The 71,758-nt window shown below is 41.4% G+C and overlaps 4 protein-coding genes across 4 annotated transcripts; all 4 read left to right on the top strand.

The window, feature by feature from the left end:
• Positions 1-1,165: 1,165 nt before the first annotated feature.
• LOC128500942 (sulfhydryl oxidase 1-like) lies at positions 1,166-11,762 on the top strand. Its single transcript, XM_053470315.1, has 12 exons — positions 1,166-1,406; positions 1,517-1,617; positions 1,892-1,940; positions 3,011-3,107; positions 3,277-3,367; positions 5,148-5,293; positions 5,383-5,482; positions 5,698-5,859; positions 7,313-7,435; positions 7,522-7,703; positions 9,708-9,877; positions 10,880-11,762. The coding sequence occupies exons 1-12, from the start codon at positions 1,166-1,168 to the stop codon at positions 11,596-11,598; spliced, it is 2,181 nt and encodes a 726-aa protein (XP_053326290.1). The 3' UTR covers positions 11,599-11,762.
• Positions 11,763-24,459: 12,697 nt separating this feature from the next.
• Positions 24,460-35,231, top strand: LOC128500943 (sulfhydryl oxidase 1-like). The gene is made up of 12 exons (XM_053470317.1): positions 24,460-24,700; positions 24,812-24,912; positions 25,195-25,243; positions 26,327-26,423; positions 26,627-26,717; positions 28,504-28,649; positions 28,739-28,873; positions 29,087-29,216; positions 30,669-30,791; positions 30,878-31,031; positions 33,333-33,509; positions 34,513-35,231. The coding sequence occupies exons 1-12, from the start codon at positions 24,460-24,462 to the stop codon at positions 35,229-35,231; spliced, it is 2,163 nt and encodes a 720-aa protein (XP_053326292.1).
• Positions 35,232-38,068: 2,837 nt separating this feature from the next.
• Positions 38,069-38,800, top strand: LOC128500944 (sulfhydryl oxidase 1-like). The gene has a single exon (XM_053470318.1). The coding sequence runs from the start codon at positions 38,069-38,071 to the stop codon at positions 38,600-38,602; it is 534 nt and encodes a 177-aa protein (XP_053326293.1). The 3' UTR covers positions 38,603-38,800.
• A 14,086-nt stretch (positions 38,801-52,886) lies between these two features.
• On the top strand, positions 52,887-64,509 carry LOC128500945 (sulfhydryl oxidase 1-like). The gene is made up of 12 exons (XM_053470319.1): positions 52,887-53,127; positions 53,239-53,339; positions 53,614-53,662; positions 54,755-54,851; positions 55,055-55,145; positions 56,930-57,075; positions 57,166-57,265; positions 57,481-57,642; positions 59,080-59,202; positions 59,289-59,442; positions 62,408-62,584; positions 63,594-64,509. The coding sequence occupies exons 1-12, from the start codon at positions 52,887-52,889 to the stop codon at positions 64,310-64,312; spliced, it is 2,160 nt and encodes a 719-aa protein (XP_053326294.1). The 3' UTR covers positions 64,313-64,509.
• The last annotated feature ends 7,249 nt before the right edge of the window (positions 64,510-71,758 follow it).

Here is a 71,758-nt window from a genome sequence, read left to right on the forward strand (position 1 = left end):
ATTCACTAACGGGTGTGTTTTGTAAGGTCGAAATGTTGCCCTTGTTGCTGAATTAAATACACGTCACGTTACTACTATTTGTGATAGTTATTAGCCTGGTCACAGGGCTGGTGTCACAGCGGTCTCTCAGTAGGACAGTCTTAGTGTGGTAACAGGGGTTGTGTCATTGTGGATATACCCCAGCAGTCTATTAATGTGGTCACAGGGCTGGTGTATTTACCCCAGCGGTCTATTAGCCTGGGCAGAGGGCTGGTGTCACGGTGTATTTACCCCAGCAGTCTTTTAGCCTGGGCACAGGGCTGGTGTCATGGTGTATTTACCCCAGCAGTCTATTAGTCTGGGCACAGGGCTGGTGTCATGGTGTATTTACCCCAGCAGTCTATTAGCCTGGGCACAGGGCTGGTGTATTTACCCCAGCGGTCTATTAGCCTGGGCACAGGGCTGGTGTCATGGTGTATTTACCCCAGCAGTCTATTAGCCTGGGCACAGGGCTGGTGTCATGGTGTATTTACCCCAGCAGTCTATTAGCCTGGGCACAGGGCTGGTGTATTTACCCCAGCGATCTACTAGCCTGGGCACAGGGCTGGTGTCATGGTGTATTTACCCCAGCAGTTTATTAGCCTGGGCACAGGGCTGGTGTCATGGTGTATTTACCCCAGCAGTCTATTAGCCTGGGCACAGGGCTGGTGTATTTACCCCGGCGGTCTATTAGCCTGGGCACAGGGCTGGTGTATTTACCCCAGCGGTCTACTAGCCTGGGCACAGGGCTGGTGTCATGGTGTATTTACCCCAGCAGTCTATTAGCCTGGGCACAGGGCTGGTGTATTTACCCCAGCAGTCTACTAGCCTGGGCACAGGGCTGGTGTCATGGTGTATTTACCCCAGCAGTCTATTAGCCTGGGCACAGGGCTGGTGTCATGGTGTATTTACCCCAGCAGTCTATTGGCCTGGGCACAGGGCTGGTGTATTTACCCCAGCGGTCTCTCAGTAGGACAGTCTAGCGGTGTTGTCACAGGAGCGATGATGATGTCACAATGTAGGGACGCCAAGCGGTGTTTTGTTTACCGTTTTGGGTTCACAGTCTGTTTCTTCCTCGCAGTGTTTACAGGGCGGATCTCAGACTCTTCACCCCCGGTGATTTCTTCCCGGCCCGGTGTCCTGAATGATGCCGGGCCCGGGATGCTGGAGCGTGTCCGTAGCGGCGGTGTTCATTCTCGCGGTCGCGGTGTCCCAGGTTCGGGGCGGTCTCTATTCCCCGGATGAGCCATTGGTGTCCCTGGCCGGGGCGACCCGTTCTCTCCTGCTCGGGTCCAACAGCTCCTGGCTCGCCGAGTTTTATGCTTCATGGTGCGGACACTGCGCGGCGTTCAGACCGACCTGGAGTGCGCTGGCTCGGGATGTGCAAGGTGAGCAGCCGGCCGTGGAAATGATCCTCCATATACCTATGACCCTTTGACCTTTTTCCCCAAACAATTAGTGTATATTTCTAAAAGGTACCTGTGTTTATTTTTCATAGATTGGAGACCGGCAGTATACCTGGCTGTACTAGACTGTGCAGAGGAGTCAAACAGGGATACCTGTAACGAATTTGGGGTTACTGGGTACCCCACAGTTCAGGTAATGTTCTATAACGTGGCGGTTCATTTTTGTTCTGTCCTTTCATTATATACAGCTGTTCGTTTGTTTCTCAGTATTCTTTATTTTCACTGTTCCTCCCTATACGTTCTTTTGAAAACCATGCTCTGTCTCGTCTGCCTGCCTGTCCCGTCTGTCTGTCCCATCCCATCTGTCTGTCCCATCCCGTCTGTCTGTCTGTCCGTCCGTCCCGTCTGTCCCTCGACATTCTTACACAATCTGTGCAAATCAGTAAATGTCTTGTTTATTTTTCCAGTTCTTTAAAGCGTTTGCAGGAAGTCCTTCGGAGGGTGTACGAGTTCCAGGTATGGTAACTAAATCCTTTTCCCAATTATTTTCTGAATGTCTGTGCAATCTTGCTTTGTTTATCTTATGGGGGAAAAAAATGTCTTTCATTATATCCTTTTCCTCTGGATTGCTACCAAGTCTGTCTCCGTGTCTAACACTCTTTTGTTGTTTGTCGCTCTACTTTATATGATCTGTTTATTATAGGAATTAGTTGAAATAGTCACGGTTAATCCCACCAAAAATACATATTGTTTCAGTAAAGGAAGCAAGTTTTTAGGCACATCCCAAATTTTTGAGTTCAAGTGAATCGGCAGTTTCCCTGAAGGAGCTCTGTACCCGATCCGTACATACAGATGGTGTGGAGCATACAGGGCGGCCTAAATGGCTTTACAAATCAAAGAGAAATGAATTGGGAATATGTCCGAACCGGCCCCTATTCATGCTATTATCATAAAGCTTCACATGCAAATGGATTGCTGTCCTGAAGAATACCTGATCAGGATTTAGCACCACTTGGTGATCTCCCAAAAGGGGATGTATCCAGCAAATTTACAGCCTTTTACCCCCTTGATTTATGAGGTGTCACACACTTATTTAGCATTCTGCTGTATAGATAGTTTTGATTCACGTTGTTACCCTGCTTAGGTGACAACATCCCTTCATTAGATTTCCTTCGAGAAAACCTTTGCAGAGTGCTGTAGGTTTCAAAACACCCTTTTTTTCATATGTGCCCATTTTTGAGACACCTTACACTATTTGTACATTAGATTTAATTTATATATATATATATAATGTGTGTGTGGAAAAAATGCTGTAAAGAAAGAGCTTGTAAAAATGTGCGTTAATATGGGAGCACCGCAGCATCTCTTTAGAACAATACTGCTCTAAGCAACCTGAGACTTCTCTGTATTTGTTTCTCTTTCTATTAATCCCCTTCTGGTATTTATTTCTTGGCATGGCTGTTGGTTTTTTCTGTTACCTTGTATTTCGTGATGGTAGACGCGGGTAAAGTGTACTAACGATCGTACGGTCAGACTGCATACCTAGTTTCACTGAATCCGGTTTGTTTCATGTCCACTCTCCTCAGCTTCGTCTGTACAAGAAATCAGACAGCACATCATCGATAGACTGGAAGAGCAGAAGGAGTCCCCACCACCAGCGTGTCCTCCTTTGGAACCAATCAGGTAATGTAAGGATAGGTTACACTGTAACTATAACTGTTTCCAAGTCATTGTGCAACCGTCTGGTACTTGTGGTTAATCAGAAACCCTAAATCGGGCAAGTGTCGCGTTCTCTAAACATGTGGTGCGGACCTTCGATGAATGCAATGTTTGATTGAGTGATCTCTTTCAGCGCCCCCAAGTTGGAGCAGTTCTTCGCAAACAACAATGAGACTTATCTGGCTGTGATATTTGAGGATGCCAAGATGTACATGGGTAGAGAGGTAAGGAATATATATCTAGATATATCTCTATAACCGAAATGTCTCATACTTCTCAAGCCTTTAAAGAGCCTTCAGTAACTTTTTCTACTAATCTCCATAATTTAGAGATGTCAAATGTTTATGGATGATGCTCTAAAGATTAAAGCTAGTGAAAAGATTTCCTAACATGAAACCTCAAGCTATATTAGTATTTTTGAAACACCTTGTCTACTCTGGACAATTATTAACATGGAAACAATTGGAGCTGTTCAGGTAGAACAAGAGCTCTACTCTTTTATTGTTATTATATGACGGTGTATGGGTGTCATTCCATTAGTAGGAAATTAATATTGGTGAATGGTTGCAGATTGAAATTGACACTGAAAGTAAAAAAAAAAGAAATTACTTGCAAATAAATGATTACAGTCCAAGTTTTTTTTTACAATTATGTGCCAGATTTCTGCATTAGACTCTTTATTAATGGCTGCATGATATGGACATGCCCCGACGCTGTAATTCCCTAACTAGAAGACAAATCTATCATTTTTCGGTAGTCTGGGGATGTAGCTAAACACATAAATATGCAAGAGTGCATGAAAAAATAAACTATATTCTCTGCTTTCAAAATAATATTTATTTTTATATGGTCACTTTGGGTTCAACATGCCAAATTTACCAAAAAGATTTAGAAAAAGTGGTATATGCTTTTAAATGATTGTACTTTATTGACAAAAATAACGGCATATAACAAATTTCAAAAATCAGAAAGCGTAGCCTAATTTCTAGAAGAATACTCCTTCTTGGGTTAAACAAAGTAAAAGTAAAGATATTTGCGCAGGGAAGGGTAGTGTGTACTTTCCGCTGAGAACCTGCCTTTGCTATATGCATGCTCCTGTTCAGAGCCGGCCTTAAGTGTTCTGACGCCCTGTGAGGACTACTCCTCTGGCGCCCTCCCTCTGCCCCTTCTCACTGCCTCCTCCCCTGTCCCTTCTCACTTCCTCCCCCCCTGCCCCTTCTCACTGCCCCCCCTCACTGCCCCCTCCCTCTGCCCCTTCTCCCTATCCTTACTTACCTCGTTGCCGGAGTCCTACAGTGGAAGCGGGAGGCGTCCGTCTTCCCGATCTGCCGCGGTGCGCGCTTCACAGCTGAGCGCTGGAAAAATTCCACGACGGAGTCACGGAGAGTGAGGGGCGCCGAGCGGTCGCTGAAAACTTCACGAGCAACCGATCGGCGCCCCTGCACGGGACTTAAATTGAAACATCGTTTTTTTTGTTTGTTTTAACTTTATTTAACATCCTCCATGTTAAATAAAGTTAAAACTACTTTATTTAATATGGAGGATGTTAAATAAAGTTAAAAAAAAAACAAAAAACAAAAAAAACGATGCTTTAATTTAAGTCCCGGGCAGGCGCCCCTGTTGCCATGGCGCCCTGTGCGGCCACACAAGTCGCACACTCCTAAGGCCGGCCCTGCTCCTGTTCATGACCCATATTTATATTTGTTCACTATGCTTTCATACTAGCAGCGGTATAGGTTAATATTGACTGTAGATCCTATGATCCTAAGCCAGCCGCAGACGGTGCGGATCTCAAACAGCTGTAGAGCGTTTGGCTGGCAGGGAATCACAGAGCCCGTAGCTGGGGTTGATGTAAAGTACTGTTGGGTTTAATACGCTAACCTCCTGGGTGCAGGCTAATTGAAACCACGCGAGAACCCATTGATCTACGAGCAGCTTGTTTCCAGCTAATGTTTATTGAAAGGAATCGTTTGCGAGTCTGAGCTCCCCGATCTGTCATTACAGGTGGCTCTGGATATGGTTCAGTACGAAGGTGTCTCGGTACGCAGGGTAGTTAAAGACCAAACTGACTTGGTGGAGAAGTTCAACGTATCTTCATTCCCCGCTGGTTTTTTGATTTCTAAGAACGGATCTACCAGCAGAATTAACCTGTGAGTATTCTCCTGCCTTGGTTGTTTTTTTTCCTCTTATCTCTGTTTTAAGTAGTTTGTTCTTGACATTTACTGGGTCTCTCTGTTAGTGGGGAAGAGACTCGCTCGGCGTATACCAAATTCCTGCGTTCACTACCCGGAGTGCAGAGGGGAAAACACTCTCTCATCGGATGGTCGGAGACATCTCTCGTAGCTACTGAATCACCGAAGAGACAGGCCGACAGGTAAAGGAAATCCTCTTTATCTCACTTAGGTCCTCTGTCTAGTATTTCTTATCTAATACCTGCTTTACCTGTTGTTCTTGTAACCCCCAGCATATTTTTTTAATATTTTCATGCTCTGTGTACTAAGCATTCATTTTTTCTGAATGCCGACCTGAACTGCCATATTCTGGAGTTTTCCAGGATACTTATATCTTTTCCATACTTTTTTCTAGCGCCAAGGTGTACATGGCAGATCTTGAGTCGGCTCTTCACTATTCTTTGAGGGTGGAGGTTGCTCGATTCGCGACCTTGGATGGGGAGCGACTTAAGGCTCTCTCCAATTTCATCAATGTGCTGAGAAAGGTAAGTGGATGTTGTTTAAACATTAAACATGTTGCTCAATTGCTAATGGAATTAGCAGCTCAATGCATATTAAAAACAGCAAGATTTCCCCAAGAGTTTCACGATGCATTACAATGCCCGTTCTTGCAGGAGAAATTTCCTGTGGTTGGTCTGTCTGGATGCAAACCACAGTTTAGTGAATACGTCCTTCTGCGTTTTAGAAGCTGCGGGATATTTTTCTCAGGGCTGTTTGGTTATCCTGTAGACCTTTAGAGGGTTGACATGGTTCTAGGTGGAGCGGTTAGATAAGCGTATTGATTTAAGGTGTGTGTTTTTCAGAGTATGTACTTTGGTGTATCGCACAGTATTTAATTATTCTAGAAATCTGGGTTCTGAAAAAGCGTTTCCCTATAATTTCTTGCTTTCATTTTAAGAAATGTTCATAAAATTGCTTTGTTAAAAACCCTTTGTTGACTCTAAAATCGCACCTCTCCTCAAATGAATCGTATACCAGCATTTATATAAATTAAAAACATATATATTCCAAAAGCTAACATCTAACCCTTTGCTTGTTGGTGAATTCCGTATCTTACCGTAAGGAATTGTTTTCTCGAGTACGTGTTTTGCTGAACGTGGCACCTACACTGGTAAAAATGACACCGTCTTACGAAGTACACTTCACTTCATAGCAATGTTTAGGATAACCCGGTCTAAGTATGTTTAAATGTGTCAAGCAAGTGTTAAATTCCTGTATCCTGCGATGAGGGCGCATCTTTCAATGGGTAAACCGAGTGACTGATGTGGATCCCTGGTATTAGCCGCAGCCATGAGAATTTCTTGTAATGGCCACCGGAGGGCAGTGTTTTACTGCATGTTCTCAAAAACATTTTTCTTCCCCAAAAATACACAATTTCTGATATGAGACGCAATCTGGGGAAAACACATTATATCGCATGCCTGCAACTGGATTAAAGATTGGAAACCCAACATAAAAAACTTTACACATCAGCCTTCAAGCAATGCAGAGTGCCATGGTGCTTTATACCTAGTAAAGAATAATGAGATAGTTAGATGAGAATTGTTTTGTGATGCGCTGCAATCCCTTTTACCGTTGTGCAGTGTTGCATTTGCCAAAGTTTTTCTCTCTTGGGTTGTGGTGGGTAGCTGGAAGACTCGATGAAAATAGTTTATTGCCCTTATGAGAAGTCAATGAACGCGCCTGAAAACGCTAGATGTCGTGTTTTTGTTTAGAAATGTTTTAGTGGTATGTGGAACAAAGTTCTGGGGCGATAGTGTACACTTCTTCCTCTCAACACCGATCACCTAATGTGTGACTCACAATACACACAACACTTGTTTGACGAGATATTAAGGTAAAGAAAGGCTTTGGTGGAGTTGGTTCCCTGGCTTTCTGTAACTATATACTCCCTGTTTGTTATGAGACGTTATGTTTTATGAATTTTCTTTTTTCCAGTACTTCCCTGCCCGTCCGTATCTGCGTACATTACTGAATTCTGCTAATTCCTGGCTGCGCGCCCGCGCTAAAACCAAAGTCTCATACAAGGATTTTGAGGATGTTCTCAACAACAAAAATCAGGTAAGAACCCCAAATTCTTCTGACCTGTAATTTACATTGAGCTATAATAATTTTCTAGCCACTTACAAATGTTTCTCCATCCCAAGGCCCAGAAAGCTGTTCTGTCATCGGATGTGCGCTATGTTGGATGTCAGGGTTCCAAGCCCCAATTCCGTGGCTTTCCGTGTTCCCTCTGGACCCTTTTCCACGTTCTAACAGTCCAGGCATCTGAAGTAGCAACCCTGGGAAGAATTAGACCCGGTAAGTGCAGCCAGAACACCTTCTCATAGCATTCTTAATCCAGTTTATTCATACATATTTTACAGATAACACATTTTTTTTTGTTACCCCTAAAATATTTTTTGGGTCACTCACCTTTCAAGGAACCTGAACGTGAGAATGTATAACGCGGTTAGATGTCCCATCGCCATATATTTTATGTATTTCATAAACGGGACACAATTTTTTTTAGAGAAAAATAACCCTTTCCTATTGAAATCTACAGTTTTTTACTTTTTTATGTTTTTTTTTTATACAGTGTGTTATGCATTCATATCTGAATAATTGCATTTTAGTTGCTTGTCCAAAGCTAAATTCCTGGGAGATTTTTTTATCCCAATATAATTGCTGGAACCAAATATATTTCTCAAAGATATGTCTTCTGTTTTGGAGACAAAGTCATAGAATGCCACATTTAGAGGATCGGTTAGGGTTGTTATGTTAGAAAATGTTTAGGTAACAGGGTGGTGAAGAAGTGTAATGTGGACGTTAATACATTGGGAGTATTTAAAGCGTGCGTGGGATAGGGATGAGGCAATCGTGAACATAAGTCCAAAAACCTAATGTGTTCCTCTCTGCTGTAAAATTCTACATTTCTTTATAAATGTTCATAAAAAGAGCATTTCAGGGAAGGTTTAATGTCCCGGACAGCCTCACCAAAGGAGAATGTATATTAATGTACTTTAAAATGTAAAAAATTGACCTTAAAGAGAAGCTGCAGCAAGAAAGTTTCTACACATTCTTATGGGGGTCTTGTTGGACCGCCAATTCTGATATTCACCAAGCCAGAACTGGAGCTGACTGGCGGTAAATAAATCATGTGTCGGGGGATATGTTCAGCCAAACACGTGTCCTCAATGGCAAATAGCTGGGATGGGCAAAGGGAGACTTCTCAGTTCTATGAACAGGTCAAAAGTTTCTGATCAGTAAATCTATCCGTCTTCTGTCGGACTCGTTCTTCGAGGATCATTTGTTTATGCCGCCGTTCCGATTCCACTCAAAGCGCATTATTGCGCTGCGGATCCTTAACGTTTATTGAACCGCTCCGTTTTGCCCTGCTCGGTGATCGATGTACATTAAGTATTCCTTTAAAACCTCCAATGTGATTTAACACAGACGTAAAAATCAAAAGAAAACGATCAACTTTAAAAAGGATTTCGGGTTTAAGTGGCTGCAACCAGCCGTAAAGTATTGAGACAAAAATATAATCCTAAAACGGACAACCTATTCCAGAACAATTTTCTATGCTTAATGCCATTAAAAAGGATCTTTTTAAATGAAATGATGTAATTATCTTCTGGCTTAGTAGAATGAATTGCATTTGATTACATATATTACCCCGATTTCTTTACCTAATGCAAACCATTATAATTACATTGCTGCTGACTCTCTTATTCATAGTCTGCTAATACTGGTAACAAGTTTTATATGGAAGAATAAAGGAAGGAAAACGGCATGCCATATTTTTTTGTCAGTAGGCACCCACAATCCCCTCTGCAGTGTAAGCAGTTTCCGGCGTTATATACTTTTGATAGATCAGAGAGAATTGTGGCTAAAAGCTGATCGTCATCCTAAAACTTTAGACGAGCTTGATCTATACATTTGCTAGGAGTTCAATTAGCAGAGAGTACAGATTCATTTAAATGTGTTGCTTGCAGTGGATCACGAGTGGCTTCATTGTTTCTAGAACATTTTCATTACTTTTTAAAACGTCAACGAATCGCTATGATTTTTAAAATGTGGCCCAATTGGAATCAGGCTGCACATTTGCCCTGAAAGTCTTGTGCTTAGATTTGGCGGGTAGGAGACAGCTCCGCTTTAATTGTTCGATCATTTTAAATATTTGACATTTTATTTAAAGACTCAGTTGCAGTTTTTGGTTAGCTTGATTTCGTGGATTCCTATATTCTTAGTACACCATTTCACTGCCAGTGGCTGCGTAATCATATAGTAATTGGAATGTGATTCATGTATCGCCTCTCATGCGTTTTTCTTCTGTGTTTGCAGCTCCCAGTGAGGTCCTGTTAGCGATGCGTGGCTACGTCCAGCATTTCTTCGGCTGCAGAGAATGCGCCCAGCATTTTGAACGTATGGCCCAAGAGTCCATGCGCAACGTCCGATCTTTGGATGAAGCCATCGTGTGGCTGTGGGAAAGACACAACCGTGTGAATAAGAGATTGGCAGGTGAGGGAGAACGCGCTCTGTTTCACATCCCGATTGCTGTTCCATATCCAGTGGGATTAAGAATTTAGCAGTTCTTTATGTGAAACCTTCTTTTTTCAGTGGTGTTGCTTAAAGCTTGCTTGTCTAATTTCCCAAATCTTACACTTTATAGTTCAGGACACCAAATAAACATATAAACAGATTCAGGATGAGTTAGAAATCCATATTTCATGTATACACTGGATCTGGAAAATTAAGCAATTTAAGTTTTTTCCCTTTTACACCCAGAGTTATTTTATTCTTGTTATAGAAAAATTTTAAAAACTTTTTTAACGCTCATAATTTTTTGTATAATTTATTTTTACATTGTGGTATTCTCATATATATCACTAATAGAATAATCACAGGTTTTTTTGACCCTTAAATAGCTTTTTGGGGGAAAATGTCCTTCTTCGCCGTTAAAGGACAAGTTATTGATACCATTTTATTTTTCTTTGAAAATTATTTGTTATTATAGCGCCACCTACTGACCCCTGACCATTATGACCACAAAAGGCCTATCTACGTTAACTTATTACTGCATCTGTAGGACTATTCAAATAATTTATGGGGTTTATATTTTTTTTTAATTCTGTCATTCGTTGATGACTTTTAAATGGTCTTAAATAACAACATTTTTCTAATTAGCACTTATAAAAGTTTATACATTTCTATAATTATACTTGTATTTCATTGAGGACAAATAAGAACCACTGGACTTGTTGATGGCAAAATTCTAGTAACCTTTATTTAACTTCTCAACCCTTTCTGGTTGTTATCAAGCATCGACTCCATCTAAAACTGAAGCCTATATATATATAACATTTTTATATTATTGTGTCTTTGGATCGATGCTTGAAACAGAGTTATAATAAACAATTACTTTGTTGTAATGCGGTAACAAGAGTTTTAGAAATGCTTGGCTTCCTAAATAATATGTTGTGTTTGTTTGTGACTGCTCACCCATCTCTATCTGTTTCAAAGGTGCACAGAGTGAAGATCCAGCCTTTCCGAAGGTTCAGTGGCCTACTGCAGCGCTTTGCCCGCTCTGCCAGTCCAAAGCAGATATGTCCTGGAACCTCCCCAGCGTTCTAGATTTCCTGAAAGCTCATTTTGGCAAAAAAAATCTAGCAGATGAGTATCTGGAAGATGAGGAAGTGCTGCTGGAAAAACAGAAAAAGGCACACAATGCAACCCAAAAAAGGGATAAGAGAGATGTTACGGATGAGGAGAAGAAGTCTGAAATAATCCAGAACCGTGATGACACCGAGAACACACGTGATGATCCGAGAGAAGATGACGATGAAGAAAAGAGCGATGCATATGACAAAAACTCATATGGACCTAATATGTTTCTAAGCAGATCTCTTAAGGACTCCAGCCTGCACAAGGGAAACCATGCTCTACATCCAAAAACCCTTGTAGAACCTCGTGATGCAGAGTTCGATGAAGCTGCTGTGAGAGATCGGTTACTAAAGAGAGGAGTAGACGCCAATTACCCTATTGGTGTGGTGGTGGAGCGTGGGGAGGTGAATAGGAAAGGCCGTTGGGTGAAGATGCTGGAGGTTGGCTTCTCTTGTTTGGACATCAGCCTGTGCGTGGTTCTCTATTTCCTTTCCAGCATGTGTCTCCTTGCCATGTACCTTTACATGAGTCTCAGGACACGCTGCCCCCGACAACGGTGCTCATATCTGCCAGTGTGAAGTGGACTTTCTCCAACCAGAACAATACAATCTGTTCTGTATTTTGGAGAGAGAACTGTTACATGTTTTTAAAGTGCCTTTAAACCCATTGAATTTCTATGCTAACATGGGTTGTCCATCCTAGGCCCAAATAGATATTTTACTAGTTGTGTCAGCTTAACTGATACCTTAAAGTTTAATAAATAGTTGTTAAGTTGTTTCTGTGTTTTTTTTATTCGTGGTTTGCGCCGTTATTGACATACGTATCAATTTGTTTGAATAACTGGTTCTTAAGGTTAAACTTTGACAGCTGAATTTCGTTGATCAATTTTTTTATTCCCTTGACATTTTTCTCATAATTTGATCCACATAGCATACACAAAGCCTTATATGCATAAGTAGTTTTACAGAAAATAGTATTTGTGCTTACAGGGCTACATGCAAAGGACCCAAGGAATGCAGAGCCGTAACAATGGTGTTTGATGGTCTTTTGATCTATGCATGTGCTTGAAATCTGCTAACACAATGCATAAATTCCAAGTACTGTTTCATTGCATAAATAAATGCTTTTGTAAAGATGTCCAAGAGAATGCCTTGGGCACATACTGTATTTGCCAAGTCAGATTACGGTTTATATTTAAACATGGGTGTGGGTGGACTACCAATAATTAGATCAATTATACAAGCCTAGTCTGGCCCGTGGAATATCATTTACTGTCTGTGTATTTAATTTTATTATTCATTAAACATTTTTGCCGTGTCAGGTTTAAAAAGAGTTTGATGATTTTCAGGCAGATGTAAACATTACGGAATTTACCCTTTCAGTGCCAGGCAAATGAGCAGCACTTTGCAGTGCAGTGAAAAGTGACCCACTTTCTGTGTTTATCAGATTTAGCGATGGATCTGGTAACCCGCATTGTAAGTGTATGTTGGGTCATCTGCATTCGGAAGTTATAATGCTTAATTAAAAATAAGTTTTGGTTGCCAGTAATAGACATATAATGTAGCTTTGTATATAATTATAGATGTTTTACCTTTATTATGTCTCTACCCTTTCATCAACTTAAATTGTGGACAGCTACACTATCCCTCTCTCCTTTGTCATTGGTATCGGTCTCCGATCCGTACATGTCCTTCGGTGCCCTTAACTAGGATAGTGTCCCTTTTTGCCGCTGTAGCAATCTGTGCTAGTTACGGTGGCTTCCCTTATGTCACTGCGCCAGCTGTCTGTACTAGTCATATCTCTGGCCCTCGTAATCTGCTTGCTGGGGGAGCGGGCTGTTTACTCACATTGGGGAGCCCATCTGTTAAATCCTCATGTAACCAATTGGATGGTATTAGAGAACGAGCTATCCTGGGTAATCCTGCTCTTGCTCTGCTGTGGATACACAGGGATAACCTAGCGGCTGCTAATCAACTCTATTAGGAGGCAGGAGCTCAATCCGATTTGCTGTTCTGCATGCTGATTTTATTCTGGAAAAGAGAAAAGCAGTGATTGAAAACGAGCTTGTGTTTAATGGTTGCAATGATGGGTTACAAACCCTACCTAAACTTCTCTGGTGTTTAAGAGGTTAAGCCAGTTATGCTCTTCTATCTTTTTTTTGCTGACAGCTCTTAATATGTAAAAGAAAAAGCTTCGTATCATAGTGCATGCTCGGCATGGTGCGGGTGTTCTGTAGTGTGCTTTTTGTCACCCTCCTGGTTCTGTGCTCTTCTGGCCCTGAGTATAATTCTGTTAATGGATGGGGGGGAGTTCCTTCTCTCCCAGACAAGCCATGAGTGGCATCTAGGGGGGGGAGTGCATCTCACAGCAGTCTACATCTTCAGAGTTCAAGGTCATTTAATGTGACATTGTATTTATATTAACCATCAATTCTAGTAAGCGGCACATCGGTTTTTGTATTTGCTCTTTCCCCTCCACCCTATGCAATTAGCAGGTTTCCGAAGCATTCGGATGATCTTTGGATACCCAAGCAGCCCACGCCAATTCTGTGAGCCCCATCACTATATGAATCTATAGGGTAATGATTGCTATAGGGTAATGATTGCAGAAGAAACGTCTTGTTTTCATGGTATTTGGGATGAATGGGATGCCCCAGTAGTGGATGTTACCAGGATGTAAATCCACCCTGCATGAGTTTATTCTTATCTTTGCCCCGCATGGGAAATAATTCTTGTGATGTCAATGTTTGTTGAGTAGTGTCAACTTTATTGGCAGTTATTGCTTCACATCCTAGCTGACTGCTTCTTCTGCTGGACCAAGGCCAGCGATTTGACATCAGCAAGTGATTTGCTACCACAACAGTAAAAATCACGCTGACTGTTCCTTGAAGAGCAATTTTCACATACTGGCAATGTATCTGTTTACTCTCCTTAAAAAAAAGGAGGAAAAATAATAACTCCTCGGACGAAGGAATGCATAAACTCTGTTGTTCCAACGTCTTGCAAACCTTAGGACCTCTTGGGTAAGTATGAGTATAACAGCATAGAAAGCTCCGTGTTTAGGCCCCTATCAGATTGCGGTAATGGAAAACTATTCCGGAAGACCTGGACCCCCTATGCCAATGAAAAGGAAGACAAAATGGGACATCTGTCTGATAGAAAGAACCAGCATTTTATTTCAGAGATCAGTGAAGCAAATAGCATTTGTTTAACGGATCCTTTCCTTTCAGCTAAATTGGCATTTTTTCAAGTTATTTTAAGTTATTTTACCATATATGGCCTGCTGACTTTGGCATACATGTACATACATGGGGGGGGGGGGTGCTCACACTCCTACAACTATTAATTAGTCCAATAATGAACCTATCAGTGACCTGCTCCTTGCTACTTACACACTAGATTGCTGAAGAGGTTAACACACTGTATCACTAAATGTGGTGGAGGTGCCCAGAGAAGCTTGGGGAGCGTTCCAGTCCTATATTAATGTGAAATACATACTGGAGTCAATCTTCCAATTTACCGCATGTAAATAAGAGTTGCACATTGGTTTTCGTACAAATGCGTTTTTAAGCCGAATTTTACCGTTTCATGCATTTGTTATCCAAAAAATTTTCAAATAATTAACAAATTAATGCAACATTGGGGGAAAAAAGAAACGACAAATGAATGCCAAATACGAAAATCTTCATTCGTTTGTTCGGCGCTGTGGCTGCCATGTTAATTACACTAAGAGGAGGAGAATACAAAAATATTGGACAAATTTCGTCCAAACCGAAGACTTCGAAAAAAAAAAAGTTGCCACAAAACGAACACAAACTTTCCAACTGACTCTACTAAAATTAAAAGCGGTTTCAGGGCCCACAGACAATACATTACTTGCTGGAGGCGAAATCACTGGATCGGCCACGTGGGAAATCCATCGAGCGCCAGCCAGCCAGACTAGGTCTAGTAAAGCGACGATTCTAGTCAATGGTAGTTGAGCTCCCATTGAAATTAACAGGCGCAGTAGCAGCCAATCACGTGTATGATATCTAAACACTGGCGTTATGCTAGCATACATATGATTGGCTACTGTTTTAGCGCCTTCAATGGGCGTGCTACTGAGCATGTGCAAGACGTTTAGCTACTAATGTTTCCTGTTACTGTTAATGACAGAAGTATAATTTTCCAACTCCAGTAACTAAAAGAATGGCGGCTCTGGCCAGCATGCAGTAAAATACATCGGCGTCCATGCAAAATAAACTCCAACATGCATTCAAAATAAAAATACGTTTCTTAAAATTTTAAGGATAACGACTCAATCATGTAAAAATAGCATGTAATTTAATATTAATGAGGATTCCCTTAGAGATAAGTTTTCTGAAAAATATTTAAAAAGCACCTAGAAAAAAACTGGAATGCTAGTTGAAGGAACGTATGTATTAGGATAAGAAGTGAATGTTGCCTATACCAGTTTGACATTATGTCTATTTGGAATATTGTGTATCTTTTTATAACCTTCATGTAACAAAACCCTGATAATGAAAGTCACTAGTAGCTGGTCCGTAAAGTAAATGACTAAAGTAAATGAGTAAATGAGTGAGGTGTGTTAGAGTGCGTTTGATTTAGTTTTTAAGTTTGCAGGTGCAAGTGTGTGTGTTACAATGTGTAAGTGTGTGCACGTTAGAGTGAGCGTGTGTAAGTATGAATTTCTGCTAGTGCACATGCAAGTTACGTAGAGGAAGGCACGGGGCCTGCAGGGTACTTGGCTTTACCCCCTTGGGCCATAAGCATACCTGGGAATTTCTGGGCTCCATCTACCCGGAGCCTTGCCTTGCAGCCAGGACTGCACACTGACGTAAGTGGGCCGTCAGCAGTGGGAAACACCCCCATTTAAAGGAAAATGGGCGGGGAGAGGGGTGTGCTCCTGCGACCTGGAGGATTCGGTTCTTGACCCGGAGAACCGGAAAAGGGGTGCTCACCCGGCAATCTCCGGGTCAAACCCGGAGAGTTCCCAGGTATGGCCATAAGGTGCCAGCCCTCTCCTTTAAGTAACAGATACAAAGCAAAAAAATGAACCAAACATTCACTTTAAAGGGAAACGCGAACCAATTTTATTTACTTTTGCTATAAGATTAAAAATATGTTTTAAAAAATATTGTCCCATTTCTTTTTTAAACCGTTCTAGTTCTTGCATAATACAATGTTTTCAGGCAACTGCATATTAGCCATTTGTATGCGTGTCAGCTCTTTCAGTTTATCCCAATCTAAATAAACAGCCTTACTCCTTATCATACTGCCTTGTGGTAAACGATGGCTGAGTCTTAATTACCCAGCCGGACACTCTGACTAATGCAAGTCTATGGAGGAAAGGACTTCATTGCATTGCCTTACAGAATCATCTCAATGTGGTGTTTGAGCAGGAAAGTTATTGGAACAAATGGAGATAAAACTATGTGTTAATGTAAATTTCTGTAAACAGAACTGTAGTTAATGCTCAAGGAAATTTTTTTTCCCTCGATTTAAATTGCAGTTAATAAAATGAATAATCAATTTTTAATTTCTACATATATATATATAGATATATATAGATATATATATTTTATATATTTTTACCTTTGGTGGCTCTCCATTGTAGGCCCTGTTTACGTTCGCTTCTCCATCTGAGATATCCAGGGCTGCCATCACATGTTCACCATAAGTGACATAAGAGAAAAGGAATAAAAAAGTGACTGGTCTGCAGGCTATAATGCTGGGCACTACATGCTGCAGATAGCAACCAAGTTACTCTACAGTTGATCCTGAGAGAGTAACGGTGGGTAAAGTCCTACCTATTCCTGCTATACAAAGAATACAAATCTCATCAACACACACAGTCTACTGGCCAAACCAGGGGGGAGCAATGGGCCAATCCCCCCTCTTACACACTGACATAGTCAGAGGCATGCTCTGGGAGTAGGGGTAAAGAGCTAAGTCCTCCTAACCAACAGGAGGAGGCAGGGTCATGCAACAGTGCGTTGCCTGACCCCACGGGGCTAATGCGGCAGCTACAAGACAGGCTTCGGCTTTGCAGGATAAGAGAGCTGCATGTATTTTTGTATCTGCCTAGGTATCTTAGTGCTTGTCTGCGTGGATATTTTGGTGTGTGTCTCTGTTAGTGTGTGTCTGGGTATGTTAGTGGCTGCCTGGGTACCTTAGTGTGTGTGTGTGTGTGTGTGTGTGTGTGTGTTTGGTTGTGTTGGTTTGATTCTCTGAGTGTGATGCATGCATGTCTGAGTGTGTATGTTAGTGTGTGTGAATATGTGTTAGTGTTGAGTGTTTGTGTGTGTTAGCGCTGAGTGTGTGTTAGTGCCGAGTGTCTAGTTGTGTTGGTGTAAGTGTCTGGATGTGTATGTTAGTGCCAAGTGTTTCATTGTGTTGGTGTGAGTCTGTGTGTTAAGTGTCTAGTTGTGTTGGTGTGTCTGTGTGCATGTGTTAGTGTCTGGATACGTGTGTCTGGTTGTGAGTTAGTGCCAAGTGTTTAGTTGTTTTGGTGTGTGTTAGTGCCGATTGTTGTCTTGGTGTGAGTCTCTGTGTTACTTGTTGTGTTGGTGTATCTGTGTGCGTGTGTTAGTGTCTGTATGTGTGTGTCTGTGTTAGTGCCGAGTGTCTAGTTGTGTTGGTGTGAGTGGATGTGTGTGTCAGGGTGTGTGTTAGTGTGACTGCCCCTCCCAATGTCAGCCTCTGGATCTGGCCCTGACACAGTCTGCACTCTGACATGATGTTTGGATTGTGTGGGTCTATCAGATAATTAATAAAACTAAGTAAGCATTTACTGCCCTGCATCGGTATTTGAAATCTATAAACTCATCCATGGGAATTGGTTACTCGGTTTCACGTCAGACATTCTACACTGGAGCACTTTACAGATGCTGGCCATGGGAAGTGAATGCGCCTCCTGTAGGAATGGCTGTACCCTCTGATTCCCTAAATAAATTGGTGATTCATGTCCATGAAGCAGTATACCTTTTGGTTACAATGGGTAGAATAATTACATTTTCTCTTAAATATCTTTCCATAGATTGTTGTTGAACCCCATCTAACAGACAAGGTTTAACCCTGACCGCAGGTGAGAGAGTAGGCTACCTGTGCTGATATGGGGGAATCCTGAACCTTCAGTTTATTATTAGATAATGATTAGGGTCTTTGGAAGCTGGAATGTGGGAAGCACCTGAATTAGAAGCAGTTTTACACATTTTCAGGACCAGAGCTTTAACTCCACTCCATACAACCAACTTTAAATGAAGCTGTAATTCCGTGCATTCTGCCCCATTCCTTGATGATTGTGTTTACCTGATGAAGGTCCAACACACTTAACATCTCTGAGAGCCGATCTATGTACCCAGCAATGTACACATTTTATACCAGCCATGGGGGTAACACTGCATCCGGAATATTCCATAGGCTGCTGGATGGTGACAGCAGCACCTGGGCACATCATTCACCATCAAACAAAATCTCATGTGAGACCAGACTGGCCGTATATATCATATAGCAAAGGAAAAGGGGGGTCAATCCGTTTGGGTCAAAATCATATAGAAGCAGTCCTGTCACTTCACCCAAAATGCATCATTAACGGGGCTTGGAAAGAACACCCCGCACTCCTGCCTTCTGTTACTACAGAGATCCCCTATACAATGTATACGGTTGGCACTAATTCCATTAAACGAATCATTTATATTTCACAACTATACGGGAACAAATCGGGTAAATAATAATATATGCTTGTTATTTAACGACTCTGGACACAATATTTCTATTATTTTAACTAAAGTAAAAAAAATAGACAACGAAATATTCGTTAAAGCTAAACAGGTAACTCTGAATGACGTATTATAAATATATATATTAATATATTTAATTATATTTATAAATATATATATATATTCTATATACAGATGTTTGGCTATATATTTATATAGAATATATAGAATGGATAGTGCGGGTTACCCTGGGGGTGGTGAGACCACGGATCTCCATTGAGCTGTAGAGGGGACTCCAGGAGCAGCAGCTTCATGATGGTCAGAAACACCTGGTGCCACTCTAGGAACCCGTGGGGGTGTGATCCACAGCGTCCCCCTCCCAGGTGAAGGCAAACCACGCCCACTTCTGTATTTACCTATGGCTTGAAAGACCTCAGGTGGCGACGCCCCTTCCGATCTGATTGGTTTGAGGGAGTGGCTACCCTGCGGACAGTGACGTCAGAGCGGCTCCTGCAGTGTGAATGAATCAACCTGCCTGAGTGTAAGCATCAGTCCGGTCGGGAAGTGCTGCAGCATCACCGACTAACCCGGGACAGCAGGAGCCAGGCCACAGCAGAGCCCCCCGCCTCACAGAGCCTGACAGCGCACTTATGGCTGAGCTGGAGGAGCTGGCTCTCCCTGGGCACTAATACTCAGCAGAAAAGCCTTTTTTATTTCACATTTTTTTTTGCAATATATATATAATTTTTCCCCAGCAGCGGCTCAGTAAAATGATGCAAAGCTCAGCACTCGCCACAGACGGTTCTGTCAAGGGGCTTCCAGAAATTCTTGGGCTGCCAATGCAACGTAAGGCATTTTATTCTTTCATTGATTTAATAATAAAGAAATGTGGCAGTATGGAGAGAGCCGGGATGGTGCAGGGAGGGAGATGCTCAGCACTGGGACTTGATGGGATGCGGATACAATCCATAGGGCTTCTGGGGTATATTACAGAAGGGGGCGAGGGGCAGATACCTAATCACCCCTGCCCTGCTGGTAGAAAGCTCGGGGTAGGTGCCCGCTCCCCTAAGCCCCTTATACTGATGGAGTTGGCCAAGATCTTAAAGTTTCACCTCTCACCTGATGCACAGATCGTCACTCCTAGGGTCCTCCTCAAACTTAGCTTAGCCTGTATCCTACCGGGGATTAACTAGTGAGCTTCACAACGGGTTTCATCTGGGATCAAATTATTATTACTATTGTTATTATAATTATTATTATTAGGAGTAGTATTAGTATTACTATTATTTTACATATTTTTGTAAAATCACCTTATACACCTTCAGTAGTACAGGTACCTGCTCTGAAACTTGAAGTTGATTATAGCTGCTTTTTTTGTTAAACACAGAATATTCTGCCACAAATTAATAAAGAAAATGGTCATTTAGAGAAGTAGAGATTTATGGCTGGGTTCTTGTAGTTTATCTCAATAGATCAGATTGTCAGAGAGTGGGTTATTACACCAAATATTGTTCTAAAACACTTGGACTTGAAGACTATCTGGACATTCCTGCATTACTGATCCAGTTATACATTATATACTCGCAATAAATATATTTTGCTGAAAATGTGTTGAGACTGACAGATAGATACACAATTTTGTGTGTACAGTTTTTGTGTTGTTTTTTGTTTTTCTTGATTTAGTAAAAAAATAATATTTTCTTGTTTTTTTTATGTAACAAGTTTCAAAGATAATGGAATTGACATAATGTCGCAGATACTACTATATGTAACTAAATGGCTATATCCTCATAGATGGGAAAAAATGAGATAAAAGCAGATGTAATAATACCCCAGATTTGTGGACTGAACACGATGACATGTATCACTGTTTAGATCTCATTATTTTCTATTGCAGTCTCTGGGAGGATTGTGGCTACTTGCATGTAATTCAGCCCGGTATCCTTTTATTTTCCATTCTCTAATGATTGTGAACTGGAATTGTTATTGTTGTTGTTGTTGTTGTTTTTATTATTATTATTATTACTTCATACAAACGTTTTTTCTTTCAACGATTTTGAAAATTCTTTAAAAATACATTGCTGGTCCTAAAAATGACTTATTTATTCAGATATAATGTATACAATGTGTGTATATATATATATATATATATATATATATATATATATATATATATATATATATATAAACACTCAAAATTCCTAGCAAAATATATCGCTGGTCTTAAAAATACATTATTTTTTTCTGATGAAATGTATATACAGATGATTGATATAAACATAGAGAGAACGAGTTAAATCAGAACATTTGAGTGTTACTATGCCTATGTAAACTGTAAATGTTAAATCAGGAATGATTTTTAATGCAGAAATTATATTTAACCCTTTGAATGCTAGGCACGTGAGCCTTTCTTGTCTTTTTAAGGCACATCTGGAGCCCAAAGGATTAGTTTGTAAATTCGCCTCCAAGTGCCACGTTTTTACCAGATATTATTACTGGTATTATTATTCGTTATTTTCTAGCACCTCTGCTACTTTAATCAATTAACCCTTTGACCGTAATTGTAGATCTCTCCCATTTTATCTTGTGTAGTAATAGCATGGTGACCACTAAAAACAGGGCAATATTTTCCCTTCCCTGATCAGCCAGCTCTCCTTGAGAACTCAGTCAGAGGGAGATGATGATGTGCTCCTCTGTGCAAATGACTTTCTGGGACTTGTAATAATCATATTCTATTCTATTTCATTGGAAATTTACCCAGAGGTGAAGTGCAGGCAGCTGGACGCATACATCATATAGCCCTGCCTGATCTTTATCCAGCACATGCTTCTATTTAGTCTATTCACTTATACATTTTCATTAAGTATATGTACTTAACTTGTTTCCTCCTTTATTTGATATAAAATATATAATAAAATATAATAGCCACAGTTGTTTATTTACTTCCGTTTATCTCAAAATTTATAATTTTACATGTCTTCATTTTTTTCTTTACTTTATAACAACTATATCTTGGATAGATCCCCAATAGCAACCTGAGGGGCCCCTGCACTTTACTGGAGATTATACTTGTTTGGAGCTTGTGCTGGGAACCAATAACATGTTTGTTACACATTAATATTATTTTGCGTCATAGACATTGATGACACAACTGTGTGTACTTCTAAATATATATTATATATCCAAGCTATTTATTTTTAATACATATGGTACGAATGATGCCCTTACAAAAAAAATTACTGCAGTTTTTCTGAAGTAATACTGCAGTTTTTTGGACATGAAAAAACTGCAATACTGCACTTTTACTGCATTTGTACTTCACTGTACTGCAGTTATTTTTGTACGGAGGTACAAATGCAATAAAGCTGCAGTCCTTTGAAGTACAACTGTAGGTTTGCAATATAAAAAAAAGTGCAGTAAATGTGCAGTAATACTGCAGTAAAAGTGCAGTATTGCAGTTTTTTCATGTCCAAAAAACTGCAGTATTACTTCAGAAACGTCTTGCATTAGTTGGTCGGACAGAAAGCTGTCCCGAGGTCATGGGAGTAGTTCAGCAAACGCCGCAGATCTCCCTTGTGGCCGTGGCTTTGCTTTTTTTTTATGACAATGAGTAAGTTGTCCCAAACCTGCAACAACGTGGCTGCACAGCACGCCTCGCTTAATGATGTATCACATATCTAGGAAGAAATATCACACAAAACCACAAATTACTCTACTAAGCCGGCCTTAAACCTGTTATTAGCAGAGACTCCGCTGAGTAGCAGAATCTTTTTTTATTCCCCAACGTTCTTCCATTTCTAATCGTTTTGCAATCTTTAAATTCAGCCGATGACAGTCCAACCTCACCTATATGTTGCCGGATTAACCCCTTCAGGACCGGGTTTTTGTTACTAAGGTTGCGCTAAAAGCCAGAAGCCGTTTTTGTGTTTTTGCTATGTCTTTCTTCAACTGGAATTTCTCTCTTATGAATTAGTGCACCCAAACAAATCATATATTGGGTTTTTTTCAGCACAAGTAGGACTTTCATTTGAAACCATATTAAGCTGGGTAGTACATTGTTTTGTTTGAAATAAACGTCAAAAGGTGGGGGGGATGAAAAAAAACATTTTTTTTAACAGTTTTGTATACATACAAATTGTACACACATTGAACCAATCGGAAAAATGTATCCAAAATATATTCATTAAGTTGTCCTGATTTGGAAACCACCCAATATGGCCAGGATTTTCATCTATTTTGACCAGTATAGGCAAATATTGCAAGGCATGCATCACGTTTTTAAAATGTAATTCTTTTCAAATTTGGCACGGTAGGCTAATAACTGCAAAAGTTGTCACAGATACTGATTATCCCCCCAAAATTATATGTTCACCAGCATCCCGCGGTTCCAACAAGGCCTCACATGCCTGGTTCATGCATTTTTTGAGGAAGCTATGAGGGCAAAACTGGCACATGCGCATTCTAGTTTTCAAATTTGGAATTTTCAGAAATTGGTTGACTGGGCCCATATCCCATTTGGGACGTTTTGGAAGCCCGCAGGGGTGATCTAGTATCCTATCGCAGTAGGACAAAGGAGCAGGAGAGCTGCTAATTCAGAGCCAGGTCCATGTCGGAGCCACGCTTTTTCCCAGAAGAGTCCAAGAACCTCGTAACACTTGCAAGCAGGAGGTGCCCACGGTTAGAGGAAGGGCCAAGCTTCTTCTCCACACGTGAAGCTCTCACCTTCCCACATGGATGTATTCACTAACGGGTGTGTTTTGTAAGGTCGAAACGTTGCCCTTGTTGCTGAATTAAATACACGTCACGTTACTACTATTTGTGATAGTTATTAGCCTGGTCACAGGGCTGGTGTCACAGCGGTCTCTCAGTAGGACAGTCTTAGTGTGGTAACAGGGGTTGTGTCATTGTGGATATACCCCAGCAGTCTATTAATGTGGTCACAGGGCTGGTGTATTTACCCCAGCGGTCTATTAGCCTGGGCAGAGGGCTGGTGTCACGGTGTATTTACCCCAGCAGTCTATTAGCCTGGGCACAGGGCTGGTGTCATGGTGTATTTACCCCAGCAGTCTATTAGTCTGGGCACAGGGCTGGTGTCATGGTGTATTTACCCCAGCAGTCTATTAGCCTGGGCACAGGGCTGGTGTATTTACCCCAGCGGTCTATTAGCCTGGGCAGAGGGCTGGTGTCACGGTGTATTTACCCCAGCAGTCTATTAGCCTGGGCACAGGGCTGGTGTCATGGTGTATTTACCCCAGCAGTCTATTAGCCTGGGCACAGGGCTGGTGTATTTACCCCAGCGGTCTACTAGCCTGGGCACAGGGCTGGTGTCATGGTGTATTTACCCCAGCAGTCTATTAGCCTGGGCACAGGGCTGGTGTATTTACCCCAGCAGTCTATTAGCCTGGGCACAGGGCTGGTGTCATGGTGTATTTACCCCAGCAGTCTATTAGCCTGGGCACAGGGCTGGTGTCATGGTGTATTTACCCCAGCAGTCTATTGGCCTGGGCACAGGGCTGGTGTATTTACCCCAGCGGTCTCTCAGTAGGACAGTCTAGCGGTGTTGTCACAGGAGCGATGATGATGTCACAATGTAGGGACGCCAAGCGGTGCTTCGTTTACCGTTTTGGGTTCACAGTCTGTTTCTTCCTCGCAGTGTTTACAGGGCGGATCTCAGACTCTTCACCCCCGGTGATTTCTTCCCGGCCCGGTGTCCTGAATGATGCCGGGCCCGGGATGCTGGAGCGTGTCCGTAGCGGCAGTGTTCATTCTCGCGGTCGCGGTGTCCCAGGTTCGGGGCGGTCTCTATTCCCCGGATGAGCCATTGGTGTCCCTGGCCGGGGCGACCCGTTCTCTCCTGCTCGGGTCCAACAGCTCCTGGCTCGCCGAGTTTTATGCTTCCTGGTGCGGACACTGCGCGGCGTTCAGACCGACCTGGAGTGCGCTGGCTCGGGATGTGCAAGGTGAGCAGCCGGCCGTGGAAATGATCCTCCATATACCTATGACCCTTTGACCTTTTTCCCCAAACAATTAGTGTATATTTTCTAAAAGGTACCTGTGTTTATTTTTCATAGATTGGAGACCGGCAGTATACCTGGCTGTACTAGACTGTGCAGAGGAGTCAAACAGGGATACCTGTAACGAATTTGGGGTTACTGGGTACCCCACAGTTCAGGTAATGTTCTATAACGTGGCGGTTCATTTTTGTTCTGTCCTTTCATTATATACAGCTGTTCGTTTGTTTCTCAGTATTCTTTATTTTCACTGTGCCTCCCTATACGTTCTTTTGAGAACCATGCTCTGTCCCGCCTGCTTGCCTGTCCCGTCTGTCTGTCCCATCCCCTCTGTCTGCCTGCCCCATCCCGTCTGTCTGTCTGTCTGTCTGTCCGTCCCGTCTGTCCCTCGACATTCTTACACAATCTGTGCAAATCAGTAAATGTCTTGTTTATTTTTCCAGTTCTTTAAAGCGTTTGCAGGAAGTCCTTCGGAGGGTGTACGAGTTCCAGGTATGGTAACTAAATCCTTTCCCCAGTTATTTTCTGAATGTCTGTGCAATCTTGCTTTGTTTATCTTATGGGGGAAAAAAATGTCTTTCATTATATCCTTTTCCTCTGGATTGCTACCAAGTCTGTCTCCGTGTCTAATACTCTTTTGTTGTTTGTCGCTCTACTTTATATGATCTGTTTATTATAGGAATTAGTTGAAATAGTCACGGTTAATCTACCAAAAATACATATTGTTTCAGTAAAAGAAGCAAGTTTTTAGGCACATCCCAAATTTTTGAGTTCAAGTGAATCGGCAGTTTCCCTGAAGGAGCTCTGTACCCGATCCGTACATACAGATGGTGTGGAGCATACAGGGCGGCCTAAATGGCTTTACAAATCAAAGAGAAATGAATTGGGAATATGTCCGAACCGGCCCCTATTCATGCTATTATCATAAAGCTTCACATGCAAATGGATTGCTGTCCTGAAGAATACCTGATCAGGATTTAGCACCACTTGGTGATCTCCCAAAAGGGGATGTATCCAGCAAATTTACAGCCTTTTACCCCCTTGATTTACGAGGTGTCACACACTTATTTAGCATTCTGCTGTATAGATAGTTTTGATTCACGTTGTTACCCTGCTTAGGTGACAAAATCCCTTCATTAAATTTCCTTCGAGAAAACCTTTGCAGAGTGCTGTAGGTTTCAAAACACCCTTTTTTCATATGTGCCCATTTTTGAGACACCTTACACTACTTGTACATTAGATTTAATTTATATATATATATATATATATATATATATATATATATATAATGTGTGTGTGGAAAAAATGCTGTAAAGAAAGAGCTTGTAAAAATGTGCGTTAATATGGGAGCACCGCAGCATCTCTTTAGAACAATACTGCTCTAAGCAACCTGAGACTTCTCTGTATTTGTTTCTCTTTCTATTAATCCCCTTATTTCTTGGCATGGCTGTTGGTTTTTTCTGTTACCTTGTTTTTCGTGATGGTAAACGCGGGTAAAGTGTACTAACGATTGTACGGTCAGACTGCGTACCTCGTTTCACTGAATCCAGTTTGTTTCATGTCCACTCTCCTCAGCTTCGTCTGTACAAGAAATCAGACAGCACATCATCGATAGACTGGAAGAGCAGAAGGAGTCCCCACCACCAGCATGTCCTCCTTTGGAACCAATCAGGTAATGTAAGGATAGGTTACACTGTAACTATAACTGTTTCCAAGTCAGGAGAGAGCGTTTAATATGTCTCTCCGCCTGCCACTGTGCAACCGTCTGGTACTTGTGGTTAATCAGAAACCCTAAATCGGACAAGTGTTGTGTTCTCTAAACATGTGGTGCGGACCTTCGATGAATGCAATGTGTGATTGAGTGATCTCTTTCAGCGCCCCCGAGTTGGAGCAGTTCTTCGCAAACAACAATGAGACTTATCTGGCTGTGATATTTGAGGATGCCAAGATGTACATGGGTAGAGAGGTAAGGAATATATATCTATATATATCTCTATAACCGAAATGTCTCATACTTCTCAAGCCTTTAAAGAGCCTTCAGTAACTTTTTCTACTAATCTCCATAATTTAGAGATGTCAAATGTTTATGGATGATGCTCTAAAGATTAAAGCTAGTGAAAAGATTTCATAACATGAAACCTCAAGCTATATTAGTATTTTTGAAACACCTTGTCTACTCTGGACAATTATTAACACGGAAACAATTGGAGCTGTTCAGGTAGAACAAGAGCTCTACTCTTTTATTGTTATTATATTACGGTGTATGGGTGTCATTCTGTTAGTAGGAAATTAATATTGGTGAATGGTTGCAGATTGAAATTGACACTGAAAGTAAAAAAAAAAAGAAATTACTTGCAAATAAATGATTACAGTCCACGTTTTTTTTACAATTATGTGCCACATTTCTGCATTAGACTCTTTATTAATGGCTGCATGATATGGACATGCCCCGAAGCTGTAATTCCCTAACTAGAAGACAAATCTATCGTTTTTCGGTAGTCTGGGGATGTAGCTAAACACATAAATATGCAAGAGTGCATGAAAAAATAAACTATATTCTCTGCTTTCAAAATAATATTTATTTTTATATGGTCACTTTGGGTTCAACATGCCAAATTTACCAAAAAGATTTAGAAAAAGTGGTATATGCTTTTAAATGATTGTACTTTATTGACAAAAATAACGGCATATAACAAAATTCAAAAATCAGAAAGCGTAGCCTAATTTCTAGAAGAATACTCCTTCTTGGGTTAAACAAAGTAAAAGTAAAGATATTTGCGCAGGGAAGGGTAGTGTGTACATTCCGCTGAGAACCTGCCTTTGCTATATGCATGCTCCTGTTCAGAGCCGGCCTTAAGTGTTCTGACGCCCTGTGCGGACTACTCCTCTGGCGCCCTCCCTCTGCCCCTTCTCACTGCCTCCTCCCCTGTCCCTTCTCACTCCCCCCCCCCCCTGCCCCTTCTCACTGCCCCCCCTCACTGCCCCCTCCCTCTGCCCCTTCTCCCTATCCTTACTTACCTCGTTGCCGGAGTCCTACAGTGGAAGCGGGAGGCGTCCGTCTTCCCGATCTGCCGCGGTGCGCGCTTCACAGCTGAGCGCTGGAAAAATTCCACGACGGAGTCACGGAGAGTGAGGGGCGCCGAGCGGTCGCTGAAAACTTCACGAGCAACCGCTCGGCGCCCCTGCCCGGGACTTAAATTGAAACATCGTTTTTTTTGTTTGTTTTAACTTTATTTAACATCCTCCATGTTAAATAAAGTTAAAACTACTTTATTTAATATGGATGATGTTAAATAAAGTTAAAAAAAAACAAACAAAACAAAACAAAAAAACGATGCTTTAATTTAAGTCCCGGGCAGGCGCCCCTGTTGCCATGGCGCCCTGTGGGGCCACACAAGTCGCACACTCCTAAGGCCGGCCCTGCTCCTGTTCATGACCCATATTTATATTTGTTCACTATGCTTTCATACTAGCAGCGGTATAGGTTAATATTGACTGTAGATCCTATGATCCTAAGCCAGCCGCAGACGGTGCGGATCTCAAACAGCTGTAGAGCGTTTGGCTGGCAGTGAATCACAGAGCCCGTAGCTGGGGTTGATGTAAAGTACTGTTGGGTTTAATACGCTAACCTCCTGGGTGCATGCTAATTGAAACCACGCGAGAACCCATTGATCTACGAGCAGCTTGTTTCCAGCTAATGTTTATTGAAAGGAATTGTTGCTGAGTCTGAGCTCCCCGATCTGTCATTACAGGTGGCTCTGGATATGGTTCAGTACGAAGGTGTCTCGGTACGCAGGGTAGTTAAAGACCAAACTGACTTGGTGGAGAAGTTCAACGTATCTTCATTCCCCGCTGGTTTTTTGATTTCTAAGAACGGATCTACCAGCAGAATTAACCTGTGAGTATTCTCCTGCCTTGGTTGTTTTTTTTCCTCTTATCTCTGTTTTAAGTAGTTTGTTCTTGACCTTTTCTGTGTCTCTCTGTTAGTGGGGAAGAGACTCGCTCGGCGTATACCAAATTCCTGCGTTCACTACCCGGAGTGCAGAGGGGAAAACACGCTCTCATCGGATGGTCGGAGACATCTCTCGTAGCTACTGAATCACCGAAGAGACAGGCCGACAGGTAAAGGAAATCCTCTTTATCTCACTTAGGTCCTCTGTCTAGTATTTCTTATCTAATACCTGCTTTACCTGTTGTTCTTGTAACCCCCAGCATATTTTTTTAATATTTTCATGCTCTGTGTACTAAGCATTCATTTTTTCTGAATGCCGACCTGAACCGCCATATTCTGGAGTTTTCCAGGATACTTATATCTTTTCCATACTTTTTTTCTAGCGCCAAGGTGTACATGGCAGATCTTGAGTCGGCTCTTCACTATTCCTTGAGGGTGGAGGTTGCTCGATTCGCGACCTTGGATGGGGAGCGACTTAAGGCTCTCTCCAATTTCATCAATGTGCTGAGAAAGGTAAGTGGATGTTGTTTAAACATTAAACATGTTGCTCAATTGCTAATGGAATTAGCAGGTCAATGCATATTAAAACAGCAAGATTTCCCCAAGAGTTTCACGATGCATTACAATGCCCGTTCTTGCAGGAGAAATTGCCTGTGGTTGGTCTGTCTGGATGCAAACCATAGTTTAGTGAATACGTCCTTCTGCGTTTTAGAAGCTGCGGGATATTTTGCTCAGGGCTGTTTGGTTATCCTGTAGACCTTTAGAGGGTTGACATGGTTCTAGGTGGAGCGGTTAGATAAGTGTATTGATTTAAGGTGTGTGTTTTTCAGAGTATGTACTTTGGTGTATCGCACAGTATTTAATTATTCTAGAAATCTGGGTTCTGAAAAAGCGTTTCCCTATAATTTCTTGCTTTCATTTTAAGAAATGTTCATAAAATTGCTTTGTTAAAAACCCTTTGTTGACTCTAAAATCGCACCTCTCCTCAAATGAATCGTATACCAGCATTTATATAAATTAAAAACATATATATTCCAAAAGCTAACATCTAACCCTTTGCTTGTTGGTGAATTCCGTATCTTACCGTAAGGAATTGTTTTCTCGAGTACGTGTTTTGCTGAACGTGGCACCTACGCTGGTAAAAATGACACCGTCTTACGAAGTACACTTCACTTCATAGCAATGTTTAGGATAACCCGGTCTAAGTATGTTTAAATGTGTCAAGCAAGTTTTAAATTCCTGTATCCTGCGATGAGGGCGCATCTTTCAATGGGTAAACCGAGTGACTGATGTGGATCCCTGGTATTAGCCGCAGCCATGAGAATTTCTTGTAATGGCCACCGGAGGGCAGTGTTTTACTGTATGTTCTCAAAAACATTTTTCTTCCCCAAAAATACACAATTTCTGATATGAGACGCAATCTGGGGAAAACACATTGTATCGCATGCCTGCAACTGGATTAAAGATTGGAAACCCAACATAAAAAACTTTACACATCAGCCTTCAAGCAATGCAGAGTGCCATGGTGCTTTATACCTAGTAAAGAATAATGAGATAGTTAGATGAGAATTGTTTTGTGATGTGCTGCAATCCCTTTTACCGTTGTGCAGTGTTGCATTTGCCAAAGTTTTTCTCTCTTGGGTTGTGGTGGGTAGCTGGAAGACTCGATGAAAAAAGATTATTGCCCTTATGAGAAGTCAATGAACGCGCCTGAAAACGCTAGATGTCGTGTTTTTGTTTAGAAATGTTTTAGTGGTATGTGGAACAAAGTTCTGGGGCGATAGTGTACACTTCTTCCTCTCAACACCGATCACCTAATGTGTGACTCACAATACACACAACACTTGTTTGACGAGATATTAAGGTAAAGAAAGGCTTTGGTGGAGTTGTTTCCCTGGCTTTCTGTAACTATATACTCCCTGTTTGTTATGAGACGTTATGTTTTATGAATTTTCTTTTTTCCAGTACTTCCCTGCCCGTCCGTATCTGCGTACATTACTGAATTCTGCTAATTCCTGGCTGCGCGCCCGCGCTAAAACCAAAGTCTCATACAAGGATTTTGAGGATGTTCTCAACAACAAAAATCAGGTAAGAACCCCAAATTCTTCTGACCTGTAATTTACATTGAGCTATAATAATTTTCTAGCCACTTACAAATGTTTCTCCATCCCAAGGCCCAGAAAGCTGTTCTGTCATCGGATGTGCGCTATGTTGGATGTCAGGGTTCCAAGCCCCAATTCCGTGGCTTTCCGTGTTCCCTCTGGACCCTTTTCCACGTTCTAACAGTCCAGGCATCTGAAGTAGCAACCCTGGGAAGAATTAGACCCGGTAAGTGCAGCCAGAACACCTTCTCATAGCATTCTTAATCCAGTTTATTCATACATATTTTACAGATAACACATTTTTTTTGTTACCCCTAAAATATTTTTTGGGTCACTCACCTTTCAAGGAACCTGAACGTGAGAATGTATAACGCGGTTAGATGTCCCATCACCATATATTTTATGTATTTCATAAACGGGACACAATTTTTTTTAGAGAAAAATAACCCTTTCCTATTGAAATCTACAGTTTTTTACTTTTTTATGTTTTTTTTATACAGTGTGTTATGCATTCATATCTGAATAATTGCATTTTAGTTGCTTGTCCAAAGCTAAATTCCTGGGAGATTTTTTTATCCCAATATAATTGCTGGAACCAAATATATTTCTCAAAGATATGTCTTCTGTTTTGGAGACAAAGTCATAGAATGCCACATTTAGAGGATCGGTTAGGGTTGTTATGTTAGAAAATGTTTAGGTAACAGGGTGGTGAAGAAGTGTAATGTGGACGTTAATACATTGGGAGTATTTAAAGCGTGCGTGGGATAGGGATGAGGCAATCGTGAACATAAGTCCAAAAACCTAATGTGTTCCTCTCTGCTGTAAAATTCTACATTTCTTTATAAATGTTCATAAAAAGAGCATTTCAGGGAAGGTTTAATGTCCCGGACAGCCTCACCAAAGGAGAATGTATATTAATGTACTTTAAAATGTAAAAAATTGACCTTAAAGAGAAGCTGCAGCAAGAAAGTTTCTACACATTCTTATGGGGGTCTTGTTGGACCGCCAATTCTGATATTCACCAAGCCAGAACTGGAGCTGACTGGCGGTAAATAAATCATGTGTCGGGGGATATGTTCAGCCAAACACGTGTCCTCAATGGCAAATAGCTGGGATGGGCAAAGGGAGACTTCTCAGTTCTATGAACAGGTCAAAAGTTTCTGATCAGTAAATCTATCCGTCTTCTGTCGGACTCGTTCTTCGAGGATCATTTGTTTATGCCGCCGTTCCGATTCCACTCAAAGCGCATTATTGCGCTGCGGATCCTTAACGTTTATTGAACCGCTCCGTTTTGCCCTGCTCGGTGATCGATGTACATTAAGTATTCCTTTAAAACCTCCAATGTGATTTAACGCAGACGTAAAAATCAAAAGAAAACGATCAACTTTAAAAAGGATTTCGGGTTTAAGTGGCTGCTACCAGCCGTAAAGTATTTAGACAAAAATATAATCCTAAAACGGACAACCTATTCCAGAACAATTTTCTATGCTTAATGCCATTAAAAAGGATCTTTTTAAATGAAATGATGTAATTATCTTCTGGCTTAGTAGAATGAATTGCATTTGATTACATATATTACCCCGATTTCTTTACCTAATGCAAACCATTATAATTACATTGCTGCTGACTCTCTTATTCATAGTCTGCTAATACTGGTAACACGTTTTATATGGAAGAATAAAGGAAGGAAAACGGCATGCCGTATTTTTTTGGAATATATAAAAATATTTCAATTGGATATTAGATTAGGAAAGAATATATATATATATATATATATATATATATATTTTTTTTTTTTTATGGAAAGTCTTATATGATGTGAGGATTAATATACATTGCAGAGTAAGCAGTAAGCAGAGTCCGGTTATCTTATTGTATTGGCTTTAATTTTAAGACAGCAGCTGTCGTCCACACGTCTTGCAAGTTACTTTGCTGGCAAATGTATAGGTAAAAAAAGTTAGTTGTATCAAGGCTTTAGCTATATGTGTTTGTCAGTAGGCACCCACAATCCCCTCTGCAGTGTAAGCAGTTGCCGGCGTTATATACTTTTGATAGATCAGAGAGAATTGTGGCTAAAAGCTGATCGTCATCCTAAAACTTTAGACGAGCTTGATCTATACATTTGCTAGGAGTTCAATTAGCAGAGAGTACAGATTCATTTAAATGTGTTGCTTGCAGTGGATCACGAGTGGCTTCATTGTTTCTAGAACATTTTCATTACTTTTTAAAATGTCAAGGAATCGCTATGATTTTTAAAATGTGGCCCAATTGGAATCAGGCTGCACATCTGCCCTAAAAGTCTTGTGCTTAGATTTGGCGGGTAGGAGACAGCTCCGCTTTAATTGTTCGATCATTTTAAATATTTGACATTTTATTTAAAGACTCAGTTGCAGTTTTTGGTTAGCTTGATTTCGTGGATTCCTATATTCTTAGTACACCATTTCACTGCCAGTGGCTGCGTAAGAATATAGTAATTGGAATGTGATTCATGTATCGCCTCTCATGCGTTTTTCTTCTGTGTTTGCAGATCCCAGTGAGGTCCTGTTAGCGATGCGTGGCTACGTCCAGCATTTCTTCGGCTGCAGAGAATGCGCCCAGCATTTTGAACGTATGGCCCAAGAGTCCATGCGCAACGTCCGCTCTTTGGATGAAGCCATCGTGTGGCTGTGGGAAAGACACAACCGTGTGAATAAGAGATTGGCAGGTGAGGGAGAACGCGCTCTGTTTCACATCCCGATTGCTGTTCCATATCCAGTGGGATTAAGAATTTAGCAGTTCTTTACGTGAAACCTTCTTTTTTTCAGTGGTGTTGCTTAAAGCTTGCTTGTCTAATTTCCCAAATCTTACACTTTATAGTTCAGGACACCAAATAAACATATAAACAGATTCCAGATGAGTTAGAAACCCATATTTCATGTATACACTGGATCTGGAACATTAAGCAATTTAAGTTTTTTCCCTTTTACACCCAGAGTTATTTTATTCTTGTTATAGAAAAATTTTAAAAACTTTTTTAACGCTCATAATTTTTTGTATAATTTATTTTTACATTGTGGTATTCTCATATATATCACTAATAGAAAAATCACAGTTTTTTTGGACCCTTAAATAGCTTTTTGGGGGAAAATGTCCTTCTTCGCCGTTAAAGGACAAGTTATTGATACCATTTTATTTTTCTTTGAAAATTATTTGTTATTATAGCACCACCTACTGACCCCTGACCATTATGACCACAAAAGGCCTATCTACGTTAACTTATTACTGCATCTGTAGAACTATTCAAATAATTTATGGGGTTTATATTTTTTTTTTATTCTGTCATTCGTTGATGACTTTTAAATGGTCTTAAATAACAACATTTTTCTAATTAGCAGTTATAAAAGTTTATACATTTCTATAATTATACTTGTATTTCATTGAGGACAAATAAGAACCACTGGACTTGTTGATGGCAAAATTCTAGTAACCTTTATTTAACTTCTCAACCCTTTCTGGTTGTTATCAAGCATCGACTCCATCTAAAACTGAAGCCTATATATATATAACATTTTTATATTATTGTGTCTTTGGATCGATGCTTGAAACAGAGTTATAATAAACAATTACTTTGTTGTAATGCGGTAACAAGAGTTTTAGAAATGCTTGGCTTGCTAAATAATATGTTGTGTTTGCTTGTGACTGCTCACCCATCTCTATCTGTTTCAAAGGTGCACAGAGTGAAGATCCAGCCTTTCCGAAGGTTCAGTGGCCTACTGCAGCGCTTTGCCCGCTCTGCCAGTCCAAAGCAGATATGTCCTGGAACCTCCCCAGCGTTCTAGATTTCCTGAAAGCTCATTTTGGCAAAAAAAATCTAGCAGATGAGTATCTGGAAGATGAGGAAGTGCTGCTGGAAAAACAGAAAAAGGCACACAATGCAACCCAAAAAAGGGATAAGAGAGATGTTACGGATGAGGAGAAGAAGTCTGAAATAATCCAGAACCGTGATGACACCGAGAACACACGTGATGATCCGAGAGAAGATGACGATGAAGAAAAGAGCGATGCATATGACAAAAACTCATATGGACCTAATATGTTTCTAAGCAGATCTCTTAAGGACTCCAGCCTGCACAAGGGAAACCATGCTCTACATCCAAAAACCCTTGTAGAACCTCGTGATGCAGAGTTCGATGAAGCTGCTGTGAGAGATCGGTCACTAAAGAGAGGAGTAGACGCCAATTACCTTATTGGTGTGGTGGTGGAGCGTGGGGAGGTGAATAGGAAAGGCCGTTGGGTGAAGATGCTGGAGGTTGGCTTCTCTCGTTTGGACATCAGCCTGTGCGTGGTTCTCTATTTCCTTTCCAGCATGTGTCTCCTTGCCATGTACCTTTACATGAGTCTCAAGACACGCTGCCCCCGACAACGGTGCTCATATCTGCAAGTGTGAAGTGGACTTTCTCCAACCAGAACAATACAATCTGTTCTGTATTTTGCAGAGAGAACAGTTACATGTTTTTAAAGTGCCTTTAAACCCATTGGATTTCTATGCTATCATGGGTTGTCCATCCTAGGCCCAAATAGATGTTTTACTAGTTGTGTCAGCTTAACTGATACCTTAAAGTTTAATAAATAGTTGTTAAGTTGTTTCTGTGTTTTTATTATTCGTGGTTTGCGTCGTTATTGACATACGTATGAATTTGTTTGAATAACTGGTTCTTAAGGTTAAACTTTGACAACTGAATTTTGTTGATCAATTTTTTTATTCCCTTGACATTTTTCTCATAATTTGATCCACATAGCATACACAAAGCCTTATATGCATAAGTAGTTTTACAGAAAATAGTATTTGTGCTTACAGGGCTACATGCAAAGGACCCAAGGAATGCAGAGCCGTAACAATGGTGTTTGATGGTCTTTTGATCTATGCATGTGCTTGAAATCTGCTAACACAATGCATAAATTCCAAGTACTGTTTCATTGCATAAATAAATGCTTTTGTAAAGATGTCCAAGAGAATGCCTTGGGCACATACTGTATTTGCCAAGTCAGATTACGGTATATATTTAAACATGGGTGTGGGTGGACTACCAATAATTAGATCAATTATACAAGCCTAGTCTGGCCCGTGGAATATCATTTACTGTCTGTGTATTTCATTTTATTATTCATTAAACATTTTTGCCGTGTCAGGTTTAAAAAGAGTTTGATGATTTTCAGGCAGATGTAAAAATTACGGAATTGACCCTTTCAGTGCCAGGCAAATGAGCAGCACTTTGCAGTGCAGTGAAAAGTGACCCACTTTCTGTGTTTATCAGATTTAGCGATGGATCTGGTAACCCGCATTGTAAGTGTATGTTGGGTCATCTGCATTCGGAAGTTATAATGCTTAATTAAAAATAAGTTTTGGTTGCCAGTATGTGATTTTGCATGCACCAACTTATTAGCTATGTCACTTTATCCACTTAGACTGAATATTGAGCCTATATGGGCAGTTAGCTTACCACTGGTGAGCCAGTAATACACATATAATGCAGCTTTGTATATAATTATAGATGTTTTACCTTTATTATGTCTCTACCCTTTCATCAACTTAAATTGTGGACAGCTACACTATCCCTCTCTCCTTTGTCATCGGTATCGGTCTCTGATCCGTACATGTCCTTCGGTGCCCTTAACTAGGATAGTGTCCCTTTTTGCCGCTGTAGCAATCTGTGCTAGTTACGGTGGCTTCCTTTATGTCACTGCGCCAGCTGTCTGTACTAGTCATATCTCTGGCCCTCGTAATCTGCTTGCTGGGGGAGCGGGCTGTTTACTCACATTGGGGACCCCATCTGTTAAATCCTCATGTAACCAGTTGGATGGTATTAGAGAACGAGCTATCCTGGGTAATCCTACTCTTGCTCTGCTGTGGATACACAGGGATAACCTAGCGGCTGCTAATCAACTCTATTAGGAGGCAGGAGCTCAATCTGATTTGCCGTTCTGCATGCTGATTTTATTCTAGAAAAGAGAAAAGCACTGACTGAAAACGAGCTTGTGTTTAATGGTTGCAATGATGGGTTGCAAACCCTACCTAAACTTCTCCAGTGTTTAAAAGGTTAAGCCAGTTATGCTCTTCTTTGTTTTTTTTTTGCTGACAGCTCTTAATATGTAAAAGAAAAAGCTTCGTATCATAGTGCATGCTCGGCATGGTGCGGGTGTTCTGTAGTGTGCTTTTTGTCACCCTCCTGGTTCTGTGCTCTTCTGGCCCTGAGTATAATTCTGTTAATGGATGGGGGGGAGTTCCTTCTCTCCCAGACAAGCCATGAGTGGCTGTTTCATATAAAGAAATCAAGACACAGTAAGCTGTTGGTTTGAGGAATCATGTTGAACTGCATAACTGCATCCAGGTCAGAGGTTGGAACAGGAAACAGGAAGTACAAGACAATGCAATATTACCATAAACAAACAGTCACAGTATTTGCATAATAACTCCATAACATCTCCCCTTTTTTGCATTCAATACAGAATTTGCAAGCAATTAACCGAAAACAGATCCTGAACAGTCTAAAACATAACATACTGTGTTACTGGTAGATACACTACAGATTGAGTCTATCTGGTGGTCTTGAAACTCGACCGCTACGCAGGGCCACACGGATTTTGCCTGGGGGAAGCTGTTCAGCTCCAAAAGGCGTTGATAAGGGGCTGCCATTGTTCCTGGCTGGTGTGTTTGGCACAGAAGAACATACTGGTACATGCGGCTGCATTATGTCATCCTCGTATCCTTCTGATATGACAGCAGTATTGTCTCTGCCTTGCTTACGTGATCCAGTAGGACTAGGGGCATTGAGCGCCTCGGTAGGGTCCCGTGCAGGATGTTCATAGGTTTGTTCGGTGAGTTGTTCAGCCACTCGCAGGTCAATTACTTTGTTGTAATGCGGTAACAAGAGTTTTAGAAATGCTTGGCTTGCTAAATAATATGTTGTGTTTGCTTGTGACTGCTCACCCATCTCTATCTGTTTCAAAGGTGCACAGAGTGAAGATCCAGCCTTTCCGAAGGTTCAGTGGCCTACTGCAGCGCTTTGCCCGCTCTGCCAGTCCAAAGCAGATATGTCCTGGAACCTTCCAGCGTTCTAGATTTCCTGAAAGCTCATTTTGGCAAAAAAAATCTAGCAGATGATTATGTGGAAGATGAGGAAGTGCTGCTGGAAAAACAGAAAAAGGCGCACAATGCAACCCAAAAAAGGGATAAGAGAGATGTTACAGATGAGGAGAAGTAGTCTGAAATAATCCAGAACCGTGATGACACCGAGAACACACTTGATGATCCGAGAGAAGATGACGATGAAGAAAAGAGCAATGCGTATGACAAAAAAACCAGAGGACCATCCGCATCAGAGGCCCAGTATAATAAAGATGAAGCATGTGAGCCATTTGCAAGTAGAAGAGGAAATTCGAGATCTAGACTCATACGGACCTAATATGTTTCCAAGCAGATCTCTTCAGGACTCCAGCCTGCACAAGGGAAACCATGCTCTACATCCAAAAACCCTTGTAGAACCTCGTGATGCAGAGTTCGATGAAGCTGCTGTGAGAGATCGGTTACTAAAGAGAGGAGTAGACGCCAATTACCTTATTGGTGTGGTGGTGGAGCGTGGGGAGGTGAATTGGAAAGGCCGTTGGGTGAAGATGCTGGAGGTTGGCTTCTCTCGTTTGGACATCAGCCTGTGCGTGGTTCTCTATTTCCTTTCCAGCATGTGTCTACTTGCCATGTACCTTTACATGAGTCTCAGGACACGCTGCCCCCGACAACGGTGCTCATATCTGCAAGTGTGAAGTGGACTTTCTCCAACCAGAACAATACAATCTGTTCTGTATTTTGCAGAGAGAACTGTTACATGTTTTTAAAGTGCCTTTAAACCCATTGAATTTCTATGCTAACATGGGTTGTCCATCCTAGGCCCAAAGAGATGTTTTACTAGTTGTGTCAGGTCAACTGATACCTTAAAGTTTAATAAATAGTTGTTAAGTTGTTTCTGTGTTTTTATTATTCGTGGTTTGCGTCGTTATTGACATACGTATGAATTTGTTTGAATAACTGGTTCTTAAGGTTAAACTTTGACAACTGAATTTCGTTGATCAATTTTTTTATTCCCTTGACCGATTTCTCATAATTTGATCCACATAGCATACATAATATAGGGACAAATCCTTATATGCATAAGTAGTTTTACAGAAAATAGTATTTGTGCTTACAGGGCTACATGCAAAGGACCCAAGGAATGCAGAGCCGTAACAATGGTGTTTGATGGTCTTTTGATCTATGCACGTGCTTGAAATCTGCTAACACAATGCATAAATTCCAAGTACTGTTTCATTGCATAAATAAATGATTTTGTAAAGATGTCCAAGAGAATGCCTTGGGTACATACTGTATTTGCCAAGTCAGATTACGGTATATATTTAAACATGGGTGTGGGTGGACTACCAATAATTAGATCAATTATACAAGCTGTCTTTAATTTCATTATTCATTAAGCATTTTTGCCGTGTCAGGTTTAACCCCTTAACGTCCATTGCCGGGTCAGGCACGTCATGCAAAACGGTCACTTAACGACCTATGACGTGCCTGACACGTCATCAGACTTAAACAAGCTTAGAAAGTGATCAACGATGTCGAGGCATTCAGCAACACCGAGATCGGCATGATGGGCCATGTCTGGCCCCTCCCCGGGGCGTCAACAGCCGCCATACATTGTATGGCGGCGGACGCCCGTTTTAAAAGCGTTTAGGAGGCGATCAACGATCACCTCCTAAACTTCAATGGTGTCGCTGGAATGCCTCGATCAGGAGGCATCCAGCGACACCAAACACTTACCTCTTGATGGACTGTGACCGCTCCGGAGAGCGGTCACAGCCGCAGCTGCACGCAGTCTTCACCATCCGCAAGATGGCGGCGGCCCGGGAAAAAAAATAATAAAGGTTTAAAAGTTGGCTAGACGGTCTCCAGACCCTCTAGAGAACTCTGGCTCCACTTGCAGGTTGAATACAGGTACTGCATTCAACCATACAAGTCAATGGAGCCCAGCTTTCTAATCACTATGTGATTAGTAAAATATTAAAAAAATAAATAAAAAAATAAAAAAAAAAAAGGAAAAAAAGAAAAAGCTTAAAAAAAACATGGTTACATTTAAAAATTATTATGCTTTAGAGGAACTATCCAGTTCCAGCAAAATGTAAAAAAAAAAAGTCCAAAAAGAGTAAAATAAATAAAATAAAAAAATAAAGTTTATTATTATGCGCAAGTGCTAAAATTAGCGCTGTATCTTCACAAAAATCCTGACGTGGAAAAATTTAAATAAAAGCATTTCAAATACCCAAGGGGTGTCTACTTTAAAAAAATGAATGGTTTGATGGGGTAAATTGGAGTGGCCGGGCTCAAAGATAGGGCATAGGCACAGACTGACCGAAATGGGGGGGAAAAAAAGCGCACTTCCAAAATGTGGCATTTTAACCTCAAACACCAGACAAACCCATACATGTGGGGTATGACTGAACTCGGGAGATGTTCCTGAACACATATTAGGGTGTTGTTTGATAGTGACGTATACCTGGAGCTATAAATTTATACCCAAAGTACAATTTGTGTGAAAAAAATACAAAAAAAAAATACTACCACAAAGTGTGGCAAAGGCTGGTGGTAGAATCTGATGCATGGAAAGGGTTAAATACTACCATTTTAAGTACCTTGGGGTGTCTAGTTTTTAAAAATATATGGTTTTATGAGGTACATTGTAGTGGCCGGGCTCAAAGATAGGGCATAGGCACAGACTGACCAAAATAGGGGAAAAAAAGCGCACTTCCCAAATGTGGCCTTTTAACCCCAAACAGAAGTCAAACCCATGCATGGGTGGTATCACTGTACTCGAGAGATGTTATTGAACACATATTAGGGTGTTGTTTGATAGTGACGTATACCTGGAGCTATAACTGTATACCCAAAGTACAATTTGTGTAAAAAAAATACCAAAAAAATACTAACACTAAGTGTGGCAAAGGCTGGTGGTAGAATCTCATAAATGGAAAGGGTTAAAATACTAGCATTTGAAATACCTTGGGGTGTCTAGTTTTCAAAGATATATGATTTGATGGGGTAAATTGCATTGGCCGGCTTCAAAGATACCCGAAATGGCACATGGGGGGAGGAATTACCAGATTTGGAAAAAATGGTTTTGAAATAGCAAAACGCTACCTGTACTTAATGCTCCATAACGTGCAGAAAAAAGCAAAAAAACATAAAAACATTGGGTATTTCTAAACTCAGGACAAATAGTAGAATATATTTAGTAGGTTTTTTCATTAGCTTTTTTGGATGAGTAAAAGATTTTTGGGGTAAAAGTCAGAAAATGTGTTTTTTTTTTTACATTTTTCATCATATTTTATTATTTTTTTTATGGGAAATTAGATAATATGATTAAAACAATGGTATCTGAAGAAAGCCCTTCTTGTCCTGAAAAAAACAACATATAATTTGTGTGGGTTCACTAAATGAGTGAAGAGAAAATTACATCTAAACACGAACACCGCAAAAGTGTTAAAACAGCCTCGGTCCCAATGGTACAAAAGGTAAAACACAGCCTGGTCCTTAAGGGGTTAAAAAGAGTTTGATGATTTTCAGGCAGATGTAAACATTACGGAATTGACCCTTTCAGTGCCAGGCAAATGAGCAGCACTTTGCAGTGCAGTGGAAAGTGACCCACTTTCTGTGTTTATCAGATTTAGCGATGGATCTGGTAACCCGCATTGTAAGTGTATGTTGGGTCATCTGCATTCGGAAGTCATAATGCTTAATTAAAAATAAGTTTTGGTTGCCAGTATGTGATTTTGCATGCACCAACTTATTAGCTATGTCACTTTATCCACTTAGACTGAATATTGAGCCTATATGGGCAGTTAGATTACCACTGGTGAGCCAGTAATACACATATAATGCAGCTTTGTATATAATTATAGATGTTTTACCTTTATTATGTCTCTACCCTTTCATCAACTTAAATTGTGGACAGCTACACTATCCCTCTCTCCTTTGTCATTGGTATCGGTCTCCGATCCGTACATGTCCGTCGGTGCCCTTAACTAGGATAGTGTCCCTTTTTGCCGCTGTAGCAATCTGTGCTAGTTACGGCGGCTTCCCTTATGTCACTGCCCCAGCTGTCTGTACTAGTCATATCTCTGGCCCTCGTAATCTGCTTGCTGGGGGAGCAGGCTGTTTACTCACATTGGGGACCCCATCTGTTAAATCCTCATGTAACCAGTTGGATGGTATTAGAGAACGAGCTATCCTGGGTAATCCTGCTCTTGCTCTGCTGTGGATACACAGGGATAACCTAGCGGCTGCTAATCAACTCTATTAGGAGGCAGGAGCTCAATCCGATTTGCCGTTCTGCATGCTGATTTTATTCTAGAAAAGAGAAAAGCACTGACTGAAAACGAGCTTGTGTTTAATGGTTGCAATGATGGGTTGCAAACCCTACCTAAACTTCTCCAGTGTTTAAGAGGTTAAGCCAGTTATGCTCTTCTTTGTTTTTTTTTTTTTTGCTGACAGCTCTTAATATGTAAAAGAAAAAGCTTCATATCATAGTGCATGTTCGGCATGGTGCGGGTGTTTGTTGTAGTGTTGTTGTGTAGTGTGCTTGTTGTCACCCTCCTGGTTCTGTGCTCTTCTGGCCCTGAGTATAATTCTGTTAATGGATGGGGGGGAGTTCCTTCTCTCCCAGACAAGCCTGTGCATATTCATTGCATGCTCAACAACGACTAACAAAGTCTCTAATCTCATTCTGCATGTTGGGCCAGTATAAGGTATCTCGTGCCTGCCTATAGCATGCTTCTTCACCAATGTGACTGGCATGTATACGTGTCAGCATCTCCGATCTTAATGATCTTGGAATGATGACCCTTGACCCTTTGTACAGTACGCCATCCTGAATGCCGATTTCATCTCGGAAAGTCCAGTATTCTCTCACAATTAATGGCACCTCTGCTTTTGAATCTGGCCAACCATAAAGAACAACAGACTTAAGTGCTTGCAAGCTCTCGTCGATTTCTGTGTGCTGTCTTATCTGAAGCAATCGTTGGTCTGTGACATTTAAATAGTCTGAATGATTAATCTGCGACAGGTCATCCAGGTGCAGCTGAACATTGCAAACTGTGTGTTGTGCACACTCAGGTGTAACACCCGCTGCTGTAGCTCTGCTAAGAGCGTCACTAATGTACATTTGAGGTCCAGGTTTATAGACAACATTTAGGCAATAGTTTTGTAATGTGAGCAACATGCTCTGTAAGCGTTTGGGTGCACACAAAAGTGGTTTCTTGAAGATTGATATCAGAGGCTTATGGTCAGTTTCTGCTGTGATCTTGTCACGACCATAGAGGTAGTGATGAAAGCGCTGGCAAGCAAACACAATACTCAGACATTCCTTTTCGATCTGTGCGTAGTTTTGCTCAGTAAGGGTCAGTGCCCTTGAAGCAAAAGCGATAGGCTGGTCAGCTTGCAATAGGCAACACCCAAGTCCACTTTTGCTTGCTTGAATAGTTACAGGTTTTGTAACGTCATAGTACTTCAGGACAGGCGTATCCGTGACCAAACGTTTGATCTCCTGCACCGCATTATCATGCTTAGGAAGCCAATGCCAAACTGCATCCTTGTCCAGAAGCCTTCTCAACGGCTCGCAAACCTCTGAGAGATGCGGCAGGAATTTTGCTAGGTAGGTAACAAACCCTATGAAGCGCTGCAGGGATTTCACATTCGCCGGCTGAGGCATATCCAGTATGGCTCTGATTTTTTCCGGGTCAGCCATGTGTCCATGGAAGTGGACCTCTTTGACCTTGAACTGCAGTTTTTTCACGCCAAGTTTTAGTTTCACCTGTCTACAACGATTCATCAGGTCAAGCAGTTTGCCATCATGATCTTGCTCTGCTTCCTCATCTGTATCCCCACAACCAACCACAAGGATGTCATCACCTATTGGTTCAATACCACTGAGTCCAGCCAATAGTTCATGTTGTTTTCGTTGAAACACCTCTGGTGCAAGGGATACTCCAAAAGGCAATTTGAGCCATCTTTTCCTCCCCCAGGGAGTCCAGAAGGTTGTCATGTAGCTACTTGCATTATCCAATTTACATTGTAAAAACGCATCCCGGGCATCAACAAGTGTGAACAGACGTGCCTTAGGCAGCTTGTACAAAACATCCTCAAGAGTTGGCATGATGTAGGGGGATCGCCTCAGTGCCAGATTCAAGAATTTGGGATCGATAAATATTCTTAGCTTATCAGGCTTCTTTACAATCACCATGTTACTTATCCAATCAGTTGGTTCAGTCACTGGTGCAATATGTCCATCAGCTTCATACTGGTCGAGTTGTGCCCTAACTGCCTGCTTAATGGCTACTGGCACATTGCGTGGTGCACATTGGACTGGAGGGACACTCACGTCAAGGTCAAAATGAACTTCCCCTGGTACAGATTCTACAGGTCCAGTAAAAACATCACTAAATTCCTGTAATAGAAGTTGTTTTGTCAAGGGCCCTTTGAATTGATTGTCCATCACGTTGAGCTCTGCAGGGAAGGAGAAATGTATCAGCCCTAGACGCTCACAGGTTGAGCCGGATAACAGTGGCTTTTGGCAGGCTTCCACAATTTCAAACTCTAGCTTGTGCCTTAGTCCACGTATGACACATTCAGTCTTGAAGAGTCCTAGAGATTTCATAAGGTCGCCTGAGTATAACATTAGTCTGGTGTCACTTGGCAGTAGACGTGCTTCTGGTGCTAACTTCATTTTGTCTCTCAAGCACATCACATCACATGTTGCTCCTGAATCAAGCTGGCAGGATTGGGGCTTAATATTTAAATTTAAAGTGACAAACCATTTCTTTCCTCTGGTTTGCACAGCGCCGATCAATTCACTGCTGTATATCATTTCAGCGGTGTGTGGTTCTTCCTTATATGCAGATGCATTCTCCATGGTGTGTAACTTTCCTATTGATGGCTGTCTTTTACTTGACAAATATACTTTAGCAAAATGATTTGTTCTGCCACAAGACCTACAAGACTTCCCATAAGCTGGACACTGCTCTTTGATTCTTTGATGCAGAGTCCCACAATATTTGCACGCTGTAGGGTCGGCAGCATTTGTGCTAAACGGGCGGCGTTGTTGCTGCGGTTTGCTTATGTGGTGTCGCTGCATTGCAATATTTATGCTGTCGGTCTGCTGTCTGTCCTGGTCCATAACTTTCATACGCCTGTCAGTGAGCTCCGCTGTACGACACGTTTCAATGGCTGTGTTTAAAGTTAAGTCACGTTCTCTTAGGAGACGCCTGCGTGTGCTCTCACTAGCTACCGAGAACAATTTTGTCCCTTATTAATTCATCCCTTAGTGTACCATATTCACAAGTTGCTGCCTTTTCTCTCAAGCGTGTAACAAAGTTATCAAGAGATTCTCCCTCTTCTTGTTTGCAGCATCCAAACACATATCTTTCATATATGACATTTTTAGCAGGTTTGAAATAAACTTCCAGTGCATCTAAAATTGCTGTAACATTCTCTTGCTGCCCTACTGTGAGGTTCAGATTGTGCTTATACACATGCCTACATTCACTGCCCATGATTCTCCTCAGAGTTTCTGCTTGCACTGCTGCAGATTTCTCATTCAAGCCTGTAGCCAGGGAATAATCTTCAAATTCAGCTCTGAAAGTATCCCAATTGCTGCTCCAATCCCCACTGATTCTCATGCCCTCAGGGGGAGGTATGCAATTCATGGCTGCCATGTTTAAGCCTCTGAGCTCTCAAATGTCAGAAAATCCACAAAGAACAGTCTTAGGTTGTAATTCACAAACCTGTGCAGTATCCCAAAGCTGCTGTGCTCCAAACAAGAGGCTCAGTTCTGAATCTAGCCACTTCTGACACCATGTTTCATATGAAGAAATCAAGACACAGTAAGCTGTTGGTTTGAGGAATCATGTTGAACTGCATAACTGCATCCAGGTCAGAGGTTGGAACAGGAAACAGGAAGTACAAGACAATGCAATATTACCATAAACAAACAGTCACAGTATTTGCATAATAACTCCATAACAGTGGCATCTGGGGGGGAGTCCATCTCACAGCAGTCTACATCTTCAGAGTTCAAGGTCATTTAATGTGACATTGTTTTTATATTAACCATCAATTCTAGTAAGCGGCATGTCGGTTTTTGTATTTGCTCTTTCCCCTCCACCCTATGCAATCAGGGCCGGCCCGACAATGGAGCCGAGTGGGGCAACCGCTCCAGGCGGCACTTTTGAAGGGGCGGCACTTTGCCGTCCCAAGCCCTTGGGAAGAGAAAGGGGCGCTGAGTGGTTTTCGCTTACCAAGTTGTCAGTACCCGCTCGACGCCCTTCTCTCGCTCCTCTGCGGCGAGTCTCCCTGTTCAGTCTCGGTGCCGGCTTGTAATGCTGAGTGTAGGAAGATTACCTAATTTCCGGCGCTCAGCATTACAAGCCGGCACCGAGACCGAACAGGGAGACTCGCTGCAGGACTGCTGAAAGGTAAGTACAAGGGGGGGGGTTAAGGGTAAATAATAGGGAGGGAGAGAAAGGGTAGATAATGGGGGGGGCGGCAGGGACGGAGTAAGCTGTTGGTCAGACATTCTGCACTGGAGCACTTTACAGATGCTGGCCATGGGAAGTGAATGCGCCTCCTGTAGAAATGGCTGTACCCTCTGATTCCCTAAATAAATTGGTGATTCATGTCCATGAAGCAGTATCCCTTTTGGTTACAATGGGTAGAATAATTACATTTTCTCTTAAATATCTTTCCATAGATTGTTGTTGAACCCCATCTAACAGACAAGGTCTAACCCTGACCGCAGGTGAGAGAGTAGGCTACCTGTGCTGATATGGGGGAATCCTGAACCTTCAGTTTATTATTAGATAATGATTAGGGTCTTTGGAAGCTGGAATGTGGGAAGCACCTGAATTAGAAGCAGTTTTACACATTTTCAGGACCAGAGCTTTAACTCCACTCCATACAACCAACTTTAAATGAAGCTGTAATCCCGTGCATTCTGCCCCATTCCTTGATGATTGTGTTTACCTGATGAAGGTCCAACACACCTAACATCTCTGAGAGCCGATCTATGTACCCAGCAATGTACACATTTTATACCAGCCACGGGGGTAACACTGCATCCGGAATATTCCATAGGCTGCTGGATTGTGACTGCAGCACCTGGGCACATCATTCATCATCAAACAAAACCTCATGTGAGACCAGACTGGCCGTATATATCATATAGCAAAGGAAAAGGGGGGTCAATCCGTTTGGGTCAAAATCATAGAGAAGCAGTCCTGTCACTTCACCCAAAATGCATCATTAACGGGGCTTGGAAAGAACACCCCGCACTCCTGCCTTCTGTTACTACAGAGATCCCCTATACAATGTATACGGTTGGTACTGATTCCATTAAACGAATCATTTTACACCCGTGGGGGTGTGATCTACGGCGTCCCCATCCCAGGTGAAGGCAAACCACGCCCACTTCTGTATTTACCTATGGCTTGAAAGACCCCAGGTGGCAACGCCCGTTCCGATCTGATTGGTTTGAGGGAGTGGCTACCCTGCGGACAGTGACGTCAGAGCGGCTCCTGCAGTGTGAATGAATCAACCTGCCTGAGTGTAAGCATCAGTCCGGTCGGGAAGTGCTGCAGCATCACCGACTAACCCGGGACAGCAGGAGCCAGGCCACAGCAGAGCCCCCCGCCTCACAGAGCCTGACAGCGCACTTATGGCTGAGCTGGAGGAGCTGGCTCTCCCTGGGCACTAATACTCAGCAGAAAAGCCTTTTTTATTTCACATTTTTTTTTGCAATATATATATAATTTTTCCCCAGCAGCGGCTCAGTAAAATGATGCAAAGCTCAGCGCTCGCCACAGACGGTTCTGTCAAGGGGCTTCCAGAAATTCTTGGGCTGCCAATGCAACGTAAGGCATTTTATTCTTTCATTGATTTAATAATAAAGAAATGTGGCAGTATGGAGAGAGCCGGGATGGTGCAGGGAGGGAGATGCTCAGCACTGGGACCTGATGGGATGCGGATACAATCCATAGGGCTTCTGGGGTATATTACAGGAGGGGGCGAGGGGCAGATACCTAATCACCCCTGCCCTGCTTGTAGAAAGCTCGGGGTAGGTGCCCGCTCCCCTAAGCCCCTTATACTGAAGGAGTTGGCCAAGATCTTAAAGTTTCACCTCTCACCTGATGCACAGATCGTCACTCCTAGGGTCCTCCTCAAACTTAGCTTAGCCTGTATCCTACCGGGGATTAACCAGTGAGCTTCACAACGGGTTTCATCTGGGATCAAATTATTATTACTATTGTTATTATTATTATTATTATTATTAGGAGTAGTATTAGTATTACTATTATTTTACATATTTTTGTAAAATCACCTTATACACCTTCAGTAGTACAGGTACCTGCTCTGAAACTTGAAGTTGATTATAGCTGCTTTTTTTGTTAAACACAGCATATTCTGCCACAAATTAATAAAGAAAATGGTCATTTAGAGAAGTAGAGATTTATGGCTGGGTTCTTGTAGTTTATCTCAATAGATCAGATTGTCAGAGAGTGGGTTATTACACCGAATATTGTTCTAAAACACTTGGACTTGAAGACTATCTGGACATTCCTGCATTACTGATCCAGTTATACATTATATACTCGCAATAAATATATTTTGCTGAAAATGTGTTGAGACTGACAGATAGATACACAATTTTGTGTGTACAGTTTTTGTGTTGTTTTTTGTTTTTCTTGATTTAGTAAAAAAATATTTTCAATTTTTTTATACCACTGTGAATGAACCTAAAAAAATTTTTTTTTATGTAACAAGTTTGAAAGATAATGGACTTGACATAATGTCGCAGATACTACTATATGTAACTAAATGGCTATATCCTCATAGATTGCAATGGGATAAAATGAGATAAAAGCAGATATAATAATACCCCAGATTTGTGGACTGAACACGATGACATGTATCACTGTTTAGATCTCATTATTTTCTATTGCAGTCTCTGGGAGGATTGTGGCTACTTGCATGTAATTCAGCCCAGTATCCTTTTATTTTCCATTCTCTAATGATTGTGAACTGGGATTGTTATTATTGTTGTTGTTGTTTTTATTATTATTACTTCATGCAAAGTTTTTTCTTTCAACGATTTTGAAATTTCTTTAAAAATACATTGCTGGTCCTAAAAATGACTTATTTATTCAGATATAATGTATACAATGTGTATATATATATATATATATATATATATATATATATATATATATATAAACACTCAAAATTCCTAGCAAAATATATCGCTGGTCTTAAAAATACATTATTTTTTTCTGATGAAATGTATATACAGATGATTGATATAAACATAGAGAGAACGAGTTAAATCAGAACATTTGAGTCTTACTATGCCTATGTAAACTGTAAATATTAAATCAGGAATGGTTTTTAATGCAGAAATTATATTTAACCCTTTGAATGCTAGGCACGTGAGCCTTTCTTGTCTTTTTAAGGCACATCTGGAGCCCAAAGGATTAGTTTGTAAATTCGCCTCCAAGTGCCACGTTTTTACCAGATATTATTACTGTTATTATTATTCGTTATTTTATAGCACCTCTGCTACTTTAATCAATTAACCCTTTGACTGTAATTGTAGATCCCCTCCATTTTAGCTTGTGTAGTAATAGCATGGTGACCACTAAAAACAGGGCAATATTTTCCCTTCCCTGATCAGCCAGCTCTCCTTGAGAACTCAGTCAGAGGGAGATGATGATGTGCTCCTCTGTGCAAATGACTTCCTGGGACTTGTAATAATCATATTCTATTCTATTTCATTGGAAATTAACCCAGAGGTGAAGTGCAGGCAGCTGGACGCATACATCATATAGCCCTGCCTGATCTTTATCCAGCACATGCTTCTATTTAGTCTATTCTCTTATACATTTTCATTAAGTATATGTACTTAACTTGTTACCTACTTTATTTGATATAAAATATATAATAAGATATAATAGCCACAGTTGTTTATTTACTTCCGTTTATCTCAAAATTGATAATTTTACATGTCTTCATTTTTTTCTTTACTTTATAACAACTATATCTTGGATAGATCCCCAATAGCAACCTGAGAGATCCCTGCACTTTACTGGAGATTATACTTGTTTGGAGCTTGTGCTGGGAACCAATAACATGTTTGTTACACATTAATATTATTTTGCGTCATAGACATTGATGACAGAACTGTGTGTACTTCTAAATATATATTATATATCCAAGCTATTTATTTTTAATACATATGGTACGAATGATGCCCTTACAAAAAAATTACTGCAGTTTTTCTGAAGTAATACTGCAGTTTTTTGGACATGAAAAAACTGCAATACTGCACTTTTACTTCATTTGTACTTCACTGTACTGCAGTTATTTTTGTACGGAGGTACAAATGCAATAAAGCTGCAGTACTTTGAAGTACAACTGTAGGTTTGCAATATATATAAAAAAAGTGCAGTAAATGTGCAGTAAAAGTGCAGTATTGCAGTTTTTTCATGTCCAAAAAACTGCAGTATTACTTCAGAAACTTCTTGCATTAGTTGGTCGGACAGAAAGCTGTCCCGAGGTCATGGGAGTAGTTCAGCAAACGCCGCAGATCTCCCTTGTGGCCGTGGCTTTGCTTTTTTTTTATGACAATGAGTAAGTTGTCCCAAACCTGCAACAACGTGGCTGCACAGCACGCCTCGCTTAATGATGTATCACATATCTAGGAAGAAATATCACACAAAACCACAAATTACTCTACTAAGCCGGCCTTAAACCTGTTATTAGCAGAGACTCCGCTGAGTAGCAGAATCTTTTTTTATTCCCCAACGTTCTTCCATTTCTAATCGTTTTGCAATCTTTAAATTCAGCTGATGACGGTCCAACCTCACCTATATGTTGCCGGATTAACCCCTTCAGGACCGGGTTTTTGTTACTAAGGTTGCGCTAAAAGCCAGAAGCCGTTTTGTGTTTTTGCTATGTCTTTCTTCAACTGGAATTTCTCTCTTATGAATTAGTGCACCCAAACAAATCATATATTGGGTTTTTTTCAGCACAAGTAGGACTTTCATTTGAAACCATATTAAGCTGGGTAGTACATTGTTTTGTTTGAAATAAACGTCAAAAGGTGGGGGGGATGAAAAAAACATTTTTTTTAACAGTTTTGTATACATACAAATTGTACACACATTGAACCAATCGGAAAAATGTATCCAAAATATATTCATTAAGTTGTCCTGATTTGGAGACCACCCAATATGGCCAGGATTTTCATCTATTTTGACCAGTATAGGCAAATATTGCAAGGCATGCATCACGTTTTTAAAATGTAATTCTTTTCAAATTTGGCACGGTAGGCTAATAACTGCAAAAGTTGTCACAGATACTGATTATCCCCCCAAAATTATATGTTCACCAACATCCCCCGGTTCCAACAAGGCCTCACATGCCTGGTTCATGCATTTTTGAGGAAGCTATGAGGGCAAAACTGGAACATGCGCATTCTAGTTTTCAAATTTGGAATTTTCAGAAATTGGTTGACTGGGCCCATATCCCATTTGGGACGTTTTGGAAGCCCGCAGGGGTGATCTGGTATCCATCACAGTAGGACAAAGGAGCAGGAGAGCTGCTAATTCAGAGCCAGGTCCATGTCGGAGCCACGCTTTTTCCCAGAAGAGTCCAAGAACCTCGTAACACTTGCAAGCAGGAGGTGCCCACGGTTAGAGGAAGGGCCAAGCTTCTTCTCCACACGTGAAGCTCTCACCTTCCCACATGGATGTATTCACTAACGGGTGTGTTTTGTAAGGTCGAAATGTTGCCCTTGTTGCTGAATTAAATACACGTCACGTTACTACTATTTGTGATAGTTATTAGCCTGGTCACAGGGCTGGTGTCACAGCGGTCTCTCAGTAGGACAGTCTTAGTGTGGTAACAGGGGTTGTGTCATTGTGGATATACCCCAGCAGTCTATTAATGTGGTCACAGGGCTGGTGTATTTACCCCAGCGGTCTATTAGCCTGGGCAGAGGGCTGGTGTCACGGTGTATTTACCCCAGCAGTCTTTTAGCCTGGGCACAGGGCTGGTGTCATGGTGTATTTACCCCAGCAATCTATTAGTCTGGGCACAGGGCTGGTGTCATGGTGTATTTACCCCAGCAGTCTATTAGCCTGGGCACAGGGCTGGTGTATTTACCCCAGCGGTCTATTAGCCTGGGCACAGGGCTGGTGTCATGGTGTATTTACCCCAGCAGTCTATTAGCCTGGGCACAGGGCTGGTGTATTTACCCCAGCGGTCTATTAGCCTGGGCACAGGGCTGGTGTCATGGTGTATTTACCCCAGCAGTCTATTAGCCTGGGCACAGGGCTGGTGTATTTACCCCAGCGGTCTATTAGCCTGGGCACAGGGCTGGTGTCATGGTGTATTTACCCCAGCAGTCTATTAGCCTGGGCACAGGGCTGGTGTCATGGTGTATTTACCCCAGCAGTCTATTAGCCTGGGCACAGGGCTGGTTTATTTACCCCGGCGGTCTATTAGCCTGGGCACAGGGCTGGTGTATTTACCCCAGCGGTCTACTAGCCTGGGCACAGGGCTGGTGTCATGGTGTATTTACCCCAGCAGTCTATTAGCCTGGGCACAGGGCTGGTGTATTTACCCCAGCAGTCTACTAGCCTGGGCACAGGGCTGGTGTCATGGTGTATTTACCCCAGCAGTCTATTAGCCTGGGCACAGGGCTGGTGTCATGGTGTATTTACCCCAGCAGTCTATTGGCCTGGGCACAGGGCTGGTGTATTTACCCCAGCGGTCTCTCAGTAGGACAGTCTAGCGGTGTTGTCACAGGAGCGATGATGATGTCACAATGTAGGGACGCCAAGCGGTGCTTCGTTTACCGTTTTGGGTTCACAGTCTGTTTCTTCCTCGCAGTGTTTACAGGGCGGATCTCAGACTCTTCACCCCCGGTGATTTCTTCCCGGCCCGGTGTCCTGAATGATGCCGGGCCCGGGATGCTGGAGCGTGTCCGTAGCGGCAGTGTTCATTCTCGCGGTCGCGGTGTCCCAGGTTCGGGGCGGTCTCTATTCCCCGGATGAGCCATTGGTGTCCCTGGCCGGGGCGACCCGTTCTCTCCTGCTCGGGTCCAACAGCTCCTGGCTCGCCGAGTTTTATGCTTCCTGGTGCGGACACTGCGCGGCGTTCAGACCGACCTGGAGTGCGCTGGCTCGGGATGTGCAAGGTGAGCAGCCGGCCGTGGAAATGATCCTCCATATACCTATGACCCTTTGACCTTTTTCCCCAAACAATTAGTGTATATTTTCTAAAAGGTACCTGTGTTTATTTTTCATAGATTGGAGACCGGCAGTATACCTGGCTGTACTAGACTGTGCAGAGGAGTCAAACAGGGATACCTGTAACGAATTTGGGGTTACTGGGTACCCCACAGTTCAGGTAATGTTCTATAACGTGGCGGTTCATTTTTGTTCTGTCCTTTCATTATATACAGCTGTTCGTTTGTTTCTCAGTATTCTTTATTTTCACTGTGCCTCCCTATATGTTCTTTTGAGAACCATGCTCTGTCTCGTCTGCCTGCCTGTCCCGTCTGTCTGTCCCATCCCATCTGTCTGTCCCATCCCGTCTGTCTGTCTGTCCGTCCGTCCCGTCTGTCCCTCGACATTCTTATACAATCTGTGCAAATCAGTAAATGTCTTGTTTATTTTTCCAGTTCTTTAAAGCGTTTGCAGGAAGTCCTTCGGAGGGTGTACGAGTTCCAGGTATGGTAACTAAATCCTTTCCCCAGTTATTTTCTGAATGTCTGTACAATCTTGCTTTGTTTATCTTATGGGGGAGAAAATGTCTTTCATTATATCCTTTTCCTCTGGATTGCTACCAAGTCTGTCTCCGTGTCTAATACTCTTTTGTTGTTTGTCGCTCTACTTTATATGATCTGTTTATTATAAGAATTATCTTAAATAGTCACAGTTAATCCTACCAAAAATACATATTGTTTCAGTAAAAGAAGCAAGTTTTTAGGCACATCCCAAGTTTTTGAGTTCAATTGAATCGGCAGTTTCCCTGAAGGAGCTCTGTACCCGATCTGTACATACAGATGGTGTGGAGCATACAGGGCAGCCTACACGGTGCAAATGGCTTTACAAATCAAAGAGAAATGAATTGGGAATATGTCCGAACCGGCCCCTATGCATGCTATTATCATAAAGCTTCACATGCAAATGGATTGCTGTCCTGAAGAATACCTGATCAGGATTTAGCACCACTTGGTGATCTCCCAAAAGGGGATGTATCCAGCAAATTTACAGCCTTTTACCCCCTTGATTTACGAGGTGTCACACACTTATTTAGCATTCTGCTGTATAGATAGTTTTGATTCACGTTGTTACCCTGCTTAGGTGACAAAATCCCTTCATTAGATTTCCTTCGAGAAAACCTTTGCAGAGTGCTGTAGGTTTCAAAACACCCTTTTTTTCATATGTGCCCATTTTTGAGACACCTTACACTACTTGTACATTAGATTTAATTTATAATATATATATATATATATATATATATAATGTGTGTGTGGAAAAATGCTGTAAAGAAAGAGCTTGTAAAAATGTGCGTTAATATGGGAGCACTGCAGCATCTCTTTAGAACAATACTGCTCTAAGCAACCTGAGACTTCTCTGTATTTGTTTCTCTTTCTATTAATCCCCTTCTGGTATTTATTTCTTGGCATGGCTGTTGGTTTTTTCTGTTACCTTGTTTTTCGTGATGGTAAACGCGGGTAAAGTGTACTAACGATCGTACGGTCAGACTGCGTACCTCGTTTCACTGAATCCGGTTTGTTTCATGTCCACTCTCCTCAGCTTCGTCTGTACAAGAAATCAGACAGCACATCATCGATAGACTGGAAGAGCAGAAGGAGTCCCCACCACCAGCGTGTCCTCCTTTGGAACCAATCAGGTAATGTAAGGATAGGTTACACTGTAACTATAACTGTTTCCAAGTCAGGAGAGAGCGTTTAATATGTCTCTCCGCCTGCCACTGTGCAACCGTCTGGTACTTGTGGTTAATCAGAAACCCTAAATCAGACAAGTGTCGCGTTCTCTAAACATGTGGTGCGGACCTTCGATGAATGCAATGTGTGATTGAGTGATCTCTTTCAGCGCCCCCAAGTTGGAGCAGTTCTTCGCAAACAACAATGAGACTTATCTGGCTGTGATATTTGAGGATGCGAAGATGTACATGGGTAGAGAGGTAAGGAATATATATCTATATATATCTCTATAACCGAAATGTCTCATACTTCTCAAGCCTTTAAAGAGCCTTCAGTAACTTTTTCTACTAATCTCCATAATTTAGAGATGTCAAATGTTTATGGATGATGCTCTAAAGATTAAAGCTAGTGAAAAGATTTCATAACATGAAACCTCAAGCTATATTAGTATTTTTGAAACACCTTGTCTACTCTGGACAATTATTAACATGGAAACAATTGGAGCTGTTCAGGTAGAACAAGAGCTCTACTCTTTTATTGTTATTATATTACGGTGTATGGGTGTCATTCCATTAGTAGGAAATTAATATTGGTGAATGGTTGCAGATTGAAATTGACACTGAAAGTAAAAAAAAAAGAAATTACTTGCAAATAAATGATTACAGTCCACGTTTTTTTTACAATTATGTGCCAGATTTCTGCCTTAGACTCTTTATTAATGGCTGCATGATATGGACATGCCCCGAAGCTGTAATTCCCTAACTAGAAGACAAATCTATCGTTTTTCGGTAGTCTGGGGATTTAGCTAAACACATAAATATGCAAGCGTGCATGAAAAAATAAACTATATTCTCTGCTTTCAAAATAATATTTATTTTTATATGGTCACTTTGGGTTCAACATGCCAAATTTACCAAAAAGATTTAGAAAAAGTGGTATATGCTTTTAAATGATTGTACTTTATTGACAAAAATAACGGCATATAACAAAATTCAAAAATCAGAAAGCGTAGCCTAATTTCTAGAAGAATACTCCTTCTTGGGTTAAACAAAGTAAAAGTAAAGATATTTGCGCAGGGAAGGGTAGTGTGTACATTCCGCTGAGAACCTGCCTTTGCTATATGCATGCTCCTGTTCAGAGCCGGCCTTAAGTGTTCTGACGCCCTGCGCGGACTACTCCTCTGGCGCCCTCCCTCTGGCCCTTCTCACTGCCTCCTCCCCTGTCCCTTCTCACTTCCTCCCCCCCCCTGCCCCTTCTCACTGCCCCCCCTCACTGCCCCCTCCCTCTGCCCCTTCTCCCTATCCTTACTTACCTCGTTGCCGGAGTCCTACAGTGGAAGCAGGAGGCGTCCGTCTTCCCGATCTGCCGCGGGGTGCGCTTCACAGCTGAGCGCTGGAAAAATTCCACGACGGAGTCACGGAGAGTGAGGGGCGCCGAGCGGTCGCTGAAAACTTCACGAGCAACCGCTCGGCGCCCCTGCCCGGGACTTAAATTGAAACATCGGTTTTTTTGTTTGTTTTAACTTTATTTAACATCCTCCATGTTAAATAAAGTTAAAACTACTTTATTTAATATGGAGGATGTTAAATAAAGTTAAAAAAAAACAAAAAAAAAACCAAAAAAACGATGCTTTAATTTAAGTCCCGGGCAGGCGCCCCTGTTGCCATGGCGCCCTGTGCGGCCACACAAGTCGCACACTCCTAAGGCCGGCCCTGCTCCTGTTCATGACTCATATTTATATTTGTTCACTATGCTTTCATACTAGCAGCGGTATAGGTTAATATTGACTGTAGATCCTATGATCCTAAGCCAGCCGCAGACGGTGCGGATCTCAAACAGCTGTAGAGCGTTTGGCTGGCAGTGAATCACAGAGCCCGTAGCTGGGGTTGATGTAAAGTACTGTTGGGTTTAATACGCTAACCTCCTGGGTGCAGGCTAATTGAAACCACGCGAGAACCCATTGATCTACGAGCAGCTTGTTTCCAGCTAATGTTTATTGAAAGGAATCGTTTGCGAGTCTGAGCTCCCCGATCTGTCATTACAGGTGGCTCTGGATATGGTTCAGTACGAAGGTGTCTCGGTACGCAGGGTAGTTAAAGACCAAACTGACTTGGTGGAGAAGTTCAACGTATCTTCATTCCCCGCTGGTTTTTTGATTTCTAAGAACGGATCTACCAGCAGAATTAACCTGTGAGTATTCTCCTGCCTTGGTTGTTTTTTTCCCCTCTTATCTCTGTTTTAAGTAGTTTGTTCTTGACCTTTTCTGGGTCTCTCTGTTAGTGGGGAAGAGACTCGCTCGGCGTATACCAAATTCCTGCGTTCACTACCCGGAGTGCAGAGGGGAAAACACGCTCTCATCGGATGGTCGGAGACATCTCTCGTAGCTACTGAATCACCGAAGAGACAGGCCGACAGGTAAAGGAAATCCTCTTTATCTCACTTAGGTCCTCTGTCTAGTATTTCTTATCTAATACCTGCTTTACCTGTTGTTCTTGTAACCCCCAGCATATTTTTTTAATATTTTCATGCTCTGTGTACTAAGCATTCATTTTTTCTGAATGCCGACCTGAACCGCCATATTCTGGAGTTTTCCAGGATACTTATATCTTTTCCATACTTTTTTCTAGCGCCAAGGTGTACATGGCAGATCTTGAGTCGGCTCTTCACTATTCCTTGAGGGTGGAGGTTGCTCGATTCGCGACCTTGGATGGGGAGCGACTTAAGGCTCTCTCCAATTTCATCAATGTGCTGAGAAAGGTAAGTGGATGTTGTTTAAACATTAAACATGTTGCTCAATTGCTAATGGAATTAGCAGCTCAATGCATATTAAAACAGCAAGATTTCCCCAAGAGTTTCACGATGCATTACAATGCCCGTTCTTGCAGGAGAAATTGCCTGTGGTTGGTCTGTCTGGATGCAAACCACAGTTTAGTGAATACGTCCTTCTGCGTTTTAGAAGCTGCGGGATATTTTGCTCAGGGCTGTTTGGTTATCCTGTAGACCTTTAGAGGGTTGACATGGTTCTAGGTGGAGCAGTTAGATAAGTGTATTGATTTAAGGTGTGTGTTTTTCAGAGTATGTACTTCGGTGTATCGCACAGTATTCAATTATTCTAGAAATCTGGGTTCTGAAAAAGCGTTTCCCTATAATTTCTTGCTTTCATTTTAAGAAATGTTCATAAAATTGCTTTGTTAAAAACCCTTTGTTGACTCTAAAATCGCACCTCTCCTCAAATGAATCGTATACCAGCATTTATATAAATTAAAAACATATATATTCCAAAAGCTAACATCTAACCCTTTGCTTGTTGGTGAATTCCGTATCTTACTGTAAGGAATTGTTTTCTCGAGTACGTGTTTTGCTGAACGTGGCACCTACGCTGGTAAAAATGACACCGTCTTACGAAGTACACTTCACTTCATAGCAATGTTTAGGATAACCCGGTCTAAGTATGTTTAAATGTGTCAAGCAAGTGTTAAATTCCTGTATCCTGCGATGAGGGCGCATCTTTCAATGGGTAAACCGAGTGACTGATGTGGATCCCTGGTATTAGCCGCAGCCATGAGAATTTCTTGTAGTGGCCACCGGAGGGCAGTGTTTTACTGTATGTTCTCAAAAACATTTTTCTTCCCCAAAAATACACAATTTCTGATATGAGACGCAATCTGGGGAAAACACATTATATCGCATGCCTGCAACTGGATTAAAGATTGGAAACCCAACATAAAAAACTTTACACATCAGCCTTCAAGCAATGCAGAGTGCCATGGTGCTTTATACCTAGTAAAGAATAATGAGATAGTTAGATGAGAATTGTTTTGTGATGTGCTGCAATCCCTTTTACCGTTGTGCAGTGTTTTTCTCTCTTGGGTTGTGGTGGGTAGCTGGAAGACTCGATGAAAATAGTTTATTGCCCTTATGAGAAGTCAATGAACGCGCCTGAAAACGCTAGATGTCGTGTTTTTGTTTAGAAATGTTTTAGTGGTATGTGGAACAAAGTTCTGGGGCGATAGTGTACACTTCTTCCTCTCAACACCGATCACCTAATGTGTGACTCACAATACACACAACACTTGTTTGACGAGATATTAAGGTAAAGAAAGGCTTTGGTGGAGTTGGTTCCCTGGCTTTCTGTAACTATATACTCCCTGTTTGTTATGAGACGTTATGTTTTATGAATTTTCTTTTTTCCAGTACTTCCCTGCCCGTCCGTATCTGCGTACATTACTGAACTCTGCTAATTCCTGGCTGCGCGCCCGCGCTAAAACCAAAGTCTCATACAAGGATTTTGAGGATGTTCTCAACAACAAAAATCAGGTAAGAACCCCAAATTCTTCTGACCTGTAATTTACATTGAGCTATAATAATTTTCTAGCCACTTACAAATGTTTCTCCATCCCAAGGCCCAGAAAGCTGTTCTGTCATCGGATGTGCGCTATGTTGGGTGTCAGGGTTCCAAGCCCCAATTCCGTGGCTTTCCGTGTTCCCTCTGGACCCTTTTCCACGTTCTAACAGTCCAGGCATCTGAAGTAGCAACCCTGGGAAGAATTAGACCCGGTAAGTGCAGCCAGAACACCTTCTCATAGCATTCTTAATCCAGTTTATTCATATATATTTGACAGATAACACATTTTTTTTGTTACCCCTAAAATATTTTTTGGGTCACTCACCTTTCAAGGAACCTGAACGTGAGAATGTATAACGCGGTTAGATGTCCCATCACCATATATTTTATGTATTTCATAAACGGGACACCATTTTTTTTAGAGAAAAATAACCCTTTCCTATTGAAATCTACAGTTTTTAACTTGTTTATGTTTTTTATACAGTGTGTTATGCATTCATATCTGATTAATTGCATTTTAGTTGCTTGTCCAAAGCTAAATTCCTGGGAGATTTTTTTATCCCAATATAATTGCTGGAACCAAATATATTTCTCAAAGATATGTCTTCTGTTTTGGAGACAAAGTCATAGAATGCCACATTTAGGGTGTAATGTTAGAAAATGTTTAAGTAACAGGGTGGTGAAGAAGTGTAATGTGGTAGACGTTAATACATTGGGAATATTTAAAGCGTGCATGGGATGGGGAATAAAACGTGAGCTAGGAATATCATGACTGTTGTAGCTTCGATTCTCCGGGCTAGGCTTAACTCCCCATTCAAACCCCCCAATAAAGACACCACACCATAAATATGGATGAGAAAAGGCCACAGCCAATTTTATTTATTAGAGTCATTGTCACGCCAAAACCTGAAACAATAAACATAGGTGCGTTAACAAGGACAATGACTCAAACACCAACATGTAAATATATACAATAAACACCCAAGCTTGCCAAGCAATCCAGGTACCATAACCAAATGCCACTTAAGGAAGGGACATACCGAGATGCCCCCACCCTGACCTGAGGTTCCAGCACTGACAGCCAAGAACCTCCCACCAGATGTTACCAACCATTCACTTACCACCACATTAACCCCCTGGATACCTGGCAAGCTGCCGCCCCACAGACTGTGACAAACGACACAAACCTACAAACAAAAGAAAAAAGGGAGGGAGGGTGGGACACACAACCAGGTAAGCTAACCACAAGAATGGTTCCTGAGCCCGGGAAAGCAGCCACTTATATAATCTACCCCCAACTCCACCCCCAAAATTCCCGCCAAAAAGCCTACCCCTCCTCCGCACAACAGTCAAGGCCCACTATAGCCCATGCTGGCCCCCCCGTGGGCATCAATAACGTGGGCCATATAGTTCCTCTCTGCTTTAAAATTCTACATTTCTTTATAAATGTTCATAAAAAGAGCATTTCAGGGAAGGTTTAATGTCCCGGACAGCCTCACCAAAGGAGAATGTATATTAATGTACTTTAAAATGTAAAAAAATGACCTTAAAGAGAAGCTGCAGCAAGAAAGTTCTCACTTTTGGAAATCAATGGGCACAATTTCTACACATTCTTATGGGGACCGCCAGTTATAATATTCACCAAGCCAGAACTGGAGCTGACTGGCGGTAAATAAATCATGTGTCGGGGGATATGTTCAGCCAAACACGTGTCCTCAATGGCAAATAGCTGGGATGGGCAAAGGGAGACTTCTCAGTTCTATGAACAGGTCAAAAGTTTCTGATCAGTAAATCTATCCGTCTTCTGTCGGACTCGTTCTTCGAGGATCATTTGTTTATGCCGCCGTTCCGATTCCACGCAAAGCGCATTATTGCGCTGCGGATCCTTAACGTTTATTGAACCGCTCCGTTTTGCCCTGCTCGGTGATCGATGTACATTAAGTATTCCTTTAAAACCTCCAATGTGATTTAACGCAGATGTAAAAATCAAAAGAAAACGATCAACTTTAAAAAGGATTTCGGGTTTAAGTGGCTGCTACCAGCCGTAAAGTATTTAGACAAAAATATAATCCTAAAATGGACAACCTATTCCAGAACAATTTTCTATGCTTAATGCCATTAAAAAGGATCTTTTTAAATGAAATGATGTAATTATCTTCTGGCTTAGTAGAATGAATTGCATTTGATTACATATATTACCCCGATTTCTTTACCTAATGCAAACCATTATAATTACATTGCTGCTGACTCTCTTATTCATAGTCTGCTAATACTGGTAACACGTTTTATATGGAAGAATAAAGGAAGGAAAACGGCATGCCATATTTTTTTGGAATATATAAAAATATTTCAATTGGATATTAGATTAGGAAAGAATATATATATATATATATATATATATATATATATTTTTTTTTACGGAAAGTCTTATATGAAGATAACCGGACTCTGCTTACTGCTTACTCTGCAATGTATATTAAATACATTGCAGAGTAAGCAGTAAGCAGAGTCCGGTTATCTTATTGTATTGGCTTTAATTTTAAGACAGCAGCTGTCGTCCACACGTCTTGCAAGTTACTTTGCTGGCAAATGTATAGGTAAAAAAAGTTAGTTGTATCAAGGCTTTAGCTATATGTGTTTGTCGGTAGGCACCCACAATCCCCTCTGCAGTGTAAGCAGTTGCCGGCGTTATATACTTTTGATAGATCAGAAAGAATTGTGGCTAAAAGCTGATCGTCATCCTAAAACTTTAGACGTGCTTGATCTATACATTTGCTTGGAGTTCAATTAGCAGAGAGTACAGATTCATTTAAATGTGTTGCTTGCAGTGGATCACGAGTGGCTTCATTGTTTCTAGAACATTTTCATTACTTTTTAAAATGTCAACGAATCGCTATGATTTTTAAAATGTGGCCCAATTGGAATCAGGCTGCACATCTGCCCTAAAAGTCTTGTGCTTAGATTTGGCGGGTAGGAGACAGCTCCGCTTTAATTGTTCGATCATTTTAAATATTTGACATTTTATTTAAAGACTCAGTTGCAGTTTTTGGTTAGCTTGATTTCGTGGATTCCTATATTCTTAGTACACCATTTCACTGCCAGTGGCTGCGTAAGCATATAGTAATTGGAATGTGATTCATGTATCGCCTCTCATGCGTTTTTCTTCTGTGTTTGCAGCTCCCAGTGAGGTCCTGTTAGCGATGCGTGGCTACGTCCAGCATTTCTTCGGCTGCAGAGAATGCGCCCAGCATTTTGAACGTATGGCCCAAGAGTCCATGCGCAACGTCCGCTCTTTGGATGAAGCCATCGTGTGGCTGTGGGAAAGACACAACCGTGTGAATAAGAGATTGGCAGGTGAGGGAGAACGCGCTCTGTTTCACATCCCGATTGCTGTTCCATATCCGGTGGGATTAAGAATTTAGCAGTTCTTTATGTGAAATCTTCTTTTTTCAGTGGTGTTGCTTAAAGCTTGCTTGTCTAATTTCCAAAATCTTACACTTTATAGTTCAGGACACCAAATAAACATATAAACAGCTAAACAGATTCGGTATGAGTTAGAAACCCATATTTCATGTATACACTGGATCTGGAAAATTAAGCAATTTAAGTTTTTTCCCTTTTACACCCAGAGTTATTTTATTCTTGTTATAGAAAAATTTTAAAAACTTTTTTAACGCTCATAATTTTTTGTATAATTTATTTTTACATTGTGGTATTCTCATATATATCACTAATAGAATAATCACAGGTTTTTTTTACCCTTAAATAGCTTTTTGGGGGAAATGTCCTTCTTCGCCTTTAAAGGACAAGTTATTGATACCATTTTATTTTTCTTTGAAAATTATTTGTTATTATAGCGCCACCTACTGACCCCTGACCATTATGACCACAAAAGGCCTATCTACGTTAACTTATTACTGCATCTGTAGGAATATTCAAATAATTTATGGGGTTTATATTTTTTTTTAATTCTGTCATTCGTTGATGACTTTTAAATGGTCTTAAATAACAACATTTTTCTAATTAGCACTTATAAAAGTTTATACATTTCTATAATTATACTTGTATTTCATTGAGGACAAATAAGAACCCCTGGACTTGTTGATAGCAAAATTCTAGTAACCTTTATTTAACTTCTCAACCCTTTCTGGTTGTTATCAAGCATCGACTCCATCTAAAACTGAAGCCTATATATATATAACATTTTTATATTATTGTGTCTTTGGATCGATGCTTGAAACAGAGTTATAATAAACAATTACTTTGTTGTAATGCGGTAACAAGAGTTTTAGAAATGCTTGGCTTGCTAAATAATAGGTTGTGTTTGCTTGTGACTGCTCACCCATCTCTATCTGTTTCAAAGGTGCACAGAGTGAAGATCCAGCCTTTCCGAAGGTGCAGTGGCCTACTGCAGCGCTTTGCCCGCTCTGCCAATCCAAAGCAGATATGTCCTGGAACCTCCCCAGCGTTCTAGATTTCCTGAAAGCTCATTTTGGCAAAAAAAATCTAGCAGATGAGTATCTGGAAGATGAGGAAGTGCTGCTGGAAAAACAGAAAAAGGCACACAATGCAACCCAAAAAAGGGATAAGAGAGATGTTACGGATGAGGAGAAGAAGTCTGAAATAATCCAGAACCGTGATGACACCGAGAACACACGTGATGATCCGAGAGAAGATGACGATGAAGAAAAGAGCGATGCATATGACAAAAACTCATATGGACCTAATATGTTTCTAAGCAGATCTCTTAAGGACTCCAGCCTGCACAAGGGAAACCATGCTCTACATCCAAAAACCCTTGTAGAACCTCGTGATGCAGAGTTCGATGAAGCTGCTGTGAGAGATCGGTTACTAAAGAGAGGAGTAGACGCCAATTACCTTATTGGTGTGGTGGTGGAGCGTGGGGAGGTGAATAGGAAAGGCCGTTGGGTGAAGATGCTGGAGGTTGGCTTCTCTCGTTTGGACATCAGCCTGTGCGTGGTTCTCTATTTCCTTTCCAGCATGTGTCTACTTGCCATGTACCTTTACATGAGTCTCAGGACACGCTGCCCCCGACAACGGTGCTCATATCTGCCAGTGTGAAGTGGACTTTCTCCAACCAGAACAATACAATCTGTTCTGTATTTTGGAGAGAGAACTGTTACATGTTTTTAAAGTGCCTTTAAACCCATTGGATTTCTATGCTATCATGGGTTGTCCATCCTAGGCCCAAATAGATGTTTTACTAGTTGTGTCAGCTTAACTGATACCTTAAAGTTTAATAAATAGTTGTTAAGTTGTTTCTGTGTTTTTATTATTCGTGGTTTGCGTCGTTATTGACATACGTATCAATTTGTTTGAATAACTGGTTCTTAAGGTTAAACTTTGACAGCTGAATTTCGTTGATCAATTTTTTTATTCCCTTGACATTTTTCTCATAATTTGATCCACATAGCATACACAAAGCCTTATATGCATAAGTAGTTTTACAGAAAATAGTATTTGTGCTTACAGGGCTACATGCAAAGGACCCAAGGAATGCAGAGCCGTAACAATGGTGTCTGATGGTCTTTTGATCTATGCATGTGCTTGAAATCTGCTAACACAATGCATAAATTCCAAGTACTGTTTCATTGCATAAATAAATGCTTTTCTAAAGATGTCCAAGAGAATGCCTTGGGTACATACTGTATTTGCCAAGTCAGATTACGGTATATATTTAAACATGGGTGTGGGTGGACTACCAATAATTAGATCAATTATACAAGCCTAGTCTGGCCTGTGGAATATCATTTACTGTCTGTGTATTTAATTTTATTATTCATTAAACATTTTTGCCGTGTCAGGTTTAAAAAGAGTTTGATGATTTTCAGGCAGATGTAAACATTACGGAATTTACCCTTTCAGTGCCAGGCAAATGAGCAGCACTTTGCAGTGCAGTGAAAAGTGACCCACTTTCTGTGTTTATCAGATTTAGCGATGGATCTGGTAACCCGCATTGTAAGTGTATGTTGGGTCATCTGCATTCTGAAGTTATAATGCTTAATTAAAAATAAGTTTTGGTTGCCAGTATGTGATTTTGCAATCACCAACTTATTAGCTATGTCACTTTATCCACTTAGACTGAATATTGAGCCTATATGGGCAGTTAGCTTACCACTGGTGAGCCAGTAATAGACATATAATGTAGCTTTGTATATAATTATAGATGTTTTACCTTTATTATGTCTCTACCCTTTCATCAACTTAAATTGTGGACAGCTACACTATCCCTCTCTCCTCTGTCATTGGTATCGGTCTCCGATCCGTACATGTCCTTCGGTGCCCTTAACTAGGATAGTGTCCCTTTTTGCCGCTGTAGCAATCTGTGCTAGTTACGGTGGCTTCCCTTATGTCACTGCGCCAGCTGTCTGTACTAGTCATATCTCTGGCCCTCGTAATCTGCTTGCTGGGGGAGTGGGCTGTTTACTCACATTGGGGAGCCCATCTGTTAAATCCTCATGTAACCAATTGGATGGTATTAGAGAACGAGCTATCCTGGGTAATCCTGCTCTTGCTCTGCTGTGGATACACAGGGATAACCTAGCGGCTGCTAATCAACTCTATTAGGAGGCAGGAGCTCAATCCGATTTGCTGTTCTGCATGCTGATTTTATTCTGGAAAAGAGAAAAGCAGTGATTGAAAACGAGCTTGTGTTTAATGGTTGCAATGATGGGTTACAAACCCTACCTAAACTTCTCTGGTGTTTAAGAGGTTAAGCCAGTTATGCTCTTCTATCTTTTTTTTGCTGACAGCTCTTAATATGTAAAAGAAAAAGCTTCGTATCATAGTGCATGCTCGGCATGGTGCGGGTGTTCTGTAGTGTGCTTTTTGTCACCCTCCTGGTTCTGTGCTCTTCTGGCCCTGAGTATAATTCTGTTAATGGATGGGGGGGAGTTCCTTCTCTCCCAGACAAGCCATGAGTGGCATCAAGGGGGGGGAGTGCATCTCACAGCAGTCTACATCTTCAGAGTTCAAGGTCATTTAATGTGACATTGTATTTATATTAACCATCAATTCTAGTAAGCGGCACATCGGTTTTTGTATTTGCTCTTTCCCCTCCACCCTATGCAATTAGCGGGTTTCCGAAGCATTCGGATGATCTTTGGATACCCAAGCAGCCCACGCCAATTCTGTGAGCCCCATCACTATATGAATCTATAGGGTAATGATTGCTATAGGGTAATGATTGCAGAAGAAACGTCTGAATGTTTTCATGGTATTTGGGATGAATGGGATGCCCCGGTAGTGGATGTTACCAGGATGTAAATCCACCCTGCATGAGTTTATTCTTATCTTTGCCCCGCATGGGAAATAATTCTTGTGATGTCAATGTTTGTTGAGTAGTGTCAACTCTATTGGCAGTTATTGCTTCACATCCTAGTTGACTGCTTCTTCTGCTGGACCAAGGCCAGCGATTTGACATCAGCAAGTGATTTGCTACCACAACAGTAAAAATCACGCTGACTGTTCCTTGAAGAGCAATTTTCACATACTGGCAATGTATCTGTTTACTCTCCTTAAAAAAAAATAATAATGCCTCGGACGAAGGAATGCATAAACTCTGCTGTTCCAACGTCTTGCAAACCCTAAGGCCTCTTAGGTGAGTACGAGTATAACGGCATAGAAAGCTCCGTGTTTAAGCCCCTATCAGATTGCGGTAATGGAAAACTATTCCAGAAGACCTGGACCCCCTATGCCAATGAAAAGGAAAACAAAATCTGTCTGATAGAAAGAACCAACATTTTATTTCAGAGATCAGTGAAGCAAATAGCATTTGTTTAACAGATCCTTTCCTTTCAGCTAAATTGGCATTTTTTCAAGTTATTTTAAGTTATTTTACCATATATGGCCTGCTGACTTTGGCATACATGTACATACATGGGGGGGGTGCTCACACTCCTATAACTATTAATTAGTCCAATAATGAACCTATCAGTGACCTGCTCCTTGCTACTTACACACTAGATTGCTGAAGAGGTTAACACACTGTATCACTAAATGTGGTGGAGGTGCCCAGAGAAGCTTGGGGAGCGTTCCAGTCCTATATTAATGTGAAATACATACTGGAGTCAATCTTCCAATTTACCGCATGTAAATAAGAGTTGCGCATTGGTTTTCGTACAAATGCGTTTTTAAGCCGAATTTTACCGTTTCATCCATTTGTTATCCAAATAATGTTCAAATAATTAACAAATTAATGCAACATTGGGGGAAAAAAAGAAACGAAAAATGAATGCCACGATACGAAAATCTTCATTGATTTGTTCGGCGCTGTGGCTGCCATGTTAATTACACTAAGAGGAGGAGATTACAAAAATATTGGACAAATTTCATCCAAACCGAAGATGGAGATGGCCGAATTTCATTGAAAAAAAAAAATTGCCACAAAACGAACACAAACTTTCAGCTCCCTAACTGACTCTACTAAAATTAAAAGCGGTTTCAGGGCCCACAGACAATACATTACTAAACACTGGCGTTATGCTAGCATACATATGATTGGCTACTGTTTTAGCGCCTTCAATGGGCGTGCTACTGAGCATGTGCAAGACGTTTAGCTACTAATGTTTCCTGTTACTGTTAATGACAGAAGTATCATTTTCCAACTCCAGTAACTAAAAGAATGGCGGCTCTGGCCAGCATGCAGTAAAATACATCGGCGTCCATGCAAAATAAACTTAACAGGAAAGTTATTGGAACAAATGGAGATAAAACTATGTGTTAATCTAAATTTCTGTAAACAGAACTGTAGTTAATGCTCAAGGAAATTTTTTTCCCCTCGATTTAAATTGCAGTTAATAAAATGAATAATCAATTTTTAATTTTTACATATATATATATATATATATATATATATATATATTATATATTTTTACCTTTGGTGGCTCTCCATTGTAGGCCCTGTTTACGTTAGCTTCTCCATCTGAGATATCCAGGGCTGCCATCACATGTTCACCATAAGTGACATAAGAGAAAAGGAATAAAAAAGTGACTGGTCTGCAGGCTATAATGCTGGGCACTACATGCTGCAGATAGCAACCAAGTTACTCTACAGTTGATCCTGAGAGAGTAACGGTGGGTAAAGTCCTACCTATTCCTGCTATACAAAGAATACAAATCTCATCAACACACACAGTCTACTGGCCAAACCAGGGGGGAGCAATGGGCCAATCCCCCCTCTTACACACTGACATAGTCAGAGGCATGCTCTGGGAGTAGGGGTAAAGAGCTAAGTCCTCCTAACCAATAGGAGGAGGCAGGGTCATGCAACAGTGCGTTGCCTGACCCCACGGGGCTAATGCGGCAGCTACAAGACAGGCTTTGGCGTTGTGGGATAAGTGAGCTGCATGTATTTGTGTATCTGCCTAGGTATCTTAGTGTTTGCCTGGATATTTTGGTGTGTGTCTCTGTTAGTGTGTGTCTGGGTATGTTAGTGGCTGCCTGGGTACCTTAGTGTGTGTGTATATGGGTATTTTAGCATGTGAACATGTGTCTTTGGGTACGTTAGTATGTGTGTGTTTGGTTGTGTTGGTTTGATTCTCTGAGTGTGATGCATGCATGTCTGAGTGTGTATGTTAGTGTGTGTGAATGTGTGTTAGTGTTGAGTGTTTGTGTGTGTTAGCGCTGAGTGTGTGTTAGTGCCGAGTGTCTAGTTGTGTTGGTGTAAGTGTCTGGATGTGTATGTTAGTGCCAAGTGTTTCATTGTGTTGGTGTGAGTCTGTGTGTTAAGTGTCTAGTTGTGTTGGTGTGTCTCTGTGCATGCGTTAGTGTCTGGATATGTGTGTCTGGTTGTGAGTTAGTGCCAAGTGTTTAGTTGTTTTGGTGTGTGTTAGTGCCGATTGTTGTCTTGGTGTGAGTCTCTGTGTTAGTGCTGAGTTTCTAGTTGTGTTGGTGTGTCTGTGTGCGTGTGTTAGTGTCTGTATGTGTGTGTCCGTGTTAGTGCCGAGTGTCTAGTTGTGTTGGTGTAAGTGGATGTGTGTGTCAGGGTGGGTGTTAGTGTGACTGCCCCTCCCAATGTCAGCCTCTGGATCTGGCCCTGACACAGTCTGCACTCTGACATGATGTTTGGATTGTGTGGGTCTATCAGATAATTAATAAAACTAAGTAAGCATTTACTGCCCTGCATCGGTATTTGGAATCTATAAACTCATCCATGGGATTTGGTTACTCGGTTTCACGTCAGACATTCTGCACTGGAGCACTTTACAGATGCTGGCCATGGGAAGTGAATGCGCCTCCTGTAGAAATGGCTGTACCCTCTGATTCCCTAAATAAATTGGTGATTCATGTCCATGAAGCAGTATACCTTTTGGTTACAATGGGTAGAATAATTACATTTTCTCTTAAATATCTTTCCATAGATTGTTGTTGAACCCCATCTAACAGACAAGGTCTAACCCTGACCGCAGGTGAGAGAGTAGGCTACCTGTGCTGATATGGGGGAATCCTGAACCTTCAGTTTATTATTAGATAATGATTAGGGTCTTTGGAAGCTGGAATGTGGGAAGCACCTGAATTAGAAGCAGTTTTACACATTTTCAGGACCAGAGCTTTAACTCCACTCCATACAACCAACTTTAAATGAAGCTGTAATTCCGTGCATTCTGCCCCATTCCTTGATGATTGTGTTTACCTGATGAAGGTCCAACACACCTAACATCTCTGAGAGCCGATCTATGTACCCAGCAATGTACACATTTTATACCAGCCACGGGGGTAACACTGCATCCGGAATATTCCATAGGCTGCTGGATTGTGACTGCAGCACCTGGGCACATCATTCATCATCAAACAAAATCTCATGTGAGACCAGACTGGCCGTATATATCATATAGCAAAGGAAAAGGGGGGTCAATCCGTTTGGGTCAAAATCATAGGGAAGCAGTCCTGTCACTTCACCCAAAATGCATCATTAACGGGGCTTGGAAAGAACACCCCACACTCCTGCCTTCTGTTACTACAGAGATCCCCTATACAATGTATACGGTTGGTACCAATTCCATTAAACGAATCATTTTACACCCGAGGGGGTGTGATCTACGGCGACCCCTCCCAGGTGAAGGCAAACCACGCCCACTTCTGTATTTACCTATGGCTTGAAAGACCCCATGTGGCGACGCCCCTTCCGATCTGATTGGTTTGAGGGAGTGGCTACCCTGCGGACAGTGACGTCAGAGCGGCTCCTGCAGTGTGAATGAATCAATCTGCCTGAGTGTAAGCATCAGTCCGGTCGGGAAGTGCTGCAGCATCACCGACTAACCCGGGACAGCAGGAGCCAGGCCAAAGCAGAGCCCCCCGCCTCACAGAGCCTGACAGCGCACTTATGGCTGAGCTGGAGGAGCTGGCTCTCCCTGGGCACTAATACTCAGCAGAAAAGCCTTTTTTATTTCACATTTTTTTTTTGCAATATATATATAATTTTTCCCCAGCAGCGGCTCAGTAAAATGATGCAAAGCTCAGCACTCGCCACAGACGGTTCTGTCAAGGGGCTTCCAGAAATTCTTGGGCTGCCAATGCAACGTAAGGCATTTTATTCTTTCATTGATTTAATAATAAAGAAATGTGGCAGTATGGAGAGAGCCGGGATGGTGCAGGGAGGGAGATGCACAGGACTGGGACCTGATGGGATGCGGATACAATCCATAGGGCTTCTGGGGTATATTACAGGAGGGGGCGAGGGGCAGATACCTAATCACCCCTGCCCTGCTGGTAGAAAGCTCGGGGTAGGTGCCCGCTCCCCTAAGCCCCTTATACTGATGGAGTTGGCCAAGATCTTAAAGTTTCACCTCTCACCTGATGCACAGATCGTCACTCCTAGGGTCCTCCTCAAACTTAGCTTAGCCTGTATCCTACCGGGGATTAACCAGTGAGCTTCCCAACGGATGAAACATCTGGGATCAAATTATTATTACTATTATTATTATTATTATTAGGAGTAGTATTAGTATTACTATTATTTTACATATTTTTGTAAAATCACCTTAAACACCTTCAGTAGTACAGGTACCTGAATATTCTGCCCAAATTAATAAAGAAAATGGTCATTTAGAGAAGTAGAGATTTATGGCTGGGTTCTTGTAGTTTATCTCAATAGATCAGATTGTCAGAGAGTGGGTTATTACACCGAATATTGTTATAAAACACTTGGACTTGAAGACTATCTGGACATTCCTGCATTACTGATCCAGTTATACATTATATACTCGCAATAAATATATTTTGCTGAAAATGTGTTGAGACTGACAGATAGATACACAATTTTGTGTGTACAGTTTTTGTGTTGTTTTTTGTTTTTCTTGATTTAGTAAAAAAAAATATTTTCTTGTTTTTTTTATGTAACAAGTTTGAAAGATAATGGACTTGACATAATGTCGCAGATACTACTATATGTAACTAAATGGCTATATCCTCATAGATGGGAAAAAATGAGATAAAAGCAGATATAATAATACCCCAGATTTATGGACTGAACACGATGACATGTATCACTGTTTAGATCTCATTATT

Source organism: Spea bombifrons, chromosome 6 (assembly GCF_027358695.1).
Source record: "Spea bombifrons isolate aSpeBom1 chromosome 6, aSpeBom1.2.pri, whole genome shotgun sequence".
NCBI classification, from domain to species: domain Eukaryota; kingdom Metazoa; phylum Chordata; class Amphibia; order Anura; family Pelobatidae; genus Spea; species Spea bombifrons.

Bases quoted from the DNA above. Each gene is read 5' to 3' on its own strand.
- LOC128500942 (XM_053470315.1), top strand. From the start codon at position 1,166: ATGCCGGGCCCGGGATGCTGGAGCGTGTCCGTAGCGGCGGTGTTCATT. The intron at 5,294-5,382 runs GTGAGTATTCTC...TCTCTCTGTTAG, and splicing joins TCTACCAGCAGAATTAACCT to TGGGGAAGAGACTCGCTCGG. The intron at 9,878-10,879 runs GTGAGGGAGAAC...TCTGTTTCAAAG, and splicing joins TGTGAATAAGAGATTGGCAG to GTGCACAGAGTGAAGATCCA.
- LOC128500943 (XM_053470317.1), top strand. From the start codon at position 24,460: ATGCCGGGCCCGGGATGCTGGAGCGTGTCCGTAGCGGCAGTGTTCATT. The intron at 24,913-25,194 runs GTAATGTTCTAT...TTATTTTTCCAG, and splicing joins CTGGGTACCCCACAGTTCAG to TTCTTTAAAGCGTTTGCAGG. The intron at 29,217-30,668 runs GTAAGTGGATGT...TCTTTTTTCCAG, and splicing joins TCATCAATGTGCTGAGAAAG to TACTTCCCTGCCCGTCCGTA.
- LOC128500944 (XM_053470318.1), top strand. From the start codon at position 38,069: ATGACACCGAGAACACACTTGATGATCCGAGAGAAGATGACGATGAAG.
- LOC128500945 (XM_053470319.1), top strand. From the start codon at position 52,887: ATGCCGGGCCCGGGATGCTGGAGCGTGTCCGTAGCGGCAGTGTTCATT. The intron at 53,340-53,613 runs GTAATGTTCTAT...TTATTTTTCCAG, and splicing joins CTGGGTACCCCACAGTTCAG to TTCTTTAAAGCGTTTGCAGG. The intron at 57,266-57,480 runs GTAGCTACTGAA...GGAGTTTTCCAG, and splicing joins GATGGTCGGAGACATCTCTC to GATACTTATATCTTTTCCAT.